Source organism: Mizuhopecten yessoensis, unplaced genomic scaffold, assembly GCF_002113885.1.
Source record: "Mizuhopecten yessoensis strain PY_sf001 unplaced genomic scaffold, ASM211388v2 scaffold7473, whole genome shotgun sequence".
In the NCBI taxonomy this organism is placed as follows: Eukaryota; Metazoa; Mollusca; class Bivalvia; order Pectinida; family Pectinidae; genus Mizuhopecten; species Mizuhopecten yessoensis.
In genome coordinates, this window is record NW_018407065.1 from 923275 (window position 1) to 995175 (window position 71901).

Below are 71901 nucleotides of genomic sequence, written 5' to 3' on the forward strand. Positions count from 1 at the left end.
TATATTCCACATCCCCAAAGCTCATCGAAGGTAGTAGCCATTTAACAATTTTCCCTTAAAACTTTCCTGTGTGGTACAATTTGTATTTCAAACAAAATAAGCAAAAAATCTATTTTACACAAAACTTTAAAAATACAACATCGCTGCTTGCAGAAGAAACGAAACAAAAACATTTCCCCATGAGACCGCCATGATATATTTGTTATTGTCTCACCTTTAGCGTCTAACTTTTTGCCATTTTTTAATCAAGCAGACAATTGTTGCTCCTTGACGTGTGTACTACATATGTTATACAACTTGAATCAATGTTTTGTCCAATATTAATTTAATTCTGAACACGTAATGAATTCATTTGAATAAATTTATATATAAATAAACGGTGACATTTAGCACAATAATTACTACCCATAGTTATTTCATTCATAGACATTGTGGTTAGATCATGTTAGATAAGTGTTTTAACACACACAGGTAAAAGTGTAAGGTACACATAACGAATGTATTCCTACTTATGAAAATAGTCCAATAATAAAACTCTACAAATATTTAGTGACCTTAACATTATCGTGAATAAATCAGGATTTTAGCGGTGAACTCGCCGAAAGGCAGGTATAACAGATAGACATGTCTGTTACTGCATTAAAACGCATGTTCTACCTCGGAGAGCACACCTGTGTCTTTGATCCTCGCCGCACAAACACGCGAGGCACCACGTGTTGCATGCTAATGATCGTACCTGGATCAGACCCCTCATATCACCGGAAATGCCAGCTCTATGTGAACTTTTTGTTTAATGATCTGCATTCTTGTAACAGATAAAACATAACCAGGGAAATAGAATCACAGCATTTCCGGGACTAATTTGAGTTGGTATAGAATCCAAAAACAACGAACAAAACGCTGATGATAGACAAGAGGGGTAGGGATATAACAAGCTATTAAAATGGTTAGAACTTTCTCCAAGGCCAAGAAATCGAAAACTATGGGAATACACGTTTTTAAATCCTTTAAACTGGAAACAATTAAGCAGAAATCAGAAAAATTATTCGATAAAAGTGCAATTCGTCCTTGGTCAGTCACACTTCTTTACTTTAGAAAATCAAGTGACGACTTTACTAAACACTGACGTAATTTGAAGAATTATTATCTTCATGGTCCCATTTTCATTTCGACGTGTGCATTATAGAAAGTGATAAGAGTCACATAGCATGTGGCACAGATGAATATTCCATAGGTATTAATGTCACAGGTGAGTACATCATAGGTATTTATGTCACAGTTGAGTACTTCATAGGTATTTATGTCACAGTTGAGTACTCCATATGTAGTTATGTCACAGGTGAATACTCCATATGTAGTTATGTCACAGGTGAGTACTCCATATGTAGTTATGTCACAGGTGAATACTCCATATGTAGTTATGTCACAGTTGAGTACTTCATAGGTATTTATGTCACAGGTGAGTACTCCATATGAAGTTATGTCACAGGTGAATACTCCATATGTAGTTATGTCACAGTTGAGTACTTCATATGTAGTGATGTCACAGTTGAGTGCTCCATATGTAGTGATGTCACAGGTGGATCCTCCATATGTAGTTATGACACAGTTTAGTACTGCATAGGTATTTATGTCACAGTTGAGTACTCCATATGTAGTTATGTCACAGGTGACTACTCTATATGTAGTTATGTCACAGGTGAATACTCCATATGTAGTTTTGTCACAGGTGAGTACTCCATATGTAGTGATGTCACAGTTGAGTACTTCATAGGTATTTATGTCACAGTTGAGTCCTCCATATGTAGTGATGTCACAGGTGAATACTCCATATGTAGTGATGTCACAGTTGAGTACTTGATAGGTATTTATGTCACAGTTGAGTACCCCATATGTAGTGATGTCACAGGTGAATACTCCATATTTAGTTATGTCACAGTTGAGTACTGCATAGGTATTTATGTCACAGTTGAGTACTCCATATGTAGTGATGTCACAGTTTAGTAATTAATAGGTATTTATGTCACAGTTGAGTACTCCATATGTAGTTATGTCACAGGTGACTACTCTATATGTAGTTATGTCACAGGTGAGTACTCCATATGTATTTATGTCACAGGTGAGTACTCCATATGTAGTTATGTCACAGGTGACTACTCTATATGTAGTTATGTCACAGGGGAGTACTCCATATGTATTTATGTCACAGGTGAGTACTCCATATGTAGTTAAGTCACAGGTGAATACTCCATTTGTAGTTATGTCACAGGTGAATACTCCATATGTAGTTATGTCACAGGTGAGTACTCCATATGTATTTATGTCACAGGTGAGTACTCCATATGTAGTGATGTCACAGGTGAATACTCCATGTGTAGTTATGTCACAGTTGAGTACTGCATAGGTAGATATGTCACAGTTGAGTACTTCATAGGTATTTATGTCACAGTTGAGTACTCCATATTTAGTGATGTCACAGGTGAATACTCCATATGTAGTTATGTCACAGTTGGGTACCTCATATGTAGTTATGTCACAGTTGAGTACTTCATAGGTATTTATGTCACAGTTGAGTACTTCATAGGTACTTATGTCACAGTTGAGTGCTCCATATGTAGTTATGTCACAGGTGACTACTCTATATGTAGTTATGTCACAGGTGAGTACTCCATATGTATTTATGTCACAGGTGAGTACTCCATATGTAGTTATGTCACAGTTGAGTACTTCATAGGTATTTATGTCACAGTTGAGTACTTCATAGGTACTTATGTCACAGTTGAGTACTCCATATGTAGTTATGTCACAGGTGAGTACTCCATATGCAGTTATGTCACAGGTCAGGACTCTATAGGTATTTATGTCACAGCTGAGTACTCCATATGTAGTTATGTCACAGGTTAATACTCCATATGTAGTTATGTCACAGGAGACTACTCTATATGTAGTTATGTCACAGGTGAGTACTCCATATGTAGTTATGTCACAGGTGAGTACTCCATATGCAGTTATGTCACAGGTCAGGACTCTATAGGTATTTATGTCACAGCTGAGTACTCCATATGTAGTTATGTCACAGGTCAGGACTCTATAGGTAGTTATGTCACAGGTGAGTACTCCATATGTAGTTATGTCACATGCGAGTAGTCCATATGTAGTTATTTCACAGGTGAATAATATCCATAAGTAGTTAGGTCAAATTTGACGATAGAAGTTATGAAAGATTTGAAAACATACAGTTATGATACAAGTGTGTAGTGCATAGGTAGTTTTGTCAGAGGTGAGTACTTTATAGGTAGTTTATTTCACAGGTGTGTGCGTCACGACATATCGTTGTACCTGAGGTTATTATGAATATAATGTTACTTTGAATATACTTTTAAATGTTTGCTTAGTCGAGTCAATGCTTGCTTCGTCACGATACTGTTGTACTCTGCATGGTGTGAAGACTAACAAGGTTCATTGAACTGCTTTCAGATGACATTTATACCAACGATAAAATCGTGTCTAATATGTAGGCTGGCATCACGTTCTTTTGCAGGTTTTTAAATATTTGTTTAGGCAAAACTGACGAATTCCACTGGAGAATATCTCGGTGTCAAACAATTCTCATGACAGGTCTTGAAAATATGAAGCAGATCTATCCAAAATATTTCCGAACTATTGCCACACTATAGATAATAAACAACGAAATATTATTAGCCGTAAGACATCAATCATTGTAACGTATTAGACTATAAACTGTGAAAGGTGCCTACAAGAGAGATATCTTAACAATGAAATATTCGTACTATTATTAATTCAAACAAGTGTAATATCTCCGTTATCAACCCTAAAACTTGTAATAATCCAAGTTATAAACAATTGAATAACAATACCCTTGTAATACCTGAGATTATAAGCAGAGAAATATACATGCTATCGTTATACCCAAGGTTGTAAACATTGAATGTCCACACCATTGTAATATTCCACATTGTCCATTATTACATGCTATCGTTATACCCCAGGTTGTAAACATTGAATGACCACACCATTGTAATATTCCACGTTGTCCATTATTACATTCTATCGTTATACGCCAGTTTGTAAACATTGGATGTCCACACCATTGGAATATTCCTCGTTGTCCATTATTACATTCTATCGTTATACCCCAGGGTGTAAATGTCCACAACATTGTAATATTCAACATTGTCCATTATTACTTTATATCGTTATACCCCAGGTTGTAAACATTGAATGTCCACACCATTGGAATATTCCACATTGTCCATTATTACTTTATATCGTTATACCCCAGGTTGTAAACATTGAATGTCCACACCAATGTAATATTCCACATTGTCCATTATTACTTTATATCGTTATACCCCAGCTTGTAAACATTGAATGTCCACACCAATGTAATATTCCACATTGTCCATTATCACATTCTATCGTTATACACCAGGTTGTAAACGTTGGATGTCCACACCATTGTAATATTCCACATTGTCCATTATTACATGCTATCGTTATACCCCAGGTTGTAAACATTGGATGTCCACAACATTGTAATATTCCACGTTGTCCATTATTCCATTCTATCGTTATACCCCAGGTTGTAAACGTTGGATGTCCACACCATTGTAATATTCCACATTGTCCATTATTACATTCTATCGTTATACCCCAGGTTGTAAACATTGAATGTCCACAACATTGTAATATTCCACGTTGTCCATTATTACATTTTATCGTTATACCCCAGGTTGTTAACATTGGATGGCCACACCATTGGAATATTCCACATTGTCCATTATTACATTCTATCGTTATACCCCAGGGTGTAAACATTGAATGTCCACAACATTGGAATATTCCACATTGTCCATTATTACATTCTATCGTTACACCCCAGGGTTGTCCATTATTACATTCTATCGTTACACCCCAGGGTTGTCCATTATTACATTCTATCGTTATGCCCCAGGTTGTAAACATTGAATGTCCACAACATTGTAATATTCCACGTTGTCCATTATTACATTCTATCGTTATACCCCAGGTTGTTAACATTGGATTGCCACACCATTGGAATATTCCACATTGTCCATTATTACATGCTATCGTTATACCCCAGGTTGTAAACATTGAATGTCCACACCAATGTAATATTCCACATTGTCCATTATTACATTCTATCGTTATACCCCAGTTTGTAAACATTGAATGTTCAAACCATTGTAATATTCCACATGGTCCATTATTACATTCTATCGTTATACCCCAAGTTGTAAACATTGAATGTCCACACCATTATAATATTCCACGTTGTCCATTATTACATTCTATCGTTATACCCCAGGTTGTCAACATTGGATGGCCACACAATTGTAATATTCCACGTTGTCCATTATTACATGCTATCGTTATACCCCAGTTTGTAAACATTGAATGTTTACACCATTGTAATATTCCACATTGTCCATTATTAAATTCTATCGTTATACCCCAGGTTGTAAACATTGAATGTCCACACCATTTTAATATTCCACATTGTCCATTATTACATGCTATCGTTATACCCCAGTTTGTAAACATTGAATGTTTACACCATTGTAATATTCCACATTGTACATTATTAAATTCTATCGTTATACCCCAGGTTGTAAACATTGAATGTTTACACCATTGTAATATTCCACATTGTCCATTATTATATTCTATCGTTATACCCCAGGGTGTAAATGACCACACCATTGTAATATTCCACATTGTCCATTATTATATTCTATCGTTATACCCCAGGGTGTAAATGTCCACACCATTGTAATATTCCACGTTGTCCATTATTACATTCTATCGTTATGACCCAGTTTGTAAACATTGGATGTCCACACCATTGGAATATTCCTCGTTGTCCGTTATTACATTCTATCGTTATACCCCAGGGTGTAAATGACCACACCATTGTAATATTCCACATTGTCCATTATTACATTCTATCGTTATACACCAGGTTGTAAACATTGAATGTCCACACCATTGTAATATTCCACATTGTCCATTATTACATTCTATCGTTATACCCCAGGTTGTAAACATTGAATGTCCACACCATTGTAATATTCCACATTGTCCATTATTACATTCTATCGTTATACCCCAGGTTGTAAACATTGAATGTCCACACCATTGTAATATTCCACATTGTCCATTATTACATTCTATCGTTATACCCCAGGTTGTAAACATTGAATGTCCACACCATTGTAATATTCCACATTGTCCATTATTACATTCTATCGTTATACCCCAGGTTGTAAACATTGAATGTCCACACCATTGTAATATTCCACATTGTCCATTATTACATTCTATCGTTATACCCCAGGTTGTAAACATTGAATGTCCACACCATTGTAATATTCCACATTGTCCATTATTACATTCTATCGTTATACCCCAGGTTGTAAACATTGAATGTCCACACCATTGTAATATTCCACATTGTCCATTATTACATTCTATCGTTATACCCCAGGTTGTAAACATTGAATGTCCACACCATTGTAATATTCCACATTGTCCATTATTACATTCTATCGTTATACCCCAGGTTGTAAACATTGAATGTCCACACCATTGTAATATTCCACATTGTCCATTATTACATTCTATCGTTATACCCCAGGTTGTAAACATTGAATGTCCACACCATTGTAATATTCCACATTGTCCATTATTACATTCTATCGTTATACCCCAGGTTGTAAACATTGAATGTCCACACCATTGTAATATTCCACATTGTCCATTATTACATTCTATCGTTATACCCCAGGTTGTAAACATTGAATGTCCACACCATTGTAATATTCCACATTGTCCATTATTACATTCTATCGTTATACCCCAGGTTGTAAACATTGAATGTCCACACCATTGTAATATTCCACATTGTCCATTATTACATTCTATCGTTATACCCCAGGTTGTAAACATTGAATGTCCACACCATTGTAATATTCCACATTGTCCATTATTACATTCTATCGTTATACCCCAGGTTGTAAACATTGAATGTCCACACCATTGTAATATTCCACATTGTCCATTATTACATTCTATCGTTATACCCCAGGTTGTAAACATTGAATGTCCACACCATTGTAATATTCCACATTGTCCATTATTACATTCTATCGTTATACCCCAGGTTGTAAACATTGAATGTCCACACCATTGTAATATTCCACATTGTCCATTATTACATTCTATCGTTATACCCCAGGTTGTAAACATTGAATGTCCACACCATTGTAATATTCCACATTGTCCATTATTACATTCTATCGTTATACCCCAGGTTGTAAACATTGAATGTCCACACCATTGTAATATTCCACATTGTCCATTATTACATTCTATCGTTATACCCCAGGTTGTAAACATTGAATGTCCACACCATTGTAATATTCCACATTGTCCATTATTACATTCTATCGTTATACCCCAGGTTGTAAACATTGAATGTCCACACCATTGTAATATTCCACATTGTCCATTATTACATTCTATCGTTATACCCCAGGTTGTAAACATTGAATGTCCACACCATTGTAATATTCCACATTGTCCATTATTACATTCTATCGTTATACCCCAGGTTGTAAACATTGAATGTCCACACCATTGTAATATTCCACATTGTCCATTATTACATTCTATCGTTATACCCCAGGTTGTAAACATTGAATGTCCACACCATTGTAATATTCCACATTGTCCATTATTACATTCTATCGTTATACCCCAGGTTGTAAACATTGAATGTCCACACCATTGTAATATTCCACATTGTCCATTATTACATTCTATCGTTATACCCCAGGTTGTAAACATTGAATGTCCACACCATTGTAATATTCCACATTGTCCATTATTACATTCTATCGTTATACCCCAGGTTGTAAACATTGAATGTCCACACCATTGTAATATTCCACATTGTCCATTATTACATTCTATCGTTATACCCCAGGTTGTAAACATTGAATGTCCACACCATTGTAATATTCCACATTGTCCATTATTACATTCTATCGTTATACCCCAGGTTGTAAACATTGAATGTCCACACCATTGTAATATTCCACATTGTCCATTATTACATTCTATCGTTATACCCCAGGTTGTTAACATTGAATGTCCACACCATTGTAATAAACATTGAATGTCCACACCATTGTTATATTCCACATTGTCCATTCTTTTGTAATATCCCAGATTATTATCGATGGAATATATTCATACCTTTGTAATATATCTGGTAATAAGCATTGAAATATACATTATATCGTTATACCTCAGGTTGTTAACATTGAAATAGTCATAACATTGAAACATCTCGGGTTATAAACTGTGAATAATCATACCATTTGTATATTCCACGTTGTTTTGTTATATCCCAGGTTGTTATCACATATCGGAGGTAAAAGATGATGAGGTGTGTTCGGTGTTGCAGATTCGCCCTCTTTGAACGATTGGTGTATCTAGTAAATGCCAGAAGGAGAAAAGAGTGCGTGAAAATGATTGTGGCATTAATGAAGTATGGAGAAATAGGCAGAGTGGACAACAAATTGAGGTTAGTGAAGGCTGCAAGGAAAGCATCAGAACGTGAGATGAAAGGGAAAGGAATGTGGAAGACAGATTGACGCATCAAAGTAACTGAGAAAGTCGGGCAGATAGTAGGGACATGATATAATTCCAAATAGAAGTCACGGCAGGACAGTAGATGTTGTCGTGGAGATCAGGTAATGGTGGAACTTGACTTCCTGTTGGGGAGAGATGGACGACGCCAACAAAGAGAACTTAACAAAATACCAGGACTTTGTCTACGGCATGTCAGCAAAGAGGCCGGAGGACCCGACGGCTTTGTAGGTTACTCACTTTGGGAAGCGTTTTGGAGCCCAATCAGCTCATGAAGAAGTCTTATCATCGTAGTCAGCGCATATCCGGATGATGCTATGAAAATGTCGAAAAATCATGTGAATCGGAAGGCTACTTGATCATGTGGGCAATTGAGTAAAAAGGGAAATAACTTGACATTAAAGGGAGATAATAGACACAGGCAGCCGTGCGTAATGGTTAATCGTGTTATTTACTTATAGTAATATTTCCATACGTAAAGCGATATTAGACAGATTATTTTTTGCTTCAGAACTCATTAAATCCGCAGAGCCTGACGACTCCTGATTCCTAGTTTTAGTCATGGTTGGTTGGTTTTGTGAACTTGTTCAACATAAGGTTGTCAGACTACATATGCATGGCGCCGTTTGATCTTTCATGCGTCAAACGGTCAGTGTGCTATAGGCCTATTGTCTAGACTAGAGATCCTACCGCCATGTAATCAATCGTGTATAACATCCATTACACCATCCTCGAAATCCAGGGGTTACGCTTACACCCCTGGAATATGTCAAAGCAAAATTGAAGGCAAGAAGGTAGCTGGTTGGTTGGTCTCATGTAAAAACAACTGACCAATCGCTAGGCTGATACCTGTCCTTTGAAGATAACAAAGGAGAGACGCCCGACTTCAAAGCCTGTCACATTTTACCGTTACGTGACCGCGAGATTCTTCTGATGTATATCAATGGATCGAACTAGTCGTCTTGTCTCATCACCAAGGTGGCACACACAGAGCCTTCGATTTTGCTATGACATATTCCAGGGGTGCAGAGAGCAAAGTGAGCGTAACCCCTGGATATCGAGGATGTCATTACACTAAACACATGAGCTTGTTAGGCAATGGTAGGGAGGGCTATGTTATTACTTTTTATCTAGGGTGTTTCAAAGTAGTTAAGGCCAATTTAGATTTGCACCTGTTTGGCCCCTAGCATCCCCGGTGAGTCAGGACGCATCCTAGAAATCACAGGAGTTACTGAACACCTGGAATATGCGATGGCAAAATCGAAGGAACGCGGTTAGCGATTTGATTGATTTCAGGTACATGTAAAAACTATTATCAATTTAACTTATATCAACTAACCTAACCTCAAATTATCTAACATCAACTTTTCTAGGCACAGCTAACCTAACCTTACTTCACCATCCTAACTTCAACTCACCTAGCATCAGCCACACTTACCTCATCAAACCTACCTACAACTAATTTACCTCTAATACCTTACATAAACTAGCATAACCTCAGCTAACCTTACAGTTCTTCAACTAACATAACATCACGTAAACTTACATTAATTTAACCAACATAACCTCAGCTAACCTTACATTACTTTAACTAACATAACCTCAGCTAACCTCACATTACTTTACCTAACATAACATCACCTAACCTTATATTACTTTAACTAACATAACCTCAGCTAACCTTACATTACTTCAACTAACATAACATCACCTAACCTTACATTACTTCAATTAACATAACATCAGCTAACCTTGCATTATTTTACCTAACATAACCTCAGCTAACCTTACATTACTTTACATAACACACAATCACCTAACCTTACATTACTTTAACTAACATAAAATCAGCTAACCTTACATTACTTCAATTAACATAACATCAGCTAACCTTACATTACTTCAACTAACATAATATCACCTAACCTTCTTTAATAACATAACCTCTACTAATCTTGCATTATCTAAACTAACCTTACGTCAACTAACCTTATATAAACTTATTTAACCTAACCTTACCTCCACTGACCAAACATTAACTAACCTGGTCTAACCTCTACAAATCCAGAGACCGAACAGTAAATCGAGCAAAATATATAACTATATCTTGTAAGAATAAGTCCAGTATCTGTTCCAGGACAACCTGCTGTCCCCTCACCTTATCTGCCAATTTCTGTTATTTATCATCTCCATTATTTTCACTTTCCTCTCACTTAGAAACCTTCTAGGCTAGTCTGGAACCTGCTCTCCCTATCTGGATCATCCCATCAATTGAGTTGTACATTTCCTTTGTACCTGAACAGGTGTGTAAACTAGGCCATTAGGACACCATGTCTAGTGAGGAAATCGTGGAAAATTTCATTCACAAAAATGAAGTAAAAAGGTCAATCGGTATATTTATGTTCGGTGGATCTGTACGCGTCCTCACCTGAAGGTCATGTTCAGTTGTTGTGATGGATATTGGACAGTGGACATCAACTGACCACATACCTAGTAAAGGTGGATATACCTATACTGGGATGGTCATTCTTTTAATATGAAAAGTGTCACACTATCAGAAATACACAATTTGTTTTTAGTAAGGTAAATTATCATAAGTGTCGAGGACACGGCTGTTCCTCAACAACAAGGGCTGGTTGTTATCGTGTTTATCTCAAAATTACATTATTTTCCCAGTTGCGTTTTAGGTTTTTATGTCCACGAGTGGTGCTTGGGTATCATGTCATTTCGACACGAGTTGGTTTAACATGAATAAGCCTTTGTAGATTAATAAACAAGTTGTAATATGTTGAATTTTTACTTGAGTATATTTTTTTCTCAAACCAGTGGTGGAAGATCAGGTTCACGTAGCTTGTAAGTTATAGACATTCCATAACGATTTGTTATAATCACGTTAGTGTAAATCAAATTCTAGAGGTTCCTCAGAGTGGTGGTCGGCTACCGTATTTATCTCAATATAGTTGAGACGAGATGAGGGAAAATCTTGCAAATATATTACCGTATTTCAAAGCGTAGCCGAATCGATTTGACGATTTGGTGGTCATTTCGAACATGTTTAACAACTAAGTGTACATACTTTTATATAGACGACAGACCGATATGAAAAAAGTTGATAAAACGTCAGAATAATTCGGACTAACGTTTATAGTACTAGTGTAGCCGAATCAACATCGATTCCATTCTCATCTCGTCTGATGAAGGTGACAGAGTACATTCCTTACTATTCATCAAAACGTCACACATAAGCACATCATAATTGCACTATATGAACCTTTAACTCGAGTTTGTTGTTGAAGTTTTGTCTTATTCTAGTGGTTGCTGATTATCACGTGATCTTACTTTGGTTAGTAACATTAAATTGAAAAATTCTTAACATTGGTTCCATTGAGTTACAAGTCTGGCACTGGTCGACATATTTTCCCAATACGTATACATATATACGTTTCGATTCTTATTTACCTCAGAGATAACTTTGATATCACGTGATCAGAAGTGTCAAGCGATAACATCGACAGTCGAGCAACAAACAAATATTTTTATTCTTCGGTGGGAAAAGAGCGTAGACCTATCCTCTCCCGTTAAGTTCTTTAGGTTGTTTTTTTTTTTTTAATTTCTTGCTGAGTTTGGAAACTGCCAAAAGCAGAAGATGGGAAACCTTTTAGATGCTTGGGTATATCGGAGACACGACATGGAGCCTCCAAACTAACGGAATGGTGGCTGGGAATTCCACATTCGCGTCTATACCGCCAATTTTGGTTAAAATGCTGATGGTGTCAGCAAAGTCCGAATTATTCTGACGTTTTATCGACTTTTTTAATATCGGTCTGTCGTCGATTAACATCAAAACTCCGGCCCTCTATAATATGCGGGAAATATGCGACCCGCGCCCGGAGCGCACTTCAAACTGATATTTTAGAAACAAATCGTCACTTTCACACACATGTCGCACATGGATCGAAAGATCTATTCATTATGCACTAGGTGGTATCAATAACATGTTTCAAAGATCATTACGAAAAGTATTTTCCAATGTTTTCTATACCAACCCATGTTTTTAATGAAAATTAGGCCATGAGCAATGTCACATGACTTGACGAGATCTCGAGTTACCAAAGGTATTCCCAGCGGTATGACGTAGGCCGGCGAGATTTTAGTCACGTGACAATAGAAGGCGGGGCTACCAAAAAACTAGAGTAAAACAGAGTAAGTTTGAAAAAAAATGTTTTTAGTGATTGTATTGATTGTTTGAGGCATGCTATGTATGTTCATCTTGTACATAAAGAACAGATCTTTCGATCCATGTGCGACATGTGTGTGAAAGTGACGATTTGTTTCTAAAATATCAGTTTGAAGTGCGCTCCGGGCGCGGGTCGCATATTTCCCGCATATTATAGAGGGCCGGAGTTCTGACGTTAATCGACGACAGACCGATATGAAAAAAGTCGATAAAACGTCAGAATAATTCGGACTAGTGTCAGCATGTCTTCCATGAAGACGTTTCTGATTTTCTTTCCCCAACTATCTCGTCATCTAAATGTATGCAATGTGTAGAAATTAAACACATTGCTCTGGTAGCTTTTTGTGTCAATACACATGATCACAATTCGTTTCAAGAAATTCCGTCACTGCTTTGTATACCAATCACTCACAGCACTGATCGCCTCCAGTCTCTCGAGCAGACTCACAGCACTGATCGCCTCCAGTCTCTCGAGCAGGTGTTCGTTCATCTGATCGAACACATCCAGCGTTGACAATTTCAATACCCACTTCATTTTGCAAAAGATTTAAAATTTTGTTGTCTATGTTTGGTTTCCGAGTTCTCTTAGCATTGATTTCACGGATCGATTGTTTAAGCTTTCTTATTATTTTCGGTTAGTACTCGAAACCTTTTTCAATGTGTGAGTTATAAAGCATGATGAAGCTTAAATTAACCATTACTAAATCAAACCAGCCTTACAGGTATAAGAAAGGCAATATTAAGACCATGGCTATACTACTGCAATAATGGTAAAAGTTGTTCTTGACGAATGTTCTTGGATTTGTAGCAATTCAGTTGAACCTTCGTCAGTAACGCGGTGTCTAGTCCCACCTATGTAAGTAGTGATCATCAGTTGGACCATGTAACGCGGTGTCTAGTCCCATCTATGTAAGTGATCATCAGTCGGACCATGTAACGCGGTGTCTAGTCCCACCTATGTAAGAGATCATCAGTCGGACCATGTAACGGGGTATCTAGTCCCACCTATGTAAGTGATCATCAGTCGGACCATGTAACGCGGTGTCTAGTCCCACCTATGTAAGTGATCATCAGTCGGACCATGTAACGCGGTGTCTAGTCCCACCTATGTAAGTGATCATCAGTCGGACCATGTAACGCGGTGTCTAGTCCCACCTATGTAAGTGATCATCAGTCGGACCATGTAACGCGGTGTCTAGTCCCACCTATGTAAGTGATCATCAGTCGGACCATGTAACGCGGTGTCTAGTCCCACCTATGTAAGTGATCATCAGTCGGACCATGTAACGCGGTGTCTAGTCCCACCTATGTAAGTGATCATCAGTCGGACCATGTAACGCGGTGTCTAGTCCCACCTATGTAAGTGATCATCAGTCGGACCATGTAACGCGGTGTCTAGTCCCACCTATGTAAGTGATCATCAGTCGGACCATGTAACGCGGTGTCTAGTCCCACCTATGTAAGTGATCATCAGTCGGACCATGTAACGCGGTGTCTAGTCCCACCTATGTAAGTGATCATCAGTCGGACCATGTAACGCGGTGTCTAGTCCCACCTATGTAAGTGATCATCAGTCGGACCATGTAACGCGGTGTCTAGTCCCACCTATGTAAGTGATCATCAGTCGGACCATGTAACGCGGTGTCTAGTCCCACCTATGTAAGTGATCATCAGTCGGACCATGTAACGCGGTGTCTAGTCCCACCTATGTAAGTGATCATCAGTCGGACCATGTAACGCGGTGTCTAGTCCCACCTATGTAAGTGATCATCAGTCGGACCATGTAACGCGGTGTCTAGTCCCACCTATGTAAGTGATCATCAGTCGGACCATGTAACGCGGTGTCTAGTCCCACCTATGTAAGTGATCATCAGTCGGACCATGTAACGCGGTGTCTAGTCCCACCTATGTAAGTGATCATCAGTCGGACCATGTAACGCGGTGTCTAGTCCCACCTATGTAAGTGATCATCAGTCGGACCATGTAACGCGGTGTCTAGTCCCACCTATGTAAGTGATCATCAGTCGGACCATGTAACGCGGTGTCTAGTCCCACCTATGTAAGTGATCATCAGTCGGACCATGTAACGCGGTGTCTAGTCCCACCTATGTAAGTGATCATCAGTCGGACCATGTAACGCGGTGTCTAGTCCCACCTATGTAAGTGATCATCAGTCGGACCATGTAACGCGGTGTCTAGTCCCACCTATGTAAGTGATCATCAGTCGGACCATGTAACGCGGTGTCTAGTCCCACCTATGTAAGTGATCATCAGTCGGACCATGTAACGCGGTGTCTAGTCCCACCTATGTAAGTGATCATCAGTCGGACCATGTAACGCGGTGTCTAGTCCCACCTATGTAAGTGATCATCAGTCGGACCATGTAACGCGGTGTCTAGTCCCACCTATGTAAGTGATCATCAGTCGGACCATGTAACGCGGTGTCTAGTCCCACCTATGTAAGTGATCATCAGTCGGACCATGTAACGCGGTGTCTAGTCCCACCTATGTAAGTGATCATCAGTCGGACCATGTAACGCGGTGTCTAGTCCCACCTATGTAAGTGATCATCAGTCGGACCATGTAACGCGGTGTCTAGTCCCACCTATGTAAGTGATCATCAGTCCGACCATGTAATGCGGTGTCTAGTCCCACCTATGTAAGTGATCATCAGTCGGACCATGTGACGCGGTGTCTAGTCCCATCTATGTTAGTGATCATCAGTCGGACCACGTAACGCGGTGTCTAGTCCCACCTATGTAAGTGATCATCAGTCGGACCATATAACGCGGTGTCTAGTCCCATCTATGTAAGAGATCATCAGTCGGACCATGTAACGCGGTGTCTAGGCCCACCTATCATGTAACGGGGTATCTAGTCCCACCTATGTAAGTGATCATCACTCGGACCATGTAACGCGGTGTCTAGTCACACCTATGTAAGTGATCATCAGTCGGACCTTGTAACGGGGTATCTAGTCCCACCTATGTAAGTGATCATCAGCCGCCCCATGTAACGCGGTGTCTAGTCCCACCTATGCAAGGGATCATCAGTCGGACCATGTAACGCGGGGGCTAGTCCCACCTATGTAAGTGATCATCACTCGGACCATGTAACGCGGTGTCTAGTCGCACCTATGTAAGTGATGATCAGTCGGACCATGTAACACGGTGTCTAGTCCCACCTATGTAAGTGATAATCAGTCGGACCATATAACGCGGTGTCTAGACCCATCTATGTAAGAGATCATCAGTCGGACCTTGTAACGCGGTGTCTAGTCCCACCTATATAAGTGATCATCAGTCGGACCATGTGACGCGGTGTCTAGTCCCACCTATGTAAGGGATCATCAGTCGGACCATGTAACGCGGTATCTAGTCCCACCTATGTAAGTGATCATAAGTCGGACCATGTAACGCGGTGTCTAGGCCCACCTATCATGTAACGGGGTATCTAGTCCCACCTATGTAAGTGATCATCAGGCGGACCATGTAACGCGGTGTCTAGTCCCCCCTATGTAAGTGATCATCAGTCGGACCTTGTAACGGGGTATCTAGTCCCACCTATGTAAGTGATCATAAGTCGGACCATGTAACGCGGTGTCTAGCCCCACCTATGTAAGTGATCATCAGTCGGACCATATAACGCGGTGTCTAGACCCATCTATGTAAGAGATCATCAGTCGGACCATGTGACGCGGTGTCTAGTCCCATCAATGTTAGTGATCATCAGTCGGACCACGTAACGCGGTGTCTAGTACAACCTATGTAAGTGATCATCAGTCGGACCTTGTAACGGGGTATCTAGTCCCACCTATGTAAGTGATCATAAGTCGGACCATGTAACGCGGTGTCTAGCCCCACCTATGTAAGTGATCATCAGTCGGTCCATGTAACGCGGTGTCTAGTCCCACCTATCATGTAACGGGGTATCTAGTCCCACCTATGTAAGTGATCATCACTCGGACCATGTAACGCGGTGTCTAGTCACACCTATGTAAGTGATCATCAGTCGGACTATGTAACGCGGTGTCTAGTCCCACCTAGGTGAGTGATCATCAGTCGGACCCTGTAACGCGGTGTCTAGTCCCACCTATATAAGTGATCATCAGTCGGACCATGTAAAGCGGTGTCTAGTCCCACCTATGTAAGTGACCATCAGTCGGACCATGTAACGCGGTGTATAGTCCCATCTATGTAAGTGATCATCAGTCCGACCATGTAACGCGGTGTATAGTCCCACCTATGTAAGTGATCATCACTCGGACCATGTAACGCGGTGTCTAGTCGCACCTATGTAAGTGATGATCAGTCGGACCATGTAACACGGTGTCTAGTCCCACCTATGTAAGTGATCATCAGTCGGACTATGTAACGCGGTGTCTAGTCCCACCTATTGTAACGCGGTGTCTAGTCCCACCTATCACGTAACGGGGTATCTAGTCCCACCTATGTAAGTGATCATCACTCGGACCATGTAACGCGGTGTCTAGTCTCACCTATGTAAGTGATCATCAGTCGGACCAGGTAACGCGGTGTCGAGTCCCACCTATGTAAGTGATCATCAGCCGCCCCATGTAACGCGGTGTCTAGTCCCACCTAAGTAAGAGATCATCAGTCGGACCATGTAACGGGGTGTCTAGTCCCGCCTATGTAAGTGATCATCAGTCGGACCAAGTAACGCGGTGTCTTGTCCCACCTATGTAAGTGATCATCAGTCGGACCATATGTTGAAACATTAAACATTCTTCTTAAAACTAGATATAGAATCTTATATATTATCATTTATACCATGTTCACACTGTATTATTAGGCTTATAATTGATAATTTATGTAATTTCTTCTCTTATAAATTGTTTTTGTTTAATTTTCCGTAATATTTACCTGTAACAATCACTAGGCGGACATACATAACAGTTGGCATGTTTCTGAAACCCATTTTTTTCAATTTTATGATCTTCGAAAAAATGCTTTAACTAAAACATGTTTACATGTTGATTTATTGGATGTGTTTTTTGTGTAAATAAGGTTATGGTATTTTATAGTAGTGTAAGTCAACACCATAATAGGGAAACTAAGCAATCGATATTTACATCAAACGGTATGTCAGGGAGAATATCAGTAGCACTTGATATCGACAATATATTTCTTTATAAGACTCCGTAACGTAAAAAATCACCAGTGCCTGCCTTCTAAACAGGTGTGCAAGTCCAAGTCCGTATGACAAATAAAACTAGTGTTAAATCAACAGGAAGATATTGACAAAAGGATAAAAGTATTGACAATAAACGTAATATTCACGACAACTAAAACCATTTTAGTGAAAATTGGAAACAGTTTTAGCTAAAAATCACATAGGAATACTTCTGTGTCGTAGCTAAGGAATTTCATTCATATAATATACTGGTTATGTAAGATTGAGATATGACACAACGTTGAAAAAACGTTAATTTAGGTATTTATTTCACTTCCTATCATACGATATATTTGGATTATCAACGAGATTATCGCGTCTATGGGTCCAAGGGAGGTAATCCTGTTCCCCGTTTGTGGTAGAAGCCTTTCTGAACGTGTTCGATGCACACGTGCGTACGGCTGAAGTTCTCCAATGGTTTGTACACACGGTTTCCGTACTGGGACGAAGTCAGCAACGGAACAGTCCGACGAGTTTCCTGGAAACAAAGACGGCCATATCCTTTACACTTCCGGTGTTATCATCGTCAAGGATATACATGCACGTCACACAATCAGTACATATTTAACGTAGATCCTATTAAAATAGCATTTTGCATATTTCTTTGCAATAAATAATACGTCTATTCTCAATGTTCGGTTTAGACATTTCAGTAAAAAGGAAATTAATGTCAGTATGACATTCTCACAAAACCATTTTTGACGGCTTCGTTACTTCAAGCAGAGACGTATTATATATTTTACGTCTCTGCTTCAAGCGAATACTAGAAATATATATATATATATATATTAGAGAATCGTGGATGTAATTTAACTGTATAGATCCTAGTAGTCTATGTCTAAAGTCAATTAGGAAAATAAAGTGCATAACAACTGGAAAACTAATACTATTATATGATTCGCATATCCAAAATTGTCTGTATTTTATTGACCTTGACCTACCTCTTCATGCACAGCTTGACCAATCGTAGACATAGGCTTGCGGTCATCTCTGTGGATCTTACTGTCGTAATCGTAATTTGTGTTGAACAGACGCTTGTAATTGGTCGACACATCCGCCTGCAAAAGGGATCATGAGATTTACATACTCATTAGTTAACAAGACGAAATAACGGACTATCTCCCTTTAAGATATTATGTCTTATTTGGGAACCTCCCCATCAAAAAATAAATAAAAGTAGAAAGTCATTTATTTCAATGTCCAATCACATGCGGACATCTTGGGATAAAAAATATTACCTTACTATGAAAATAAATGTGAATATATTGCTCCCCGCACGGTTTCCTGGAATAAATTTACATTTTGACATATATAATCGGATGTAAAGCCAAATGTTAATGGAGTCGCCTATAATGACGATCCGTATGCGGGAACTTAGAACTGGTGATTCGTGCGATGTATCGTAGAAAATGGCGATTTTTGTGTGCTGAACCGTGCAAGCGGTGGTTAGTTAGATTTACATAAGGTGATAGATTTACATAAGTGTCTAAGACACTTGTTTCTATTTCCTATTTTGTGTTTTGTTACAAAAAATGTTTTATATATATATTGCATATATATGTAAATAATTGAAATACTTGAATAAAAGAAAGTTTAAACTAAACGGTGGTTCGTGTATAGGATTGTTAAAACGACAGTTCGTGCACGGGAACTTAGTAATGGCGATACATGCGGAACCTTAGAAATGGTTGTTCTTGTGCTGGACCTTAGAAATAGTGGTTGGTGTGCGTGACAATATAAATGGTTGTCTGTGTGCTGGACCTTAGAAATGGTGGTTGGTGTGCGTGACCTTAGAAATGGTTGTTCGTGTGCTGGACCTTAGAAATGGTTGTACATAAATTAAAAAAGCTATGGTATTTCTGGAAATCCATTAAATTGGTTTTCTGATTACGTAAGGAATCGCCATCAACAGGGGATTTGTCAAGGCTCGCCTGAAAGCAGCATCAAGTTCAAGTTCTTTATTAACTTTAAGTCTTGCGACATATAATAAACAGGATATTTACATATGCACAAAAAGCCACATTGGTCACAGGAGAATGAACAATACACACATACAAACTGTCATATATCTGATCGGCGCTTATTTGCCGCTATCGGATACTTTCCACGATTACATAATTCATTAATATTCTGTGTATTAAGTAATTGCACAAGCTTATATACACTAGGGTTATTTCTATAGTAACATTTTAAATACTTCCGTCTAAAATCTGTATATCTTGTGCAAACTAAAACAAAATGAAACTCGTCTTCTATGTCATTAAGATTACACTTTGTGTATAATCTATTAGTTCTAACGGTGCCAACATAACGTCCAGATTCAATGTTTAATTTGTGAGCTGACAGCCTAAGTCGAGCAAGTTCTTTCATGTAACAGATATTAACTGATTTTGTTAGATACGATTGTAGTAAAATTGTACTGTTTAATTATCTGTAAAGCATACCTTTAGACATACTTGTAGTTAAACTATATCCCTCTTGATTAAAAATGTCAAATAAGCTTGCCTTAATAATTAAAAAAGTGAAATTGTTTCCATTCTGTGCGTCCCAGATATATCCTAAGCATAAACGATACAATTCATCTTTTATTCCACAGACCCATGGATCCTTGATTAGCAGCATATTTTCATAACAGGATTTCAAAATACAGTTTTCGGTATTGAGCCATTTTAACCAATATTTAAATATTTCAGATTACTAGGTTCGACCTTATTTAATAAACGAACAACTGTGGTCCGACCGGTTTGACCGTTTAAACGAAAACGGCCCTGTTTTTTTTTTTTATCCACAATGCTACTTCTAATTCCAAAACAACTAATGCTGGTGTACCGCAGGGTTCTGTCCTGGGCCCTTTACTTTTTCTTCTAGATATGAACGATATTACCGACAACCTTGTTAGTCTGTTACGTTTTTCCGCAAATGAACTAGAAACTACCGCTTATAATGATCCTGAAAAAAATCAAACATGGGAAGACAACTGGCTTGTCAAATGTAATCCTGTGAAAACGGAAGCATTACTAATTTCAAATACCAATGAAGAATTAGTCATTAATTTAGTTTTTAATAATGTTTATATGATAGTATTTGCAGTGTTAAGAAACAAATAGGTATGCTTCGCAAATTAAAATACCCTCTTAATCGTAAAACATTGAATAGGATTTATCTAACTTTTATTTTACCTATTCTGGAATATTGTTGTGAGGTTTGGGACGGTTGCTCTATCGCCGATGCATGTAAATTAGAAAAAAATACAATTAGAAGTTGCGCGTATTGCCACGGGTTTACCCCTCCTCGATATCCAGGGGTTACGCTCACGAGAGCGGAAGTGAGCCTTACCCCTGGATATCGAGGATGACTGAACAACGACTACGAATGTTCAGAAATCTTCATAAATATTTGCCACTGAGTCTAGCGAAACTTTTATTTGGTAGTGAAAACAATTCGAGTGAGGAAAATGAAGAATTATTCATGCATGTCCAGCAGTTCGTGTCGAGTACTTCCTAACTATAGTCTCTTCTCCAACCCTTCTTCTGATCCAACCCCCTCTTCTCCCACCTTATGAAGCTTGCCAATAAATATAACCAATAGTATGTGTGCGGTATCCCCTTTATACATGTATGAAATTATCTCGGATTTTTTACCCATGTGAAAGTCAGTATACAATATATGAATATGTGTCACGGGCGTTTCTAGGATATTTAAAAGAGGGGGAGTAGAATCAAATTTTGGACCTTTTTTTGGCTAAAAAACATAAAATAATTGTGAACTGCACTAATGTAACGGTTCCTGACTTGGAGCATGTATATTTTATAGTTAAAGTGTCAGGGTTTGACATTTTTTATGCCGAATTATCTCCATTAATTGTCTATGGTATATTGAAATGATTGGATGGATCTTAACAGCAGTGGACCAATAACGAGAAATTCCAAATTCTAGTGTATAAGGCGTTACTTAACATTTCAAGAGTCCTAGGCCAGGATTCAATACAATATTAGCAGATTACGATAGTGTTTTTGTTGTTTTTTGGAAAAAAAGGGGGGGGGGGGGCGTACGCCCATTACGCCCTCACCTGGACCCGCCCCTGGTTAAACGAGTTGCGGACCGTAGATTGATTCTTACAACGGTGTTTCGTGTGCAGGATTGTAGAGGGGCTATACTTTCGGCGATGGACCACTTACCATTATAGTTCGTGTGCTGTGAGCTTATAGCACGGGCACTTGAGTGGGTATGCCAATAGAATAACAATGACAACGTCTAATTAAGCAAGGACCCGACCAGGTTCGGTCTTTTTGGAATTATTGTTTTTCATCTTAACTCAAGTGCCTGTGAGTTGCTCTCCATTGTGACAGGGAGCCTAGATGACTTACCACGGTAGTCCGTGTACGTGGGCCGTAAACTGTATCCTTGTTGTCATCAATCATTTGTCGTGACCACTGTTTGATGCCGGGCCAGTCCTGGGACCCATCTCCTACGTTTGACAGGTGACGATTACTTATCCGGTCTCTCCTCTAAAATTCAAAAACCAAGTATATGTTGCTACAACAATACCCGCAGATTTCAAACTAAATTAAACATTCGACACTGTTTTGACTCCTTTCTAAAAAGTGCCCAATATTTCGACTTCATTCAAACAGACGCCACTATATTAAATTGTTTTGCTGTTTTAATGTCTTTCATTTCAGTGATAACACTATAATTAAACGGAATAAAAAACAAAAAGGCGCCTCATACTGTAGCTTCTCAGATTTGTTTTAGTCTTAAATTGATAGAATACGTACCTGCAAGATTTTTTTCCATAAACCAGCCAATTCCCCAGGAGTGGTGTCGGTCTTCCCATACAGGGACATCTTCCCTTCAAATAAATTCTCAGACATCTTCAAATTTTCGGCACGTTTTCTTTTCAATTAGTAAAACCAAACAAACAGCGCCGTCACTAGGACGAGTAATTGTGACGTCATTTAATGTACCAGGTGACATGGAATGCAATTGTTACGTCATAATTACATTCCTTTAATGAATTATGTCTGTTGTAACTATACTGAATGACACCAGTCTCCAAAATTCGAGAAAAGAAAGTGAAGTCTATCAAGGTCTTGTTTGGCATTGAATAATAAACCACTTGCTGTTACAGTGATGATAGGAGAATTGCTTATAAATGGTGTTAGCTTCACTAAGGAGTCATTCTGTTATCAGATTAAAAATAAATGTTTTCTTGTACTAAAATAACAATTGGTCAAGTTGACTAAGGCAAATGTGCCGGAATATAGTGGAATGTCGTTCTGTGGATAATTTAATTATTGGATAAACAATATTCAGTTTTCGTTTATTTTTTCATATTTTGCTTCTCCGATTCATTGAGATTTTAGCTTTAATTTTAGATTTACTTGATTAATTTGGATATATAAGAAATAATAAAAGTAGACGATGTTTTTTAAAAAAAAACAAAAAAAACCAATCGATTCATTTTTTGTTAACAATGTAAGCATGTCGGGTTAGCAAGAAAGGATCAAATAAAAACGTAATTGTGAAAATATTCACTAAGGGTTTACTGCTACTACGAAAATAATTTTAACAAATTCTGGAATTTAAGCCGACACTAGTCCCACCACAGGTCGTGGACATTCCATGAGGTCAAGGTTTAGAGTCAGACCCGTCCATGATCAAGTTTTCTCTAGCACAACATTTCAAATGACACTAATGATTCTGTTTGTACATATAAAGGGAGATAACTTAATTACGAATAAAGAAATTTATGTCGTAATATCATCTAAAAATACAAGTTCAAGAAGAAAATTTTGCAAAAATAGTTTAGTTTGATTGGTGTTCATCGTCCTCTCAGCCTTCGGAGACATCAACGAAAAGAAAGAGGATGGTAACGTAAATTGTTCTTAGTTCGGCAATTCCTGGGCCAGGTGTATCTGCTCTGATCTATAATAGTCCTGCGAAAACGACTACAATTTTATAAATTGATTCCATGCGACACTTGTGCTGGCTCCTTTGTGTCCGGTCATACCACTGCTCACAAGTATCATTGGCAACTAGTTTGATCTTATTCTGTCGTTAGAATAGCTATGCTTTCATGTTATATTTATTTGGAAAAAAGTTTCTTGTATCATCCCCCCTGCAACTGTGCCGCCTCCAGTTCAAACCAACGAATAAACAAATGTATGCTTACAGCATATAGCAAACGTCAACTTTAAGATTTCCTTTCAAAACGATCAATGTTATACTTAAAACAAGAGGTAAGCAAACGGATGCATAATACGCCCGTCTGACCCAATCTAATGATTTTTTGTTTGTTAGATTAAATCTATATTGTACTTGTTGACCCCACATGAACCTCCATGCCAAACAATAGGACAATAACACATGATCTAACTGAACTGTACACAACTTGAGAAACTTCCACCGAGAAATTGCCAAACACGTCCAAAAATAGAAACCATTTTCCCCAAATTAAATCCATATTGTCCTTGTTAGACCCCACATGAACATCCATGCCAAACATTAGGACAACAACCCATGATCTGACTGAACTGTACACCACTGAAGAAACTTGCACCAAAACTTTAACCGAGAAATTGCGCGAAAAAAGGTAAGTCCCAAACACGTCCAAAATACCCAAAAACAGAAATTGTTTTCCCAAATTAAAGCCATATTGTCCTTGTTAGACCCCCGTGAACATCCATGCCAAACATTAGGACAATAACCCATGATCTGACTGAACTGTACACCACTGAAGAAACTTGTACCTAAACTTTAACTGGATGGACGGACGGAAACGGAAAGTCTTCAATACATGCAAGTCTGCCTGTTTGCTATTGAATAATCATAAAAACAAGCAGTGCAACTGTTGGGTGAAGTAAAATGCAAATGTTCAATTACTCAATAGCCTACCTCATTTATAACATCGTATCGGATTGGAATTAAACTGATCACATTACCAAAAGATTAAACATTGTGTCGTCCTCTAGTGCTCCCTTCCCCAAGTCATATTTTTCTTATTTGGAGCCTCTCTTAGAGAAATTGAACTAGCCCGCCAAACCAAGAGTTCTAAATGACAACAATGGCCTGTCAACCCGTTGTCTGTTAGTTTTGTTTCGGTGTAATAATTTATTGCCAGTGCGGTATGCCAACACGTTTCTTTGTTTCTTCTTGATCCACAAATCATCTGCGTCTAACAAGATTTATCTGGTAGAAAAAAGTTGTATTTCCCTACAAGGGCAACAAAAGCATATCGCTTTTGAAACATGTTACTAGACTCCGTTAACAGTTTTGGACTTACATTTATGCCCAAGGATATAAGAGTTGTGACATGCAAGTGATGTTTGTCATTGGTTTTTTTCCTAAGAAATCAATTCCCAACATATTACAAGAACCGACACCAATCTGATTCCTACTTAAGTGTAGTTTTGAATTGTATGACTAATTTAGAACCTCGCAAGTTCCTTTACTACTTATGTTGTCTCCTGCCTTAAACAAGAGGCCCATGGGCCTAAACGGTCACCTGAGTTAACAGTATTTATTTCTGTTGTTGAAATATGTACCAATTTGAGTAAAAAATAGTATAATGTTAACTTAACTTTGTCAGGACCATGAGCTGATCATTCCTAGACCAATTTTAAGTGAGATCGGCCTATTAGAACTTAGTAGCAAAATAGCGGCCATGGCAGCCAAATTGTATTTCTGATTGACCCGAAAAATAACAACACTTTGTCAGGACCATGAGGCGATCATTCCTACCAACTTTCAGTTCAATCGGTCCAGCAGAACTTGACTTTAAGTTTGAAATAGGTTTTCAAAATGGCGGCCGTGGCGGCCATATTGGATTTCTGATCGACCCGAAAAATAACAACACTTTGTCAGGACCATGAGGCGATCATTCCTACCAACTTTCAGTTCAATCGGTCCAGCAGAACTTGACTTTAAGTTTGAAATAGGTTTTCAAAATGGCGGCCGTGGCGGCCATATTGGATTTCTGATCGACCCGAAAAATAACAACACTTTGTCAGGACCATGAGGCGATCATTCCTACCAACTTTCAGTTCAATCGGTCCAGCAGAACTTGACTTTAAGTTTGAAATAGGTTTTCAAAATGGCGGCCGTGGCGGCCATATTGGATTTCTGATCGACCCGAAAAATAACAACACTTTGTCAGGACCATGAGGCGATCATTCCTACCAACTTTCAGTTCAATCGGTCCAGCAGAACTTGACTTTAAGTTTGAAATAGGTTTTCAAAATGGCGGCCGTGGCGGCCATATTGGATTTCTGATCGACCCGAAAAATAACAACACTTTGTCAGGACCATGAGGCGATCATTCCTACCAACTTTCAGTTCAATCGGTCCAGCAGAACTTGACTTTAAGTTTGAAATAGGTTTTCAAAATGGCGGCCGTGGCGGCCATATTGGATTTCTGATCGACCCGAAAAATAACAACACTTTGTCAGGACCATGAGGCGATCATTCCTACCAACTTTCAGTTCAATCGGTCCAGCAGAACTTGACTTTAAGTTTGAAATAGGTTTTCAAAATGGCGGCCGTGGCGGCCATATTGGATTTCTGATCGACCCGAAAAATAACAACACTTTGTCAGGACCATGAGGCGATCATTCCTACCAACTTTCAGTTCAATCGGCCCAGCAGAACTTGACTTTAAGTTTGAAATGTAAAATGTTAACGGACGACGGACGACGGACGAAAACGGATAGCAATAGGTCACTTGAGCTAAAGCTCAGGTGACCTAAAAATGGAAAATTCTTGAAAGAAATGGAATAAATTATTAGAAATCACACCAAATCCCCGACAAACCCAAAAAGGATAGAATACATGTGTATTGTATATTTTACCTGTTAGTTCAACTTTTGATTGAAAGAGAGAAATGCAACTCCCTGCCACTTTACTCTAAAAACTTAAAATTAAAATAATTATTATGTTTCAGGTTAACTAAATAGGTGCACTAATAAATGGACACACTTGGACTACTGGTCTTCTCAGCCCCGCCGCCCCCAAATTCCATTTCTGTAAATTTTCTAAGAAATAGAATTCCCAACATATCACAAGAACCGACACATATCTGATTGTTACTTAGAGTGCAGCGCTTTTCATCTCAATATTGTGAAGACTACCTAGCCTTTTGGTTTTGCGAAAAAACCGAAGCGCAAGATTGTAAAATGATGAAGAAAAACTGAACTTTGGTCAATAAGGGGCTATAAGTCACCAATCATACACGGTCAAGTGGTCAACATTCACAAAAAAACAGCATTTTTTTTTGTATATTTCAAAGTTTTCTTAAACTTTCAAGATGCACACAACATAGTGTGTGACTGTGATCTTTAGAAACTATCACAAAGAAAGGCCTATGGCCGAACTGTTGAATTAAAATAGTGTATAAAACTAATAAACATATTCAATATTTCAATTTTAAATTCATCTGCCTGTCTTTAGTGTTTTTGAATAAATTTATGATTTCCTGGTACTCCATCTGGGTAAGGTTTATAGCTGAATTTGAAGCTTATTCTCATTAAATCTTCAAGGTGTTTGGTAGTTAGAGAAGTCTGGGAACTTAGTCTCGGCGTGATCCGAAGAAATATTAGAAATAGAAATCGGATGATCTGACTCAACAGGGTCAATAGTATGGGCCGATTCAGACAAGGTTTGCTCTGTCGAATCATCGGCGTCACCAAGGTCAAATGTCATCTTCGTATTAGTAACCGAGGCAGGCACATTTTTCGTTTGAAAAAAGCTAAGCCAACTCTTCTGCTTGTTATGTGAATTTTGTCTTTCATTTGTGAATTTTTTTCGCAGCATTGTGAAAACATATGGCTTTTTTCAAATTGTGAAGTAGCCGAAGATCGGCCTCTTATATAGTAGGTGGAAAGGCGCTGGAGTGAACAGTTTTGAATTGTAAATGACATTAATTTAGAACCTCACAAGTTCCTTTACTTTTTATGTTGTCTCCTACATTTGTGAAAATGGGATGATCGACTAGAAAAAACACCGGAAAACTTTCTAATTTAATGGAAGACTAGACAAGATATGATGTTACACCAGCATCTTTAATTTACAAGTCCTTAGTACAACACAAGTTTAACTCTTGCGCTTCCTGACCCTCATGGGTTTTGCTGGTGCTTTCTTGGCCTGCTTCTTCAGTTTTCCACACTCGACGGTAATCAAGCGGTTTCTCTGTTGAATAAAGAGGTTTCAAAATCAACAGAATATCACAAACCAACATACATGTGTATTTAGTCTAAAATTAATGCCATGCAACATTCAGAGAAAAATAATTAACTCATTTAAAAAACTCTTTTAGCAATTACTATAAAGAATATGGTTCATCATTTAATGGTATTATAACAGACTAGACCTATTCTAATTTATTGAGATAGGGCACGACGCTGTTCGTTTTTATTTCTTCATGCCTCCACCATAATAATAATCTATTAAATCTTAATATTTCGGGATACACTTTTTATATGGTGTATATTCTTATTACCATATTGAAACATGCCTATATAAGCAGTTCTCCTTGGTATCAACTCATTCACTCCTGAACACACATTTGAACTCTTCCATTTCAAAGGTTGAAATAGTTCATGATGAAATTTCAGGGGTGAATGAGTTGAAGTAACTTTGAACAAGCAAATTCGTGGAATTTATATCCCCCGCTTGCAGGACATATTGTAGGTTAACATTATTGAGGCTAGGTTAAAACATGTTAGTATCGTGCTGTTGAGAAATAATATATATAGCTTGAAACTTGAAGAAAAAAACACCCTATACCTCATTGATTATCCGTAAATATGCACAAATCACATTGGTTGGCAAACTTAGCATGAGTCTGATGTGCATACAGAATTTGGTTGAAACATCTGAACAATATCTACAGCAATGATCACACAAAAACCAAAGTGTGCCCGAGACGGGTGGTAAGACGGAGGAACCCAAACATTGTCATCAAGTTTGAAGGAATGTGGCTAATATTGCTAGAGTTATTAAGGGGAAACTGCAGTTAATGATGTTTTTCGTAAATCAAGGGGCCATTACTCTGCCAAATGGAGTCTGATTAAAATGGGTTTCAAACTTGGCCGAGCCCTTAATGCGTTGAACCTTGTTACTAAGTTTGAAGACAATAAGATAATATTTGTGAGAGTAAATGAACAGAAACGGAAGATAATGACGGTTTTCGTTATTCAAGGAGCCATAACTCTGCCAAATAAAGTCCACTGAAAGTGGTCATTGAACTTGGCCAAGCACTTAAGGCACTTCCCTGTTATCAAGTTTGAAGAAATTTGGTTAACATTTGCTATAGTTATTGCACGGAAACGAAGTGTGACATACAGATGGACAAACCCAAATAAATATCCCCCATTTCGGTGAAAGCGGGGGATAATAACATTACTCGGTTACTTACTGCCTGTTTCGCCTTCATAAGCTTGAATCGGTCAAAGTCTGACAATGTCTTCCTCTGCAATAAAAAAGGTTGTCATTTATTCAAACTGTACAAAGCTTCTTGCATTGTCAAAAGACAAGAAAAGTGAAAAAGCATGTCAGAACTGGTGTTTGTCATCCAATCAATTCAGACGGCAATTCCTATCAAGAACTCAGGTTCATCATCCATGCTTTCTACACAAAAGTAGAGTAAAAGGTCAATACAAATAATGAAGTATCCAGAAACACAATGCTTCATGATTTAATATATTCATGTGGATACAAAACTGCAAGAAATTGTGAATTAGCAACAGTCATAAAACGTCCGTCACAATGATTTGAGACCAAAACATTATCTAAAATTAATATCAGAAGAGCAAGAATGATAAAATATGCAAAAAATGTCACCCAACAGCTGTAAATTCTCTATCAAGATGTTATCAACAGCAACCTAGAGCGTGTCAGAACTGGTGTTTGTCATCCAATAAATTCAGACGGCAATTCCTATCAAGAACTCAGGTTCATCATCCATGCTTTCTACACAAAAGTAGAGTAAAAGGTCAACACAAATAATGAAGCTTCCAGAAACACAATGCTCCATGATTTAATATATTCATGTGGATACAATTCTGCAAGAAATTGTGAATTAACAAGTCATAAAACGTCCGTCACAATGATTTGAGACCAAAACATTATTTAAAATTAATATCAGAAGAGTAAGAATATGATGATAAAATATGTAAGAATGTCACCCAACAGCTGTAAATTCTCTATCTAGATGTTATCAACAGCAACCTAGAGCAAGTCAGAACTGGTGTTTGTCATCCAATAAATTCAGACGGCAATTCCTATCAAGAACTCAGGTTCATCATCCATGCTACAGCATATATGATATAAATATTATTTTAACTTTATTAAAGCTTAAAATGAATTGTGAATCAAAAGTCAACTCAATTGTGAACAATTTCAGATTTTTTTGAGTTGATAAATATGCAATACAATTGTTGAATCTAACATGTTTCAATGTGTATTTAAGACCAACGCAATGTCATCATGGTTTTAATCTAATAAATCCTCCCTAATGGTTTGGAATTTGAAGCAATTACTACTGAAAATGCCAAGTCTATTTATTCTTAAAACCCAGCAAACATTACATACTTGCCATCTTTTCAAATTTTTCAGGGAGGCAAAACACTGTGAGGCAAAAATCCAAAGAGTCAAGAACTTAAATTCTTACTGAGTTATTCATTAAGTTAATAGCAAGTACTATTATACACATTAGGATTGTTTCAGCAGGCAGTACGGCGTGTCAGAACTGGTGTTTGTCATCCAAAAAATTCAGACGGCAATTCCTATCAAGAACACAGGTTCATCATTCATGCTTTATGAGAAAAAATATTCCAATTGCTACCAAATTACAGGCGTTTCAGATATGCACACTACATGTAGGTGTCGGGTATGGTCTCGAGAGTTGGTGATAAAAAGATATTACAGTTTGAGTCACCGTGTTTAAAACCCTAAATAAAAGAGACCAATTGACTTACAGCCAAGAAAATAGGTTAACTTAATATTGTAACAGTAAACTTAATTAACCTTCTACACCAGCAGGACTTCATTGTAGAAGTATGGTTCACAAGAATCCAGGAAATACATTATAATCTAGATTTCTGATGCCAATTTTTTTTTTTGTGAAAAGGGAAAAGTATAAAATAGGGATCCAGAAACCAATCTCTGTTAAAACATGCTAAGTCTATATGTTCTTATTGAAGTCCAGCTGAAACAAGTGTTTTCTATGGTGTCTCTGGGCCTCTATTATTTTTTTAAGGCTTGAAAGTAAACATTCTGGTTAACATTTGTCATCTCTTCATATTTATTTCACTGCATGTCAGAACTGGTGTTTGTCATCCAATAAATTCAGACGGCAATTCCTATCAAGAACTCAGGTTCATCATCCATGCTTTGTGAAACATAATATTCTTGTTGTTTATACTGTCAGAAGATGATTAAGAAGAATGCATTGATCAAAAACACGGGTCACTTTTCCATATACTTCATGATATTGACTTGATAATCAAAATATGACCACTGGCCTTGACAACATTTTATGTGTTGTATTTGATCTATGATTGTAAACTGAGATAGTTTTGCTGTAATCAATAGTAAACACACATTTTAACATTATCATATTCCTTTGATGAAAGGTTTTAAAGAAACATTCCTTAATGAAAAGAAAAGTTTGAGATGATCTTTGAATGCAAATTGTGACGCGCATGGATACTTACTTTAGCTTTGTTGACGATCTTCTTTGCCCAGGTTGTCTGGTCCCATTTGGCCTGCACTTTTTCTTTATTCCAGACCTTGAGGAGGTTGCCAGTGCGCATAGACCTGCCGATATCTAACTTAAATTGTGTGAGTTGTAGAGCCTTGTAGTTGACTTGTTTCCTATTGACACCTGTGCCTGGTCCATCTACTAGTGCCTATGACAGATAGAAAATTCAGATACTATTATCAACAGAATCAGGTTATAATTTCAAACAAGAGTACAGCAGAGATGAAATAATGGAAGACTTTGTCTCATGCCATGAAGTATCCATTAAAGCTTGTTGTGTATATCAGTGCACAAGACCCTATATCAATGTGAAGCACTCCACCTACCAAAGGTAAATCATCTAGTTTGGTGGAAGTAGGTTAAATAACAAGAAAGTTATGATTCTGGCAAACTATGGTATTAAATAACAAAACTGAACAAAGGGACATACTATACATAATTCTGTATATATCGGTACAGTGACTATACCAGTATGCAACATTCAGTCTTTTCCCACGACTCCTAAATTTACATAAACAAGGAAAATTATGCACAATTACAAGTGTTTTAATGTTGGGTTAACTTACCCTGTTTTGGTCAATAATATCTACAATGACACATAGTTTTCCCTTATCAGGACCGTAGGCAAATATGGCCACCCGCCCGATTTCTACGAAGCGGAACTGCAAAAGATGAAAACATTAAATTAGTAACAGGTTTATAGGCCAGGATCACTCATCTATTTTCCTTGTCTTTAATTTGTTTAAATGAGCCAATCAAAAATATAAAAGCTTAGAATTTGCTGATTTAATAACAATCATGTTGCATATTCAAAGAATTCCACATGGAACAGTTAAAAAGAATGACCCAATATCAAAAAAGAAATAAAAACAATTTAAAGTAAGGTTATGTTACTTTAGTTCCTTTTTAACAGTTACTCTCAGACCATGTAAATGAACTTTCCTTTTATCACATGCAACAATTTTCGATCTGGAAAATCCTTAATCTTTTACAACAATATAGGGTGCCAATATGGGTTGTCCAGACTCAATAAATTATACCTTTTACAGGTTGGGTAACAGTTACCCATTTGAGTAACAATTTTATAACCGAAATGGGTAAGTGAAATAAAACACACATAATCATTACCCCATATGCACCCAACCTGTTTTATTGATATCTGAAATCTAAACTCCTCCATGATCACTAGGACCTGCACTATTAAAGATCACTGTAAATTTGAAACAGTTGTCATTATTTTTTCTAATGGAACAAAAACATGGCTCCCAGAAAGAAATTAAGACATGGATATCACCAATCTTTATCTGACTGCTGATCAGTCCAACTTGTATTTGACAGATACAGACAAATCAAATTTTATGCATCCCCTATGCTGTCCAAGTTTACACCATAAAAGCATCCTTCAATGAAAAATTCGTAAAAAAATCATATTTTGGTAAAGTGGTCACTTTGGCCCCTCTCTGTCAAAATGTCCGGAATCTGGCGGTCTAATGCTAAAAGTAAATTTACAAGTATGACTGGGTCGAAAACAATAACTAAACAACTGCATTACTGACATGACAACGCAATTTATCAATGTTAAAGTCTACGACCAATCACAATGTTGTAATGGCATGGCCTGAAGTAATATAATATGATTATGACCAGAGTTGGGGAGTCCCATTCTTCGCGAGCATGACGAGTGACTTCCCTTATGCTAGTATATTTGCAATATGTTTGCAGCAATTTAAATGTCTAATGATATCATGTGGTCACTCAATTTTCCCGTCAAAAACACCGCATCTAGGTACACAAAGACCTTATACTTAATGCTTCATATGCATTAGATGTTCACGTTTTGTGTATGGAGGCTGCCATTTTTGTTTCCACGCGGTACTCGGGTCAATAGCAGATTTGACAAAATGTAAGTATTTATAGCAGGATTTTTGCAGCAAATATAACACAAACCGAAGCATTCAATATAAAGGCTAAAGTATGACAACTCAGATTCTTTAATTTAAGACTTTGACACCAATTGTTGCACTTATATCGGCAGAGAAATTACCTCACTTAACACCATGGTTGGACTTGCGAGAAAGAGGCTGTAGCGGAAGCGGATGTAGGTAATTTGAACAATTCAATGGTTTGTGGGTAAAATCTCGAAGACTTTTCATTTAGAAGTTTGATGCCCATAGCCTTGTAAATGACACGTCGAACACACAAAGTATCAAACAAAATCACCTTCCTTTTACATATCAAAATAATTTCAAAAGAGAAATTGTATAATAAGAAAAAGAAAAAATACTGGTTAACTCTAGAGGCCTTCCGAGAAATTGAGTTTCCGAATGTTTGACAGACAGCTCAGCTGATAAACTCATAAAGGGAAATCCGCTGCTGCAATATTGAACTTAAATATGTATTGTAAAACAATTTTCCAGTCTATATGTAGACAGTCACGCCGATTATACCACAGATCTGTTGTTGATAACGCTATTTCACAGGTAAAATAAAGATGTCATTATTCACAGAAAATTTACAAAAGCACTAATCTAGCTGAGAGTTTGCTAAAACGCAGCCTAGCTCAGACCCTGGAGGTCAAAAAATATACCAATAAAGGCATGGTCGTCTTAGGGGTGGGGGTCAGGACAGACCAAAATAGTCCACTTGGTCGATTTGCATGGGAATCAACAATTACACTGGCCCTTAAGGCAGATCAAAAGGATTAAAAAGTTCTACAGATGGCTGGTAATGGCACTAAACAGTCTGGCTTGATTCTGCATGCTTCTGCAATTATTCTGAACAGTTAAATTACAATTATGTAAATGCTTGTGAAATATCCGCCAAATGTGTGTAGAAGCCAAATACAACATTGTATTGCATTGCACTGACATAAGTCACATTTCCATATTATTCATGACATGAGCCAGAATACAATGTAGTGTAACAGGAGAGGAAAAATGCATGGTCAGACCGGAATCGAACCCAGGACCCTCCAAACTCAGACAGATGACTGTTGGCTTGCTGTATTTCAACTATAGTTACTCTGTAATAGCTCATATCATATTCTATGGAATGAGTGTCAGTTCATAGTTTTTTTGTAGTTTGTTTTACATTATATTTTGGTTACAAAATGTTATGCTCTGCCTGGTCATGATCTGCTTTTACATCATAATTACAATTGTAATAATAAAAAAAAAACATTTGTTTGTTCAATATCAAAACATTGGAATGACTGGTTTAATATTTATATTCCTTGATCAGGCAGCAACAAAATCCAAGATTCCTGATCGTTTTGCCCAGGCCGTAGTTGATATAGTTGGCAGTGAGAATGTATCAACAACCGATGCTGTTCGGGAACAACATGGCCATGATGAGTCCTATCATACGTAAGTACTGTGTAGTGTACTAATCTAATAAAACCATCCCCATTTAGTCTTTTTGATCATTATGAATTCCATTAAAAAAAATCATTTAAACCTCTCCTATACCTAGGCTAAAGACTCCATGACAAACGATTTTTATCTTTTTGCTCAATATGTGACCTCGATCTTTGGGAGATAGTTAGCTCAGGCCACAGTGGCTGAATGATTAAGGTGTGACCGTGTCTGCCCATATACAAACACTTAAGGCTTCCACCACTGGGTTAGGGGTTTGTGGCCTATGTGGAGCAGTCGCAAGATCTGTAGCTATTCTCTCAGTACTCGTTTTCCTCCACAACCAAAACCCGGTTTGTCCTTAAATTATCATAGCTGTTAAAAAGGACATATTAAAGCACAAACAAACCAAGAGATAATTAAGGAAAATGCTGCATGTTTACACTTTGTGATTTTAAATTTGACTGTGAAATGAGAGTTCTAGAAATACTCCATTGCTCACATCCCAGTGATAGATCATAAGAGTAATAATGTTAAACAAAAAAATTCTTATCAGTTAAAGAAGTTCTGCTCTTGACAGATATGCAATTCCATAACATACCCTAAATAAGATGGAGATATTAATCTTCAGGGAGATACATTGTATATTCATGAATTTAGATTGTTTTGTAAATTTGCATTCCATAGATAACCACTATCTTTGAAATAGCATCAGGTCTCTCAGTCATTTATTCTAGAACTAGAAAATGTCTGTAAGACATAATTAAATGTCCCCGCTGCCATGTGAAATTAGTTTCGGTGTTCTATAAAAAGTTACAACCACTTTGATCTTGATAACCTGAAACATGCACACATACATGGTACTACACTTAAAGTTGATAAGTTGATTTTAATATTCATATGTTTTTTCTGTGTGTTATTACCATCTCCATAACATATTGAATGAAGTTGCTAAGTGTTTAAATTGAATCAGTTGATGATTTTCTATATATAGCAACAGTGACCTTGGCCTTGACCTTGGAACCCTGAAACACAACAATGTCCAAAGTATACTCATACTTGACCTTTGCATAAAGTTTGACCAAAATCCATGAAAGAATGAAGTTGCTAAGTGTTTAAACTGAATCAGTTGAGGATTTTCTATATATATAGCAAGTGTGACCTTGGCCTTGACCTTTGATCCCTAAAACACAATGATGTCCGAAGTATACCCATACATGACCTTTGTATAAAGTTTGACTAAAATCTGTCAAGGAATGAAGTTGCTAAGTGTTTACATTGAATCGGGACGGGACAGACAAGGGCAACACTATATGCCCCCCCCACCCCCCCATTTTATGGAGGGTTGTACCTTTGTATAAAGTTTGAGCAACATCTGTCAAAAAATGAAGTTGCTGAGTGTTTACATTGAATCAGGACAGGACGGGTGTTTACATTGAATCAGGACGGGACGCGAGGCGACGAGACAGACATGGGCAACACTATATGCCCCCCCTTTTTTTGGCGGGGGCTTAAAAACCCTACAAGCATTAATTGTACACCAAGTAAAGTACACACGGATATAATAGTGATTAACAGTAATGTGTAGAGGTTGCCATCACTATCGTTTTAGATCTTTGAGAGAAAAATCTCTACCACTGAAGTAATATTTTAGCAAAAAACTTAGAACTTATGATTGATAATGTTTCACTTCAGCACTTCACCGCCAGACATTGTGGCTTTTGCTGAGAGTACAGAACATGTGAGTCAGGTGGCCAAGTTGTGCAATGACCATGAAGTGCCACTCATCCCCTTCGGCAGTGGTACAGGACTGGAGGGAGGCATAAATGCATTGAAGGTCAGTAAGGGTGATTAGATATGGAGGGGGACATATAATTGACATCATATTACTATACTATTGTATTACATAATTATACAATATAACGTTACCTTTTTTTGACATCACATATCTACAATATTTTGACCTCTTTTACAGGGAGGACTGTGTCTTGACCTGTCTAAGATGAAGAAGATCCTATCTGTTCACCCTGAAGATTTTGACTGTACAGTCGAGGCTGGTGTTACCAGGGTCACACTCAACAACTACCTGAGGGACACAGGACTGACATTTCCCATTGGTACATAGCAGGTTTTTTTTTCCCCAGCTTTCACTGAAACGGGGGATATTTATTTGGGTTTGTCAACAACAAATGTCAATCGATTTTCCACAAACTTTGTCACAGAGCCAAGTTTGATGACCACTTTCAGCGGACTTTATTTGGCGGAGTTATGGCCCCTTGAATAATGAAAAACGTCTATCTGCAGTTTCAGCTTTATAACTCTAGCAAATATTAGCCAAATTCCTTCAAACTTAATAACAATGTTTGTGTTCCTCTGTCTTTCCACCCATCTCGGGCACTCTTTGGTTTACGTGTGATAAATGCTGTAGATATTGTTCAGATGTTTCAACCAAATTCCGTATGCACATCCGACTCATGCTAAGTTTGCCAACTGATGTGATTTGTGCATATTTATGGATAATCAATGAGGTATAGGGTGTTTTTTTCTTCAAGTTTCAAGCTATATATTATGTCTCAACAGCACGATAATCAAATGTTTAAAACTGACCTCAATAATGTTAACCTACTATAATATATGTCCTGCAAGCGGGGGATATAAATTCCACGAATTTGCTTGTTTCATCATGCATAGATTACATTTAGTCTTTGATTTCAATAAATTTTATTGTCAAAGGACAAATGGATTGGGCAGCAGGCATAGGCTATTTAAGCCCTTTCCAAACATAGTAACAGACAGTGGTACAAGCATAGACATAGACATTAGACCACATATAAACAAGTTGGTATTATCAAATTAATAATCAAATTAGGGGAAACAACTACTAATACTCATTTTTATCATAATTGAATCTAATGGTTTAAATTCTAACCTTTTATTTTGATATTGAAAAGACATATAAAAAATATACCGGTATATATATATATACATATTATGAAGAGAAAAGGAAAATAATTTGTTGATGGAGCTGCATGTATAAACATTTGATGGGATTAAATTACTGCACCCAACAGAAACAGGCCAAAAAGTCCATTGTATCACACAAGGCCATCCGCTGATGAGTTTGGAAATTCAATCCCACCAAATAGTTTAATTTATGCATATTAAACACAGGTTAGATATATAATTAACATGTTGTAAAGCTTTATATTCTAATTTATGTAGTTGTTTCCCAATATTTTTTAATAAAATAGTATAATTGGTCTTCTGAACCCCATCCCCCTCACTAATAATATTTAAAAATAAGCAATGAAGACAAATAGGAAATATTAATATTAATATTCATGTACCATTTCTGGAAATCAGAAGAATTACATTTACAAAAAATAAAATAAAATGTAAATAAATAAATAAAGTGTAAATAAATAAAATGTAAAATTTCATTCAAAATTGAAGTTAAATGTCCTGAATTTTCTAGAACTTAAAATGTAATTGGATATAGATAGGAGAATATGTTTATTTTCATTTTCATCACATCTCTCACAACCATTTAGCATGACATCTAATGATAAAGGGTTGTGAGTTTCATGGAATATAAGCTGAAAAAGTAGAATACGATCTTCAGTGTATTTGATACAATCAAGGAAGTAATGAGATGCTGTTTCAAATCTAGAACCACAAGAACATGCAGAGGACTCAGTAAGATAATCTTTCTGATGGCCATTATTTAGGTTACTGGCCTCATTTCTCAACTGACAGAGAATAATATTAGTTTCCCTATTGCCTAAAAACTTAAAGACATCAGTTGTTCTTGTGTTTGAATTTGGAATAGGTGTTATTAACTTTTTGAACTGATATGCGGAACTAATATTTTGAAGGTCTGAAGCGATATTATTTATTTCATTAAACATGGATGGAAAAAAGCTATTAGAATAGTTAACAGCTGGACAAAGAGGAGGATCAAATAATCTAACTGATCTCAGGGGATATCTAGCTAGTGTTGGATCATGAAAATGTGACTCAGTGATTTCTTTCAGACAATATGGAGTTTCATTATTCATAATCTTGTACATCAGCATCATTTTATGTTATTTTCTCCTACTTTCAAGAGGAACCCAGCCTAATTCTTTGTACAAGATATTGTAGGGGATGCCTCTACGCAGTACTGTAATTATTCTTGCAGCCTATAGCTGGACTGACTCTAAGAGATTTTTTAGATTTTGCGAACAATTATCCCAAACAACATCTGCATATTCTAGTATAGGTCTAATATATGATGTATACATTGTGGTTAATGACATTTAGTCTTAATTAGTTCACAAATATTATATCAAGCTTCAGCTCATTAGGAATAGTATGGAGTCAAATGACCTTCATAAGTTCATGCAACAGTTGAAAACAGAAAGTGAAGTTTGAGCCAGCTAGATTTTATTTTGTTTGCAGACCCAGGTGCTGATGCGTCTGTGTGTGGCATGTGTGCCACCAGCGCCTCGGGAACAAATGCTGTGAGGTATGGAACCATGAGGGAGAACGTCCTCAACATGGAAGTAGTCCTCCCTGACGGACGCGTCATCCACACCGCTGGTAAAGGAAGGCGCACAAAGTAAGGATATTAACAGCATCTGTAGGGTGTGAGTAGGGTGGGAATACCTCGAAGGATAGGAGTGGGTGTTGAAATAAAACCGAAGTTATTGCAAATTCAGATATTAAAGATATCTGCATGACTGAAATCTTCTAAATATTTGGTTAATTTACATACACACCTGTAGACTAAAAAATTACTAGTCTCAACTATAGAACAGTTAGAAATAACAGTAGTCTAACACACATGCTACAGTTATTGACGTCCTTGGTTGTTTGATATAGGACATGACAGGACTATCATACACACATCTTACATGCTAAACTGACATCCTTGTTTGAATGATATGATACCTTTTGAGACATGTGCTACAGCAACTGTTTTCCTTGTTTGTAATATATATATGTTTATTTCAATTGCTCATCTGTTTTATTTCTTAACAATATCTACAGAAAAACATCAGCAGGATATAATCTCACCAACCTGTTTGTTGGATCAGAAGGAACTCTTGGAATCATTACCCAGGCAACACTTCGTCTCCACGGCATACCCGAGGCTGTAAGTGACTTGTCTTAATGCAGTCTTCTTAAAACATGTGTTCCTTTAATTTCAATCTGGTTCTACGCACCACCATTATGCAGTTTTACAGATAAATAAAACATACTGTTCCCACGAGGTTTTCAGAGAGGGCAGTTATGGAACCCATACATTACTGTACTTTCAAAGGCAGTTGCTTTGTTAACTTATGCACCTGAACTGTTGTTCAGTAAAGACCTTGGTTAGGTACAAGTATTGATGACCAGGTATAACTAAACTAGTACCAACCAGGTACAACATCCCTCACACTGCCTGCCAGCGGTTGTTTCTGGTATTTACCAATGTGGGTAGGAGACTTATTTGCGGTAGTTCAATTTCAAAGTACCATCAGGGGGTATGTCTAACCCTTGGTCTGTCCACAATATCCAAACATCAGAGTCTATGGTTTCCTGTCAGTGTTTCAGTTAATATTACTTAATCACACTTAGTTAATGATATTTCATCCATTCAGACAATATCAGCAGTCTGCTCCTTCAACACCATCCAGGAGGCTGTGGATTCCACTGTCCAGATCTTACAGATGGGCATTCCTATCGCCAGGATAGGTAAGTCACTTCGTCAGACCAATATACAAACTACAGATCTATACAGATGGGCAGTCCTATCGCCAGGATAGGGAAGTCACTACGTCAGACCAATATACAAACCACAGGTCTATACAGATGGGCATTCCTATCGCCAGGATAGGTAAGTCACTTCGTCAGACCAATATACAAACTACAGGTCTATACAGATGGGCATTCCTATCGCCAGGATAAGTAAGTCACTATGTCAGACCAATATACAAACTACAGATCTATACAGATGGGCATTCCTATCGCCAGGATAGGTAAGTCACTACGTCAGACCAATATACAAACTACAGATCTATACAGATGGACATTCCTATCGCCAGGATAGTTATGTCACAACAACATAACAATTATGCAATTTAAACAAAGACAAACACATGAAAACAAGAATTTCAAATTACTGGATATTATCACCTATCCCTGCTGGCGGCCATGTTGATTTTCAGATTTGGGTCAAAATCCCACTTGGGTGACAATTGATACCATAGTCTTGTGTAGAAGGTTTCATGTAAAACATTTTAAAGCATTCCTTTAGAGGGTTATGGCACAGAAACCATGCTTTTACAAAATCCATAATGGCCGGTAGTGGCCAGGATGTTGACTCATAAGTTGTTCAAATTAAACTTGATAGGGTGACTTATTGATGCTATACATATGTGTAGAAAATTTCTTGAAAATCAAAGCATTCCTTCAAGAATTATTGCATAAAACCAACTCGAAGGTGCTGAAATACAAGATGGCTGCCGGCTGCCATATTGAATTTCAGATCGGACTCAAAATCAAACTTCATTGGGAAAGTTTTATGAAAATCAAAGTATTCTTTATAGAAATATTGAAGGGAAACCTTTGTGCAGATGACAAAAAAAGTCAACACTGACTGAGTAATCCCTATATGTCACCTTGCTGTAATAGGCGACACGAGAGGTACAGTAAATCAAACTAGTTTTGTCTAGCGAAATTATCTGTTTTCTTTGCTGTAGAATTTCTGGACGAGGTGTCAGTAGATGCATGCAATAGATACAGCAAGCTGGACATGAAGGTGGCGCCCTCTTTGTTCTTCGAGTTCACAGGAAGTCCTGATACACTGGACAAACAGGCTGAGGTTGTCAGTAAGTGTGAACTCTCTTTGTTGTGATAGTAAATATTTCTCACAGCCTTTACTAGTGAATGTTCAAGGATCATAATGTTTAGATCAGTTGTAATATATATGTAGATGATGAAGTGGATTTCCTAACAGGACCCTATATGTTACCTGGAGCTGTCAGTGTCTAGATTTAATTAAATTTATCATCAATTCCATCCTTCAGCTTTCTTCAACTGTTGAGTCACTCAGCACTCAAAACGCCTGAACTAGGTTTCTTTGTCCCATTGCTAGGTAGTATGTAGTTATATGTTTTCGTGTTGACTGCTTTCATTAAGTCACTCAATCCAAAAGTTTGTTGTGTGTTAACATGAAGAAATCTTAGCGTCAGTGGATTATATTGTTTCAATAAGAATATTTAACATACAACTTACATTCCCATATATCAAATGAAGAGAGACATATTATATTAGTACTGGTTCTTCTTCTTCTTCTTCTAGTTCTTCTAATCGCAACTTAATTGTCCGGGCCATAACTTTTAAACCATTAAAGATATCTTGATGAAACTTTAGGTATGCATGCATCACCCACAGAAGGTGTGCAGTGCACGAGAATAAGGTCACTGTGACCTTCACCCAAAGGTCAAATAAGTGCAACATTTTCAGTAAATTCTTGACCGGCCCGTAAATTTTAAATCTTTGGAATGTGGAATTTTTTGCACTTATATCAGGTTTTGTGCCCCACTATATACAGAGTTATGGCCCTTTGTTTATTCCTAATACCGAAGTTTGTCCATGGCATAACTTCCATGTTATTTCACCTACGTTGACCTAACTTGCCATACTTTTAATTGTATCTTAGGAAGTAGGGGTGTCGCATTCTAACTTTGGGTCTCATGCCACACTATATAAAGAGATATGACCCTTTGTTATATGTTTTGTTCACAAAAACAAAATTCTAGTTTATGACATAACTCTACTAATTACAGATATAATTTGAATAAATAGATGTGAAAACAAAAATCATTCATTTACAGAGGATATTGCATCAATGAATGGTGCATCCGAGTTTAAGTGGGCTTCAAAGCCAGAGGAGAGGAACCAACTATGGAAGGCTAGACATGACATTCTGTATGCCTGTATGGCTCTCAACCCAGGCAGTAAGGTAGGTATGGAAGGCCAGACATGACATTCTGTATGGCTGTATGGCTCTAAAACCAGGCAGTAAGGTAGGTATGGAAGGCCAGACATGACATTCTGTATGTCTGCATGGCTCTAAAACCAGGCAGTAAGGTAGGTATGGAGGGCTAGACACTAAATTCTGTATGCCTCTCAAACCAGGCAGTAAGGTAGGTATGGAGGGCTAGACACTACATTCTGTATGCCTCTCAAACCAGGCAGTAAGGTAGGTATGGAAGTCTAGACAAGACATTCCTGTATGGCTCTCAAACCAGGCAGTAAGGTAGGTATGGAAGGCCAGACATGACATTCTGTATGCCTGTATGGCTCTAAAACCAAGCAGTAAGGTAGGTATGGAGGGCTAGACATGATATTCTGTATGTCTGTATGGCTCTAAAACCAGGCAGTAAGGTAGGTATGGAAGGCCAGACATGACATTCTGTATGGCAGCGCCTCTCAAACCAGGCAGTAAGATAGGTATGGAAGTCTAGACAAGACATTCCTGTATGGCTCTCAAACCAGGCAGTAAGGTAGGTATGGAAGGCTAGACACGACATTCTGTATGCCTGTATGGCTCTCAAACCAGGCAGTAATGTAGGTATGGAAGGCCAGACATGACATTCTGTATGTCTGTATGGCTCTAAAACCAGACAGTAAGGTAGGAATTGAAGGCCAGACATGACATTAGGTATGGTAGGCCAGACATGACATTCTGTTTGTCTGTATGGCTCTCAAACTAGGCAGTAAGGGAGGGATGGAGGTCTAAACATGCCATTCTGTTTGGCCCTCAAACAAGGCAGTAAGGTAGGTATGGGGGGCTAGACATGACATTATCTGTATGGCTCTAAAACCAGGCCGTAAGGTAGGTATGGAGGGCCAGACATAACATTCTGTAAGCCTGTATGGCTCTAAAACCAGGCAGTAAGGAAGGTATGGAGGTCTAGACACTACATTCTGGACGCCTGTATGGCTCTCAAACCCGGCAGTAATGTAGGTATGGAGGGCTAGAAACTACATTTTGTACGCCTGTATGGCTCTCAAACTAGGCAGTAAGGTAGTTATGGAAGGCCAGACATGAAATTATGTATGCCTGTATGGCCCTCAAACTAGGCAACCAAGCAGTAAGGTAGGTATGGAAGTCCAGACATGACATTCTGTATGTCTTTATGGCTCTCAAACCAGGCTGTAAGGTAGGTATGGAGGGCGAGACATGACATTATGTATGAAGGCTAGACACGACATTCTGTCTGCCTGTATGGCTCTCAAACCAGGCTGTAAGGTAGGTATGGAGGGGTAGACCTGACATTATGATGAAATTCTGTATGGCAGCGGCTCTCTGCCATTCTGTATGGCCCTCAAACTAGGCAACCAAGCAGTAAGGTAGGTATGGAGTTCTAGACATGCCATTCTGTGGGGCCCTCAAACTAGGCAGTAAGGGAGGTATGGAAGGCCAGACAGGACATTCTGTATGCCTGTAAGGCTCTCAAACCAGGCAGTAAGGAAGGAATGGAGGGCTAGACATGCCATTATGCATGGCCCTCAAACTAGGCAGTAAGGGAGGGATGGAGGTCTAAACATGCCATTCTGTTTGGCCCTCAAACCAGCCAGTAAGGTAGGTATGGAAGACCAGACAAGACATTCTGTATGCCTGTATGAGGCAGTAAGGTAGGTATGTAGGGCTGGACATGATATTCTGTATGTCTGTATGGCCCTCAAACCAGGCAGTACGGTAGGTATGGAGGGCTAGAAACTACATTTTGTACGCCTGTATGGCTCTCAAACTAGGCAGTAAGGTAGGAATGGAAGGCCAGACATGACCTTCTGTATGGCAGCGGCTCCCAAACTAGGCAGTAAGGTATGTCTGTATGGCTCTAAAACCAGGCCGTAAGGTAGGTATGGAGGGGTAGACCTGACATTATGATGAAATTCTGTATGGCAGCGGCTCTGAAACCAGGCAGTAAGGGAGGGATGGAGGTCTAAACATGCCATTCTGTTTGGCCCTCAAATGACATTCTGTATGGCAACGGCTCCAGGCAGTAAGGTAGGTAGTATGGCTCTAAAACCAGGCCGTAAGGTAGGTATGGAAGGCCAGAAATGACATTCTGTATGGCAACGGCTCCAGGCAGTAAGGTAGGTAGTATGGCTCTAAAACCAGGCAGTAAGGCAGGCATGGAAAGCCAGACATGACATTCTGTTTGTCTGTATGGCTCTCAAACCTGGCAGTAAGGTAGGTATGGTGGGCTAGACATGACATTATGTATGAAGGCTAGACACGACATTCTGTATGCCTGTGTGGCTCTCAAACCAGGCAGCAAGGTAGGTATGGAAGGCCCGCCATGACCTTCTGTATGGCAGCGGCTCTCTGCCATTCTGTATGGCCCTCAAACTAGGCAGTAAGGTAGATATGGAGGGCTAGACATGACATTATGTATTCCTGTATGGCTCTAAAACCAGGCAGGAAGGTAGGTATGGAGGGCTAGACACTACATTCTGGACGCCTGTATGGCTCTCAAACCCGGCAGTAATGTAGGTATGGAAGGCCAGAAATGACATTCTGTATGGCAGAGGCTTTCAAACTAGGCAGTAAGGTAACATAACATTCTGTATGCCTCTATGGCTCTAAAACCAGGCCGTAAGGTAGGTATGGAAGGCTAGCCACGACATTCTGTATGCCTGAATGGCTCTCAAACCAGGCAGTACGGTAGGTATGGAGGGCTAGACACTACATTCTGTACGCCTTTATGGCTCTCAAACCAGGTAGGACCAGGCAGTAAGGTAGGTGTTGAAGGCCAGACATGACATTGTGTATGGCAGCGGCTCCCAAACTAGCCAGTAAGGTAGGTATGGAAAGCCAGACATGACGTTCTGTATGGCAGCGGCTCCCAAACTAGCCAGTAAGGTAGGTATGGAAGGCTAGGCACGACATTCTGTATGCCTGTCTGGCTCTCAAACCAGGCAATAAGGAAGGAATGGAAGGCCAGACATGACCTTCTGTATGGCAGCGGCTCCCAAACTAGCCAGTAAGGTAGGTATGTAGGGGTAGACATGCCATTCTGTATGTCCCTCAAACCAGGCAGTAAGGAAGGAATGGAGGGCTAGACATGCCATTCTCTGTGGCCCTCACACTAGGCAGTAAGGGAGGTATGGAGGGGTAGACATGCCATTCTGTATGGGGCTCTCAAACCAGGCAGTAAGGTAGGTATGGAAGGCCAGACATAACATTCTGTATGCCTGTATGGCTCTAAAACCAGGCAGTAAGGTAGGTATTGAAGGCCAGACATGACATTCTGTATGGCAACGGCTCTCAAACTAGGCAGTAAGGTAGGTATGGAGGTCTAGACATGCCATTCTGTGTGGCTCTCAAACCAGGTAGGAAGGTAGGTATGGAAGGCCAGACATGACATTCTGTATGGCAGCGGCTCTCAAACCAGGCAGTAAGGTAGGTATGGAGGGCTAGACATGACATTATGTATGCCTGTATGGCTCTCAAACCAGGCAGTAAGGTAGGTATGGAAGGCCAGACATGACATTCTGTATGGCAGCGGCTCTCAAACCAGGCAGTAAGGTAGGTATGGAGGGCTAGACATGACATTATGTATGCCTGTATGGCTCTCAAACCAGGCAGTAAGGTAGGTATGGAAGGCCAGACATGACATTCTGTATGGCAGCGGCTCTCAAACCAGGCAGTAAGGTAGGTATGGAGGGCTAGACATGACATTCTGTATGCCTGTATGGCTCTCAAACCAGGCAGTAAGGTAGGTATGGAAGGCCAGACATGACATTCTGTATGGCAGCGGCTCTCAAACCAGGCAGTAAGGTAGGTATGGAGGGCTAGACATGACATTCTGTATGCCTGTATGGCTCTCAAACCAGGCAGTAAGGTAGGTATGGAAGGCCAGACATGACATTCTGTATGGCAGCGGCTCTCAAACCAGGCAGTAAGGTAGGTATGGAGGGCTAGACATGACATTCTGTATGCCTGTATGGCTCTCAAACCAGGCAGTAAGGTAGGTATGGAAGGCCAGACATGACATTCTGTATGGCAGCGGCTCTCAAACCAGGCAGTAAGGTAGGTATGGAGGGCTAGACATGACATTCTGTATGCCTGTATGGCTCTCAAACCAGGCAGTAAGGTAGGTATGGAAGGCCAGACATGACATTCTGTATGGCAGCGGCTCTCAAACCAGGCAGTAAGGTAGGTATGGAGGGCTAGACATGACATTCTGTATGCCTGTATGGCTCTCAAACCAGGCAGTAAGGTAGGTATGGAAGGCCAGACATGACATTCTGTATGGCAGCGGCTCTCAAACCAGGCAGTAAGGTAGGTATGGAGGGCTAGACATGACATTATGTATGCCTGTGTGGCTCTCAAACCAGGCAGTAAGGTAGGTATGGAGGGCTAGACATGACATTATGTATGCCTGTGTGGCTCTCAAACCAGGCAGTAAGGTAGGTATGGAGGGCTAGACATGACATTATGTATGTCTGTGTGGCTCTCAAACCAGGCAGTAAGGTAGGTATGGAGGGCTAGACATGACATTCTGTATGCCTGTATGGCTCTCAAACCAGGCAGTAAGGTAGGTATGGAAGGCCAGACATGACATTCTGTATGGCAGCGGCTCTCAAACCAGGCAGTAAGGTAGGTATGGAGGGCTAGACATGACATTATGTATGCCTGTGTGGCTCTCAAACCAGGCAGTAAGGTAGGTATGGAGGGCTAGACATGACATTCTGTATGCCTGTATGGCTCTCAAACCAGGCAGTAAGGTAGGTATGGAAGGCCAGACATGACATTCTGTATGGCAGTGGCTCTCAAACCAGGCAGTAAGGTAGGTATGGAGGGCTAGACATGACATTCTGTATGCCTGTATGGCTCTCAAACCAGGCAGTAAGGTAGGTATGGAAGGCCAGACATGACATTCTGTATGGCAGCGGCTCTCAAACCAGGCAGTAAGGTAGGTATGGAGGGCTAGACATGACATTATGTATGCCTGTATGGCTCTCAAACCAGGCAGTAAGGTAGGTATGGAAGGCTAGACATGACATTCTGTATGCCTGTATGGCTCTCAAACCAGGCAGTAAGGTAGGTATGGAAGGCCAGACATGACATTCTGTATGCCTGTATGGCTCTCAAACCAGGCAGTAAGGTAGGTATGGAAGGCTAGACATGACATTCTGTATGCCTGTATGGCTCTCAAACCAGGCAGTAAGGTAGGTATGGAAGGCCAGACATGACATTCTGTATGGCAGCGGCTCTCAAACCAGGCAGTAAGGTAGGTATGGAGGGCTAGACATGACATTATGTATGCCTGTATGGCTCTCAAACCAGGCAGTAAGGTAGGTATGGAAGGCTAGACATGACATTCTGTATGCCTGTATGGCTCTCAAACCAGGCAGTAAGGTAGGTATGGAAGGCCAGACATGACATTCTGTATGGCAGCGGCTCTCAAACCAGGCAGTAAGGTAGGTATGGAAGGCTAGACATGACATTCTGTATGCCTGTATGGCTCTCAAACCAGGCAGTAAGGTAGGTATGGAAGGCCAGACATGACATTCTGTATGTCTGTATGGCTCTCAAACCAGGCAGTAATGTAGGTATGGAAGGCCAGACATGACATTCTGTATGGCAACGGCTCTCAAACTAGGCAGTAAGGTAGGTATGGAGGGCTATACATGCCATTCTGTATGGCAGCGGATCTCAAACCAGGCAGTAAGGTAGGTATGGAAGGCCAGACATGACATTCTGTATGGCAGGGGCTCCCAAACTAGGCAGTAAGGTAGGTATGGAAGGCTAGACATGACATTCGTAGGTATGGTAGGCCAGACATGACATTCTGTATGGCAACGGCTCTCAAACTAGGCAGTAAGGTAGGTATGGAAGGCCAGACATGACATTCTGTATGGCAGCGGCTCCCAAACTAGGCAGTAAGGTAGGTATGGAGGGCTAGACATGACGTTCTGTATGTCTGTATGGCTCTCAAACCAGGCAGTAAGGTAGTTATGGAAGGCCAGACATGACATTCTGTATGGCAGAGGCTCTCAAACTAGGCAGTAAGGTAGGTATGGAAGGCTAGACATGACATTCGTAGGTATGGTAGGACAGACATGACATTCTGTATGGCAGCGGCTCTCAAAATAGGCAGTAAGGTAGGTATGGAAGACCAGACATGACATTCTGTATGTCTGTATGGCTCTAAAACCAGGCAGTAAAGTAGGTATGGAAGGCTAGACATGACATTCTGGATGTCTGTATGGCTCTCAAACCAGGCACTAAGGTAGTTATGGAAGGCCAGACATGACATTCTGTATGACAGAGGATCTCAACCTAGGCAGTAAGGTAGGTATGGAAGGCCACTGTATGGCTCTCAAACCAGGCAGTAAGGTAGGTATGGAGGGCTAGACATGCCATTCTGTGTGGCCCACAAACCAGGCAGTAAGGTAGGTATTGAGGGCTAGACATGCCATTCTGTGTGGCCCTCAAACCAGGCAGTAAGGTAAGTATGGAGGGCTAGACATGCCATTCTGTATGGCAGGGGCTCTCAAACCAGGCAGTAAGATAGGGATGGAAGGCCAGACATGACATTCTGTATGCCTGTATGGCTCTCAAACCAGGGAGTAAGGTAGGTATGGAGGGCTAGACACTACATTCTGTACGCCTGTATGGCTCTCAAACCAGGCAGTAAGGTGGGTATGGAGGGCTAGACATGCCATTCTGTGTGGCCCTCAACCCAGGCAGTAAGGTAGGTATGGAAGGCAAGACATGACATTCTGTATGCCTGTATGGCTCTCAAACCAGGTAGTAAGGTAGGTATGGAAGGCCAGACATGACATTCTGTATGGCAACGGCTCTCAAACTAGGCAGTAAGGTAGGTATGGAGGTCTAGACATGCCATTCTGTTTGGCCCTCAAATGACATTCTGTATGGCAACGGCTCTCAAACTAGGCAGTAAGGTAGGTATGGTGGGCTAGACATGCCATTCTGTATGGCCCTCAACCTAGGCAGGAAGGTAGGTATGGAGGGCTAGACATGCCATTCTCTGGGGCCCTCAAACTAGGCAGTAAGGGAGGTATGGAGGGCTAGACATGGCATTATGTATGCCTGTATGGCTCTCAACCCAGGCAGTAAGGTAGGTATGGAAGGCAAGACATGACATTCTGTATGCCTGTATGGCTCTCAAACCAGGGAGTAAGGTAGGTATGGAGGGCTAGACATGACGTTATGTAGGCCTGTATGGCTCTCAAACCAGGCAGTAAGGTAGGGATGGAGGGCTAGACATGCCATTCTGTGGGGCCCACAAACCAGGCAGTAAGGTAGGAATGGAGGGCTAGACACTACATTCTGTACGCCTGTATGGCTCTCAAACCAGGCAGTAAGGTAGGTATGGAGGGCTAGACACTACATTCTGTACGCCTGTATTGTTGCTAGGGAGATATCATAGATATGGTTACTAGGGAGATATCATAAATATGGTTTCTAGGGGGATATCATAAATATGGTAACTAGGGAGATATCATAAATATGGTTTCTAGGGGGATATCATAGATATGGTGACTAGGAAGATATCATAAATATGGTTACTAGGGAGATATCATAAATATGGTTACTAGGGAGATATCATAAATATGGTTACTAGGGAGAAAGAAGGTTTTTTGGTGAAGAGATTATGTGGAAAATTAATCATGAATGGTTTGATATGAATTAAACTTTTGATTTTACAGCCCTACTCTACAGATGTTTGTGTACCTATATCCAATTTACCAGAGGTCATAACAAGGTCAAAGGAGGCCATACAGAAGGCTGGTGTTATTGGTAAGTTTATCTTGTTAAACACATCCCCAAGATACTGGTAATTAGCACCCCTATCATATTACAATTATAATATTGGTTGTGTGTGGAGTTATAATTTGTTTTTGTGACATTAATCATCAATGTAGTATATGACAACACTAAACCTCTGTGTAGCCCCAGGTTATAACATGTTCACATGTCCTTTAAACCTTATATCAAGTTATCAATTTGATGATGAAAAATTAATGTTTATCATTTCTTGTGAGACATACAACATGTACCTTATATTGACTGCTGGGGGACACCTGATTGACCTCCTTAGGACATGTACCTTATATTGACTGCTTGGCGACACCTCATTGACCTCCTTAGGACATGTACCTTATATTGACTGCTTGTCGACACCTCATTAACCTCCTTAGGACATGTACCTTATATTGACTGCTTGGCGACACCTCATTGACCTCCTTAGGACATGTACCTTATATTGACTGCTTGGCAACACCTGATTGACCTCCTTAGGACATGTACCTTATATTGACTGCTTGGCGACACCTGATTGACCTCCTTAGGACATGTACATTATAGTGACTGCTTGGCGACACCTGATTGACCTCCTTAGGACATGTACCTTATATTGACTGCTTGGCGACACCTGATTGACCTCCTTAGGACATTTTCTCGGTACCAGGTCCAATAGTTGGTCATGTTGAGCATTTTCTCGTTACCAGGTCCGATCGTTGGTCATGTTGGGGATGGTAATTTTCACGTCTTTTTCCCCACCGATCGCTCAAACCCTGAGGAGGTGAAGAAGATCAGTGATGTTTCTGTGTACATGGCTCAGTAAGTGTGACTCTCCCAGTGATGTATTTGTGTTGTAGATGCTTCTATGGTGGGTCATGTTGGTGATGGCAATTTTCATACTTTGTTTTTAATCGACACTGAAAATAACAAGGAGGTAGAACTGGTGAAGGGTTTGGCAGATACCATAGCAATGTAAGTGGCATGGAGGCTTCATATTGGGTACGAAGCTTAGGTAGTGCTGAAAGGGGATGTAAAGGGCACCTAAGGGAGATAGGTAGTGGGATAGTGGGAAGGGAAGGGGGGGGGGGGGGGGGGGGGGGGGGGGGGGGGGGGGGCGTGAGAGGAAGTGTTTTGAAAGAATCATACAGAACACATGACAGCATAATAGGAATGAGAAGGCTCTACATACATATGTAGCAATTAGTTAATTTGTAAAATGAAAACATATGAATGATGCCATAATGACATAAAAAAATTTGAAGGTGGCTACAGGGTATCATAACATAAGTGGCATCAAGGGTTCATCTTCGGAACAGAAATGACATATGAGCTACATACAGATCACTATGGCAACTTATGGGAAAACACATATGTCAATGGTTTTAGTTATAAGATACACTACTGTTATGTTCATTGTTGACAAAATGTCGTTCAATTTGGACATACAAATGTACCAGGTATATATCCGATATTAAGATGTATTAACCCTTTCACCGCTGTAGACCAAAATGGACTCACCAAGATAAATGCATGGTAGAGTCAACTAAAGTTACCTAGTGGTGAAAGGGTTAATACATGTTCAGCTATTACTATATGTTTAGCAACATTGTGATCCAATCAGCCCAAAAAACCTAATTGTTTGTTGTTGTTTTGATAGAATCGCCATGGAGCTGGATGGCACCTGTACGGGGGAACACGGTATCGGGATGGGTAAACGTGGCCTCCTTCAGCAAGAGATTGGAGATGAAGGTATGGAGGTGATGAAGCAACTGAAGAGCACATTCGACCCCAAAGGAATCATGAATCCGGGGAAAGTCTTTCCTGAGTAATCATGACTTATGTTGTCAGTAGTGACGAGTTTGAGGTGATTCCAGTTCAGAAGTTCAGTGTGGAAAGAACAGGGGTTCTTATGTTATCACCTTAGCATCCACATTTGTGTTGTAAAGTTGTGGTGCAAGTGTTGAAATATTGAAAGCGTTCAGTATTTGTGCTAGGATGATGGTATTTGTCACGACAGTTCCCAAGGGGTGAAACATTTAGGCATTGGAATCAAGATTGCAAAAAAAAAAAGAATAAAAAACTGTTTGCAGATCTGGTTTTAACCTCACCATCCATAATATAATATTACAGGTGCCCCCAATTCTCCCATATTATTAATTAAAGTATAGCCCTTATAGGTGACCTCAACAGGTTTTGGCTCTTGTTAGAAACTGTTTTCATCACAAAGATGCCATCAATATCAAAATGTTATGGATATTATTTTCTCATTGATATATGGGAAAAAAATGGTATTGATATCATTGTAGACTATTGGGTAAAAACATAACACTGAAAATTGGTATGAAATCTTTGTTCTTGAATAAAAGAAATCCTAAAACTAAAAGAAAAAGATTTGTCTTTTAGTACTTTCTTTCCATGAGATCTACAGATTTTATAGGATTTATTTTTGGTTGTGATGCCATGAAACAGTGACTATTACTGTACATACAGATATTTTATATACACAGATAATAGATCCCTGAAATTTCATAATCAACTATTCCAACCTTTGAATTGGAAGAGTTCAAATGTGTTTGCAGGGGTGAATGAGTTAACAATTGGAATGTGTGTTGTTTGTTTTCAGTTATTAAATTAAGTTTTATAGTAATATGATGGAAAGCTTATATAATACACAGAAGTCTGCTGAACATAACAGTGAAATAATATCACCTATATGTAAAGACTATGCTGAATAAACCTGTGAACCAGAAATTCTGCTTTGGTCCTGGATATCAGTTAGATTTTCATGAGAAGTAAAACTGAAGAAACTGTATAGACAGGTTTCACTACCTCAAAGGAACACATATCCTCAAACGTGAAAATGTTGATTTTTGCATTTTTAAAATATTTGTTATAAAAAGGCCACATACTTTTGTTTTCTATAACTGTTGAATCTAGCAAGTTATAGAAGTATTATTGTATGGATCTGTATTAAAGATTCTTTCCTGTTGATGTTTTTATGATTAAATACTTTCCCCTCGAGTAAATGATTTTGTATGCCTATGGTTCTATTTACCGTAATTTTTTGTTTGATTAAGAATTAAGATCCTAGTGGTCGAATGATTTTGTTTAGGTAGGGCAGTTTTGTACTAGTTTCCTGAGATTTTACAAAAAATTGTTTATAGGTAGAAATTATGTTAATGTTTTAATACATCTACAAACAAGAGTGCTGTAAGTATCATAGAAGGGGCATAACTCTTTGCTTGAGGTCCTTGGCTGCTTTCACATATTGCAGTTGAAATGGTACAGTTGGCACAGAAATAATCCGTCAGAAAGGAACTCTCTTGGACAGGAAATGAGCTGACTGAAAAGGTAGAGCTCAAAATGCTTAGAATCAAATTATGAGAAGTTCTTTTCACAAACTGTTTTTACAAAAAAAGAAAAAGCTTTATAAGAGTTTTGTGACATTTTTAAAAATAACACTAAAGCAAGCATTTCATGTTCTTCGTTCACTTGTTAATTTTATAATATGTCCTTAAATAGAAATGAAAATTGACCTTGCAATATTTCCCCATTTATTTTCGGCCAGGCACATGTACCTGAATGTGCTTGTTGTGTTTTTTCCAAGTTTAGTAGGTTGAACCAGAGCTGCCCTAGTCTAAGGAAAGGGGCATAACTCTAGTAGTCTTGTACCAAATTTTTCCTCTTAATTACCAATAACCAGGTCCGTTTTCGTTAAAATGGTTCAACCGGTCAGACCACAGTTGTTCGTTTATTAAATAATATTTGACCTAGTTATGTGAAGGTGCTTTCAGTCGAGCCTTGACAAAGCCTTACAAGGCCTGCATAAACATTTGCAGGTCCGCAAGAATCTATACCCAAAAATGTTACATTTAAAAACGGATGTACCAGTTGTTCCACATAAACGAACAGGACCCAGGGCTGCTTTTAAATTTGTTTATCATGTTCCAACTGGTTTGACAGGTTGGACCAGAGTTGTTCGTTTATAAAATAGGGAGGAACCTAGTGATTAGATGTTGTTTTCTGGCGAGCCTTGACAAAGACTTTCAAGGTCTGCATTAATATTTGCAAGTTCGTTAAGTTAAACCCCTGAAATATTACATTTACTACTGGATGGTCTGCATAAGCGAACAGGCCCCAGATTTCTCAGTTGGTACATGTACTGTCCAGAGTTGGGTGGGTCCAGAATTTGAAAACTGGCCTTGCTCATTGCAATTTTTAATAAATTAGTACCAAGCTTAAGGATATCATTACCCTAGGAATGCTTGTATATAGGTTGTTGGTGTTTTCATGCCAAACAGTTTAGAGTCGGGAGATTCGTGTGATGATTGAGGAGTGTGTCGATATGTATAGGTTCAAATTGCCCCCATCAGTTTTGAAATCTACATTTTTGCCAAGATTGAGTTATAGAAGAGGAAAATTCAACACAGCCCTGCTTTGTATATTGTTTTAATTAGGTTTGTATTAAAGTGCAATATTGCTTTCTAAATGTATAGAAATAATCTTTTATAATTGTTACCAGATGATGTTTTAATGAAGATTTTTATATATGAAGTATCAGATTAATGTAGACATATAATTACGATGCTATTTTTAATTATCAATAAAAATATATGACTTTATGATGTTTGATTTTCATTTATTCTTCATGAAAAATACATTCACAAATAATAAAGATTATGAAGGTACGTATAAGGTAAATTGATATGTATAATTTATAACTTTCTTGATGTGTAATGTTTGTGTTGAATTTGTAAACAGTCTGTTGGTATGCTTGGGTTGTAAGTATTCATGTTGATTATTTTGGGTCTGTTGTTATGCAACATTTCTTTTGGACGATTTTCCAGACAAATCCACTCTGGTTCCTAAATAGGCTCTATCTCCTCTTTAGATCTTAATTTATTGTAAAATACTGTGACTGTGTACTACTAACACCAAATGTCAGGGAGTGGTTTCTAGTCAATACCTTTAACTTCTTTATGCCTAGAGACAATAATCACAAGTTATACACTGCTATTCAGGAGTGATTAAATGTGTTGTGCAATTTAAAAGGCACTTTAAGTAAGTTATAAGTCGTTGATGTATTATGTGGTGTTTGCCATGTGATTGAATGTCCTGTAGACTGTAGATATTACTACTATACGCCTGATCTGTTACCATGGTCTGTCATAACACATCAATCTACACACGTAAACAGATCCCTTTGATCATCAATTCCATTACCCACAAAATTACTCAATTATGTCTCCCTATCCTTTGATAGGAAGATAATGTGTTAATACAGTTTTTTCTACTTTTCTTTCTGGTTCTTATAACATGTTGATGCCCTTGCCTAAATCAACTTTGGAAGGTGTGTTGTTCACTGTATTAAGGTCATTTTGATCTTCATCTCTGGGTCAAAGGTCAAATAAGCACAGTAATATACCGAGGGATGTGTGTTCGTTAATAAAGAGTATTCATAACTTTTCTGTCCAATATTATAATATATGGAATTATTTATAGTATTTAGGGGTTGGAACACACGATGAAGCTATACAAGGAAAGGTAAGAGGAATAAGGGGTTGGGACATGTGATTGTGAGGCTATACAGGGGTAGGTAATTAAGAGGAATAAGGGGTTGGGACAGGTGATTGTGAGGCTATACAGGGGTAGGTAATTAAGAGGAATAAGGGGTTGGGACAGGTGATTGTGAGGCTATACAGGGGTAGGTAATTAAGAGGAATAAGGGGTTGGGACAGGTGATTGTGAGGCTATACAGGGGTAGGTAATTAAGAGGAATAAGGGGTTGGGACAGGTGATTGTGAGGCTATACAGGGGTAGGTAATTAAGAGGAATAAGGGGTTGGGACAGGTGATTGTGAGGCTATACAGGGGTAGGTAATTAAGAGGAATAAGGGGTTGGGACAGGTGATTGTGAGGCTATACAGGGGTAGGTAATTAAGAGGAATAAGGGGTTGGGACAGGTGATTGTGAGGCTATACAGGGGTAGGTAATTAAGAGGAATAAGGGGTTGGGACAGGTGATTGTGAGGCTATACAGGGGTAGGTAATTAAGAGGAATAAGGGGTTGGGACAGGTGATTGTGAGGCTATACAGGGGTAGGTAATTAAGAGGAATAAGGGGTTGGGACAGGTGATTGTGAGGCTATACAGGGGTAGGTAATTAAGAGGAATAAGGGGTTGGGACAGGTGATTGTGAGGCTATACAGGGGTAGGTAATTAAGAGGAATAAGGGGTTGGGACAGGTGATTGTGAGGCTATACAGGGGTAGGTAATTAAGAGGAATAAGGGGTTGGGACAGGTGATTGTGAGGCTATACAGGGGTAGGTAATTAAGAGGAATAAGGGGTTGGGACAGGTGATTGTGAGGCTATACAGGGGTAGGTAATTAAGAGGAATAAGGGGTTGGGACAGGTGATTGTGAGGCTATACAGGGGTAGGTAATTAAGAGGAATAAGGGGTTGGGACAGGTGATTGTGAGGCTATACAGGGGTAGGTAATTAAGAGGAATAAGGGGTTGGGACAGGTGATTGTGAGGCTATACAGGGGTAGGTAATTAAGAGGAATAAGGGGTTGGGACAGGTGATTGTGAGGCTATACAGGGGTAGGTAATTAAGAGGAATAAGGGGTTGGGACAGGTGATTGTGAGGCTGTACAGGGGTAGGTAATTAAGTGGAATAAGGGGTTGGGACACGTGATTGTGAGGCTATACAGGGGTAGGTAATTAAGAGGAATAAGGGGTTGGGACAGGTGATTATGAGGCTATACAGGGGTAGATAATTTAGAGGAATAAGGGGTTGGGACACGTGATTGTGAGGCTATACAGGGGTAGGTAATTAAGAGGAATAGGGGGTTGGGACTCGTGATTGTGAAGCTATACAGGGGTAGGTAATTAAGAGGAATAAGGGGTTGGGGCAGATGATTGTGAGGCTATACAGGGGAAGGTAAGAGGAATAATGGGTGGGGATGCATGATGAAGCTACACAGCAGTAGAAATAAGATATGTGTGGGCACACTTGATGGGGCTACACAGGGGTAGGGTAGAGGAAAAAGGGTGTGTGCACCCTTCATTAGGCTACACAGGGGTAGGGTAGAGCAAAAAAGGTGTGGGCACACTTGGTGAGGCTACACAGGGGTAGGGGAGAGGAAAAAAGGTGTGGGCACACTTGATGCGGCTACACAGGGGTAGGGTAGGGGAAAAAAGGTGTAGGCACACTTGATGGGGCTACACAGGGGTAGGATAGAGGAAAAAGGGTGTGTGCACCCTTGATTAGGCTACACAGGGGTAGGGTAGAGGAAAAAAGGTGTTGGCATACTTGATGAGGCTACACAGGGGTAGGGAAGAGTAGTAAGGGTGTGGGCACACTTGATGGAACTTTACAGGGGAAAGGAAAAGGGTGTTGGCACACTTGATGGGGCTACACAGGGGTAGGGTAGAGGTAAAAGGGTGTGTGCATACTTGATTAGGCTACACAGGGGTAGGGTAGAGTAGTAAGGGTGTGGGCACACTTGATGGAACTTTACAGGGGAAAGGAAAAGGGGGTTGGCACACTTGATGGGTCTACACAGGGGTAGGGTGGAGGAAAAAAGGTGTGGGCACCCTTGATGGGGCTACACATTGGTAGGGAAGAGTAGTAAGGGTGTGGGCGCACTTGATGAGGCTACACAGGGTAAAGGTAGAGGAGTAAGGGTGTGGGCACACTTGATGGGGCTACACAGGGGTAGGGTAGAGGTAAAAGGGTGCGTGCATACTTGATTAGGCTACACAGGGGAAGGGTAGAGGAAAAAAGGTGTGGGCACACTTGATGGGGCTACACAGGAATAGGGTAGAGGAAAAAAGGTGTAGGCATACTTGATGAGGCTACACAGGGGAAAGGTAGAGGAGTAAGGGTGTGGGCACATTTGATGGGGCTACACAGGGGTAGGGTAGAGGAAAAAAGGTGTGGGCACACTTGATGAGGCTACACAGGGGTAGGGTAGAGGAAAAAAGGTGTAGGCACACTTGGTGAGGCTACACATGGGTAGGGTAGAGGAAAAAAGGTGTGGGCACACTTGATGGGGCTACACATGGGTAGGGTAGAGGAAAAAAGGTGTAGGAACACTTGATGAGGCTACACATGGGTAGGGTAGAGGAAAAAAGGTGTGGGTACACTTGATGAGGCTACACAGGGGAAAGGTAGAGGAGTAAGGGTGTGGGCACACTTGATGGGGCTACACAGGGGTAGGGTAGAGGAAAAAGGGTGTGTGCATACTTGATAAGGCTACACATGTGAAGGGGAGAGGAAAAAAGGTGTGGGCAGACTTGATGGGGCTACACATGGGTAGGGTAGAGGAAAAAAGGTGTAGGCACACTTGATGGGGCTACACAGGGGTAGGGTAGAGGAAAAAGGGTGTGTGCATACTTGATAAGGCTACACATGTGAAGGGTAGAGGAAAAAAGGTGTGGGCAGACTTGATGGGGCTACACATGGGTAGGGTAGAGGGAAAAAGGTGTAGGCACACTTGATGAGGCTACAAAGGGGTAGGGTAGAGGAAAAAAGGTGTAGGAACACTTGATGAGGCTACACAGGGGTAGGGTAGAGGAAAAAAGGTGTAGGAACACTTGATGAGGCTACACAGTGGTAGGGTAGAGGAAAAAAGGTGTGGGCACACTTGATGTGGCTACACATGGGTAGGGTAGAGGAAAAAAGGTGTAGGCACACTTGATGCGGCTACACAGGGGTAGGGTAGAGGAAAAAAGGTGTGGGCACACTTGATGGGGCTACACAGGGGTAGGGTAGAGGAAAAATGGTGTGTGCATACTTGATAAGGCTACACATGTGAAGGGTAGAGGAAAAAAGGTGTGGGCACACTTGATGGGGCTACACATGGGTAGGGTAGAGGAAAAAAGGTGTCGGCACACTTGATGAGGCTACACATGGGTAGGGTAGAGAAAAAAGGTGTGGGCAGACTTGATGGGGCTACACAGGAATAGGGTAGAGGAAAAAAGGTGTAGGCACACTTGATGGGGCTACACATTGGTAGGGTAGAGGAAAAAAGGTGTGGGCACACTTGATGGGGCTACACAGGGGTAGGGTAGAGGAAAAAGGGTGTGTGCATACTTGATAAGGCTACACATGGGAAGGGTAGAGGAAAAAAGGTGTGGGCACACTTGATGGGGCTACACATGGGTAGGGTAGAGGAAAAAAGGTGTAGGCACACTTGATGAGGCTACACATGGGTAGGGTAGAGGGGAAAAGGTGTGGGCACACTTGATGGGGGCTACACAGGAATAGGGTAGAGGAAAAAAGATGTAGGCACACTTGATGGGGCTACACATGGGTAGGGTAGAGGAAAAAGGGTGTGGGCACACTTGATGGAACTTCACAGGGGTAGGGTAGAGGAAAAGAGTGTGGACACTTGATGGGGCTTCACAGGGGTAGGGTAGAGGAAAAAGGGTGTGGGCATACTTGATGTGGCTACACAGGTGTAGAGTAGAGGGAAAAGGGTGTGGGCACACTTGATGGGGCTACACAGGGGTAGGGTAGAAGAAAAAGGGTGTGGGCAACACACTTAATGAGGCTACACAGGGGAAAGGTAGAGGAAAAAGGGTGTGAGCATACTTGATGGGGCTAGACAGGGGTGGGGTAGAGGAGTAAGGGTATGGACACACTTGATGGGGCTACGAAGTGTTACCAGAAGAAAATCCAGAGTGAAATGCATTCAGTACCCATATTTCCTTAAATATAAGTACTGCAATGAAAACATCGTAACATCAGCCCCATCTGGTTCCACCAAGGTACATGTCAGATCCAGTATTGAAGACAAGAAGCATTTGGTTAAAATGTTGGTAAATCCCTATCCATAAGATCTGTTTCTCACACAAAAGATTATTACAAAATGTTTTCAGCAACAGCCATCAACCCTTACCTCAATCTAATTAAAATGACATCTTCACATCGCTCCACGCGACATATCAGTAAACGGGAGCGATGTGAAGACAATATTGAACATCACAAATTTTACGTTGTCTACCATATCCAAATATACCCCAGTGATTAATCTACAATTAGTTTGTATGGGTCTTTTTCCACTGTATGGTTAAAAGATATGGGTCCCACCATATTATATTTCAGTATTTTCAGAAATTCTATGAGTCAAATCAAAATTAGGGAAATTAGGATACGAATGCATCAAAAGACTAGGTTTCACAAACGATACAAATCTCCTCGCATGTAGTTCACAAGGCAGAAATTATGTAGATAGATATGACTAAAGTCTTGCAAATGGTATAATAGTGACCTTGACATTGGCACCCTAAAAACACAAACTCATTCAAAGCTTTCTCTTAAAGCGAAATCCGTTTTACACCATGAAACACAAATTTGATATAAACATTATTTATTTTACAACAATTATGAAACAGGTTAGTTCAACTTATATTAATCACTTTCGTTGGCCCGGATGTTAGCGCGCAGTGGTCTTAGTGGGGGTGGAAACCGGAGTACCCGGGGTAAACCCATGTGATCGGGCAGGTGACCTTTTCACGTCCAATCGGGGAATCGAATCCCGGTCGCATTGGTGAAAGGCGAGTGCGCTATCCACTGCACCACCCGACCACCCCTAAAATTAAAATTGTTCAAGGTATTCTCATTCTTGAACAATACATAATGTCTGATCATTTTTTTTAAATGATGACAAAGATTTTCTATAAGTTGTAACAGTGGCCTTTATATCGGCACATTGTTTGAGGCATTCTTATACTTGACCAATATAACAACTATGAAGTGTGATGAAGACCGTTCAGAAATGAAGTCGCTAGAGTAATGACGAAATGTGAAAAACACGTTTCGAACCACAGGGACCTACGGATTTGTTACAGCTATATTTGGACCTAAACTAAGGTGTTCAGAGTAATTTTACATGTCTTATGGGTTTAGATCGACTTTCGGTAAAAATGACGCATCCAATGATCATGTGTTTACCGAAAGTCGATCTAAACCCCTAAAACATGTAAAACTACTCTGAACACCTTAGTTTAGGTCCAAATATAGCTGTAACAAATTATAAGGTCCCTGTTGTCGCGATCGGAAAATTAAGAAATTCAGTAAAACTGTTTTATTTTTTATATTGGAAATAAACACTCCAACATGATATCTATTCCCTTGCAATAAACTTCATTTACTTCCAACGTAATGATTTTTAATTCTGACATATTTGTTACGTGTGAATTCCTTGTATAGCATGAACTACAAACCTATGGTACATACATACCATCTTGTTCATTGGTCTTAAGTAAAAAAAACACCTTTGTATACCACTTAGTTACTGTGAGGCCCTGTATACCACTTAGTTACTAGGGTGCCCTATATACCACTTAGTTACTAGGTTGTCCTGTATACCACTTTGTTAATGTGAGGTCCTGTATACCACTTAGTTATACAGTGCCCTGTATACCACTAAGTTACTATGAGGCCCTGTAAACCACTTAGTAACTATGATACCCTGTATACCACTTAGTTACTAGGGTGCCCTGTATACCACTAAGTTACTATGAGGCCCTGTATACCACTTAGTTACTATGAGGCCATATATACCACTTTGTTACTAGAGTGCCCTGTACACCACTTAGTTACTATGAGGCCCTATATACCACTTATTAGTTCCTATGAGGCCCTGTATACCACTTAGTTACTATGAGGCCCTGTATACCACTTGGTTACTATGATGCCCTGTATATCACTTCGTTACTATGGTGCCCGGTATACCACTTAGTTACTATGATGTCCTGTATACCACTTTGTTACTAGAGTGCCCTGTACACCACTTAGTTACTATGAGGCCCTATATACCACCTATTAGTTCCTATGAGGCCCTGTATACCACTTAGTTACTATGAGGCCCTGTATACCACTTGGTTACTATGATGCCCTGTATATCACTTCGTTACTATGGTGCCCGGTATACCACTTAGTTACTATGATGTCCTGTATACCACTTAGTTACTATGGTGCCCTGTATACCACTTAGTTACTATGAGGCCCTGTATACCACTTTGTTACTAGGGTGTCATGTATACTACTTAGTTACTAGGGTGTCCTGTATGCCACTTTGTTGGTGTCTTGTATACCACTTTGTTACTAGGGTGTCTTGTATACCACTTTGTTACCAGGGTGTCCTGTATACCACTTTGTTACTACGGTGTCCTGTATACCACTTTGTTACTAGGGTGTCTTGTATACCACTTTGTTACCAGGGTGTCCTGTATACCACTTTGTTACTAGGGTGTCCTGTATACCACTTAGTAAGAAGTACCCTGGCTCGGAATGTTATACTGTCACTCTAACCAGCTGGGCTACCGTGTCAAAAGAAGTACCCTGGCTCAATTGTGCTACAGCTATAACCAAAACGAAATTAAGGAAACTTTACTTTCCATAGGAAAAAAACATAGTCTGCAATAGGACAGGGATCCTTAAGGGTATTTGGACCAAGATGACTTGATATTGTATAAAAGAAGGATGTGGATCCCTGAGAGCTAAGGGTCTTTGGCACAACAGGCGGAAGAGGGGTTAGTCTTTGACAGACTGCTGCTTAAGTAAAAGTGTGGGGATATTACCTTGGAAGTCTTAATTTATTATAAAGGATTCCTAGGATTTATATCTTTATGTTTTTGTTGGACGGTAATGTATATACATGTATCTGTTTGTAAGAATTTTAAATTGTATTATATATATACATTATATATATATGTATCTTTTACGTTCCTGTACATGCTGATTGTGATAAGTATACTTTACTTTAGGGTAGATGTCTGTGTCTGACCACCCTTGGTTTGCAATACTTACTAGTTAGAGAAATTCATTAAATTGGTTATATTGGACATTTTTTCACAATTATGATTTGATCTTTCACCACCTGTAAACACTGCCTTTTTCGAGAAAGAATCACAGAAGGGGCATAACTCTGTAATGTGTGGAGGTTATAATCTAAGGGAAGGGGCATAACTCTGTAATGTGTGGCTTAATTATAATCTAAGGGAAGGGACATAACCCTGGTGGTCTTCTACAATGAATGATTCTCACCGACACTTTTATCTGGTACCATCCAGAATTAGAAATGTACTGAGTTTGGCTCTTGTTCATTGTATTTCGCCTTTCATTTGTTAAAAGAATATCATTACCCAAGGATAAGGACTTGCTTGTACATACTCAGTGTCTTCATGACCAGCAGATTTCAATGTAGGTAATGGTATTAAATTAGCATGTCTGTCTTTCTAGAGTTCTGGATTTGAAATTTGCCTTTGTCATTTACTTGAAATGTTTACATTTAATCAGGCTATAAAGTGCATTTTTTCTGTGGTTTTTATTTTAATCAAAAAGACAGTTTTTATAACTAGGTGATCTTTTCATACAGATGTTAATCAGAATGATACATGATATATATAAACTATAGAGGATATTGTTATTTACTTAATTTTCCAATTGAATACCATTTATATTGTAGGAATACTGGAGAATACTGATAATTTTAACAAGTTTGAAGCACAAGTGTTAATAACATATTCTGTCATACAAGTGACATATATTTGGTATTTAACAGAAAACAATTCTGAAAATATTAGTTTCAAAAAAAAAATGGGCAGTAGTAATGTAATCTTTGTCACCATAGTCTAATTTATCATGTCATGCTTGTCAACAAAACTCTACCGCTACTTAACGCAATTCTACGGTTTCCTGCTGTCACGGGTTGCAAATTTGTTCTGAAGCAAGCACTTACCTTACATAATGTACTCATAATGTAGACGGTGTCCCACTTAAGGTTTAAGTGTTTGGGCCAGTTTTTTCTAGACAGTGTTGGATCATCACACTCCATGCACTGTTGTCTATTATAAGGTTGAGGCATTTATATGGAGAATTAGCAACAACGACCATACAACATCAAATGGTGAGACTTGGTAACAAATAAATTGATTACAGTTATTAAGTCTCCATATTTCAGGTTTTCTAGTCATCCCTTGAAATGTACAACATGTTAAGGTTCAACAAAACCTTGATATATTGCCTCTATTTGTTCAAAGAAATGTTGGCATCATAAAGGGGTTTGGCAATGAATTGAGGACACTTCAAATGAATTCTTAAGTAAAAGAGAATTAAGGGACCTTGACATATGTTGGCGGTGGCAAATGCAATGACGGGCATTATATCGAGGTTTACTGTACATGTGTTTCTATTGATATTTGCTATCTTATAATATAACATATATTACCTGATCACCAATAGGCAAGCTATGCTGTTTTCAACAGCTCTTGTTTTTTAACTCACTAGTCTGGCCAGGTGAGCTTATGCCATGATGCTGCGTCCGGCGTCTGTCTGGCATTCGTCCAGCGTCAACTTCTTCTGAATAACGAAGAGGCCCAGGGTGATGATATTTGGCCAGTAGCATACTGGGATGAAGGGCTACCAAGTGTGTTCAAATGAATGACCTTGACATATATTCAAGGTCATAGGGGTCAAATATGTTCAAAACATTTAAACGACTTCTTCTGAATAACCAAAATGCCCAGGATGATGATATATTGCTAGAAGCATGTTTCGATAGAGAGTTTCAAAGTGTGTTCAGATGAATGACCTTTGTCCATTTTCGAGGTCACAGGGGTCAAATATCTTTAAAATCTTTAATTGACTTCTTCTGAATAACCAAGAGGCCTTGGGTGCTGATATTTGGCCAGTAGCATGCTTAGACGAAGGGCTACCAAGTTTGTCAAATTGAATGTCCTTGACTTATTTTCAAGGTCACAGGGGTCAAATATGTTAAAATCTTTCAAAACATCTTCTGAATAACCAGAAGGCTGAGGATGATGATATTTGGCCTGTAGCATGCTTAAACCTTTGAACAACTACTACTGAAAAACCAAGAGCCACAGGATGATGATATTTGGCCAGTAACATGCTGTTATGAAGGGCTACCAAGTTTGTTCTATTGAATCAGAATGACTTTTGCATATATTCAAGGTCACATGGGTGTCAATTGTCTTTAAAAAGCCATTAAATGACTTCTGATGACTAACCAGAATGTAAAGGGTGATGATGCTTTGCTAGTGGCATTCAGGCATGAAGTATTACCAAGTTTGTTCAAATGAAGGACCTTCATCTGTATTCAAAGTCACAAGGGTCAAATATGTCAAAAACTTAAACGACTTTTCTTAAACAAAAAGACGGCTAGGATGATGACATTTAGCAAGTAGCATGCTGTGATGAAAGGGTTGAAAATTTGTTCAAAAGAATGGCCTTGAATTATATTCATTACATGTCAAATATATAAAATAAACTTTTAAATTACTTCTTCTGAAAAAACAAAATGCAAAGGATGGTGATATGTGATCAGTGGCATGCTCAGATGAAGAGCTATCAAGTTCATGTGAATGACACTTCCAAAGTTACATCTTGTCAATTGTGTATTAATCTGAAAAAAGTCATCTCCTCAGTAAACAAAAGGTCTAGGGTGGTGATATTTCATATTTCGCAAATTGCAAGATTGTTCATGTGAACGACCTGGACACCCTTTCAAGCTCACATCTGAACATTTGTGTATAAATCTTTAAAAGTCATCTTCTCAATTAACAGTAGGTATAGGGAAGTGATATTTAGCAAGTTGCATTCTGGGACGGAGGACTATAAGTTTGTTCAACTTAATGTCCTTGTTTGACTTTCAAGGTTACAGGGATCAAATGTGTTTAAATCTTAGAACAGTTTTTTTTTAATGACTTTGAGTCAAACGCTGATATTTTCCCTGTAGCTTCATTTTAGTCTACTTTTAAGGTTACAATTGTGAGATTAATACCAGGTGAGCAATGCAGGCCCAATGGGCCACTTGTTTTCATTTTAAATGAAAATAGCACACTCTTTTGCTGATGGTAGCTGTTTCACAATACTCTTGAAGAAATATCTTTTATTTTCATAGAAAAAATCTGAAAATATGGTATTTTGGTATCTTTTTATAACTCTGTGTTATTAAATAAAAGTGCAAATTAAAGTTATGGTTATTTTCACGTTGTTGTTATGTTCAATGGTTTATGTTGACTGTTAACCCGTTCACCCCTATGTAACTTCAGTAGACTCTACCATGCATTGATCTGGATGAGTCCATTATGGTCTACAGTGGTAAGGGTTAAGGGCCTATTTGCAAAACACTTCTTTTTTAAACACACAGATGACTATCTGATCCACTCTGATACCTACCACGGTACATATGCTACCTCTATCTCCTCTTTAGGTAAGTAATTGTGAAAGACTGTCTGGGAGTGGTTTCTAGTGAATACCTTTAACTACTAATAACCATAGATATCAAATCACAAATTATAAAACATTATTCAGAAGTCATTACCGGGGTAATTGTGTTGCATAATTTAAAAGGCACTTTAAGTAGGTTGTAAGTCGTTGATGTATTATGTGGTGTTTGCCATGTGATTGAATGTCCTGTAGACTGTAGATATTACTGCTATACGCCTGATCTGTTACCACAGTCTGTCATAACATCCATCTACACACGTAAACAGATCCCTTTGATCTACAAATTGATCATCAATTCCATTACCCACAAAATTGCTTTTATTTAGTGTCAATTGATGATGATCATCAGATTTCTGTGTCTTGCTGATAAAACATAACCAGTTTTTATCCAATATTATAATAGATAGGAGTGCGGCATATTATTGAGGGGTGGGAATATCTGACAGTAGGGCTACGTAGGGGTACAGGGGAGGGGAGTCATGATGGTGAGGTTATGAAGGGGTATGTTGAGGAATAATGGGGAAGGGAAGAGGAATAAGTGATTAGGACATATGTTAAACTACACAGAGGGAGGGTAGAGGAATAAAAGGGAAGGGGAGTCATGATGGTGAGGCTGTGAAGGGGTATGTTGAGGGATAATGGGAAGGGAAGAGGAATAAGGGATTAGGACATATGTTAAAATACACAGAGTGAGGGTAGAGGAATAAAAGGGGAGGGGAGGCATGATGGTGAGGCTATGAAGGGGAATGTTGAGGAATAAGGGGAAAGGGAAGAGGAATAAAAGGGGAGGGGAGTCATGATGGTGAGGCTATGAAGGGGTATGTTGAGGAATAATGGGAAGGGAAGAGGAATAAGTGATTAGGACATATGATGAACTACACAGAGGGAGGGTAGAGGAATAAAAAATGGGAGCTATGCTATATAAGGGGGAGGGGTACATGTATGGAGAGACAGCAATAGCGGGATTTGAGGTTAAAATCTTTAAAATCCGTCTCCTTTTGTACCATTGGATGGATTTTATCCAGAGGCCCAGAGGGCCTGTATCGCTCACCTGGATAATAAAGCAACCATGGGAAAGTATTCTTATTACATAAAATCCATCCAGTGATACAGAAAGAGAAGAATTAAAAAAACCACAGAGGGTGTGACTGCTCTGTGACCGCTCTGGGGGCAGAGTTGTAAGGCCTAATAGGGTGTGACCGCTCTGTTGGCAGAGTTGTAAGGCCGAATAGGGTGTGACCGCTCTGTTGGCAGAGTTGTAAGGCCGAATAGGGTGTGACCGCTCTTGGGGCAGAGATGTAAGGCCTAATAGGGGGTGTCCGCGCTGGGGGCATAGTTGTAAGGCCTAATAGGGGGTGACCGCTCTGGGGGCTGAGTTGTAAGGCCTAATAGCGTGTGACCGCTCTGGGGGCAGAGATGTAAGGCCTAATAGGGGGTGACCGCTCTGGGGGCACAGTTGTAAGGCCTAATAGGGTGTGACCGCTCTGGGGGCAGAGTTGTAAGGCCTAATAGGGGAATTTGAGGTTTAAATCTTTCAAATCCTTTTTCCTCTGTACTATATTGGCCAGGAGCATCCTTGGGCAAAGAGGACTAAATTTGTATAAAAAGTGATGTTAAAGACCGCAGACAACTTCTTCTGAAGAACCAAAAGCCTAGTCATGATATTAGGCTGGAACCTCACTGGGATGAATCCTGATAAACTTTCCCAATAAAAATGTCTTTCTCCTTCTTTAAAAAAATATCAAAAATTTAAAACAACTTTTTTCCGAAGAACAGAAAGGCTTTGAGCCATGTTTTGAAGCTGGGATAAAGTCTGACAAAAGTTTACAAGTAAAAATGACAATGACCTTCTTCCTAGGTCACAAGGGTGAAAAAAAGTTAACAAGAAAAATTGAATGACTTCTTCTAAAAAATGGAAAGACTTTGAGTCATGATATTTGGCTTATAGGTTTGTTAAAGAGATCTGGTCTTAGTTTGTGAAAAAATGACCATGATTTACTTTCGAAGTCACACGGGTCAAATATGTCACAAAATACAATAGAGTCATACTAGTAGGGTGGTATCTGCTTCAAAAAGAGTTAGGAGAAGTTGTGAATAAAAGTGACATTGACCTGCTTTCTAGGTCACAGGAGTCAAATAAGTGACAATCGTCAGGCATTTTCTGAATAATCAAAAGGATTAGAGTAATGATATTTAGATAGTAGCTTCCTGTGGTCAGCCTGTTAGTGTTTGTGCAAAATAAAAGATTTTTAAAGTTTAGAGGGTCAACTGTTTAAAACGTGTCAGCAACTTCAATTGAATAATCAATAGACCTGTAATGATGATATTTGACAAAGTTCATACTGGGATGAAGGACTTCAAATAAAGTTCACTGGGGTCTATTATGTTAAACAATTTAAACAACTTTGTCTGAATATTTGGCCTGCAGCATGCTTAATCAGATTTCTATCAAATTTATTTCAATGAATGCACATGACAAATTTTCAAGGTCACAGAGGTCAAATGTGTTCAAACATTTAATGTCTTTTGTTAAGAGTAATCTTCCTTATCAGAAAACAAGTTCATAAATGTAGTTTTTGTACACTTTATCAGTATAGAAAGTTTTTTGTTAAATATGCAACAGATTTCAATGAAATTATTAGGTGGCAACGATGCAATGTTTTTTTTTTTACATAGTTAATGAACTTTCTGAACACTGTCGTCTTATTCAGACAACTAGCCTCTGAGTTTTGTTGGAACCTGGTAGGGTTAATTACGCTCACATGGAACTGTTCCGTCATATCGATGAGAGGAACGCATTCAACCATTAGGCATCAGTTTATTTTTTTCTGATATTTAATTCATGGCAATCTATCCTCTAGTCCCTTTGCATGTTTACATGACGCGGTTAACATATGATTACCAGCTAATTAGAAAGCACGGGCACCATGTCTCACAGACCAACCTGTCGGGCGTTATGTCAGCAGATCAACAGTTTAACCTCCTACAAATCACAGTCAAGTTTTCCCGACACATCATTATTTTTCTCTACGGAACCAAATGTCAGCTTGTCAACAGTTATTTATGCATTGGATAAATTCAATGAGCTCTGTATAATACGAAGATTTCTGTGATCAGCAGATTTGTTAGTACAAAAAAACTTTTGTTGAAGGTATAATAGAAAACTACTGCAAATTATTAATAATTCATAACCATTTAAAAAGAAATTGTCACAATATCATCAATTTATTTCAGAAATATATGAATGGATTATTAGTCTTAAAAGGAAATTATCAGAGATCATCGCTGTTGGATAATTATTATGATAAGTGATAGAGAGGTTATTACCTGTAAGAGAAGAAGCTTGAAGTGTGGTAATTGGCCCGGTTTTATCCACTTAAGAAGCTAGTGGGGGTACCCACCATATGTAGGGCAGGGACTTGATTGTCACATCCCAGTTATTTAGTATGGAGTTCAGGGATCCCGGTAATTAATCGCCCAGGTAAATCTCTAATAAAAAATCGGTAGTTTTGTGAACAAGACATCGTGGCAGGAGTGTGGTTTACACTGTCGGATGGTAGCCCCTTCAGTATGGGAAACACCCATATCTTATTGAAATGTTGATAGATAAGTTGAGGAAATATCTGATAGCAAATTAGAAAAAAAAGTATTGAAAAACTTTGACTTTTTTTTTACCAGGCATAAAATAGGGAGAAGCACTATCACAGTTAGTAAAAGGTTAGACAGAGCAAGTATCTCTGGCTTTGATGGCTTCTTGGGTGTTTGACAAACGAGTCCTCTAGAGTCCATACACATTTTATAGCAGAAAAACAAGCACTAGTATCAAAAATACCTAAACCCCAACACCAGTCTTTACTGGAGAGGTCTCCGTCCGGTGGCAGGGATTATGAATCTGAATAGGCCTACTACAAGTGTATGTTGACTCCAAGTTAGAGGTGGTGGTGGTTTGGGAATGGGTAGGTAGTATAGTCATACTACTCCCCGTTTAAAGATCCCAATGTTACTAACTCCATTGACCAAACTCAATTCATCTCCCTTATCTACCGCTACCCTTCCTTTCTTTGTTTCTCCCTAACCTACCGCTACTCTTCCTTTCATTGTTTCTCCCTTACCTACCGCTACTCTTCCTTTCATTGTTTCTCCCTTACCTACCGCTACTCTTCCTTTCATTGTTTCTCCCTTACCTACCGCTACTCTTCCTTTCATTGTTTCTCCCTTACCTACCGCTACTCTTCCTTTCATTGTTTCTCCCTTACCTACCGCTACTCTTCCTTTCTTTGTTTCTCCCTAACCTACTGCTACTCTTCCTTTCTTGTTTCTCCCTTACCTACCACTACTCTTCCTGTCTTTGTTTCTCCCTTACCTACCGCTACTCTTCCTTTCATTGTTTCTCCCTTACGTACCGCTACTCTTCCTTTCATTGTTTCTCCCTTACTTACCGCTACTCTTCCTTTCTTTGTTTCTCCCTAACCTACTGCTACTCTTCCTTTCTTGTTTCTCCCTTACCTACCACTACTCTTCCTGTCTTTGTTTCTCCCTTACCTACCGCTACTCTTCCTTTCATTGTTTCTCCCTTAC

General features: G+C 39.3%; 3 protein-coding genes across 3 annotated transcripts; 1 reads left to right on the forward strand and 2 right to left on the reverse strand.

The window, feature by feature from the left end:
* Positions 1-18229: 18229 nt before the first annotated feature.
* On the reverse strand, positions 18230-24642 carry LOC110453645 (uncharacterized protein C5orf49-like). Its single transcript, XM_021502684.1, has 4 exons — positions 22906-24642; positions 22495-22635; positions 19069-19185; positions 18230-18605 (listed from the first exon to the last, which is right to left on the reverse strand). Exons 1-4 carry the CDS (start codon positions 22999-23001, stop codon positions 18447-18449), a joined length of 513 nt encoding a protein of 170 aa, XP_021358359.1. The 5' UTR covers positions 23002-24642; the 3' UTR covers positions 18230-18446.
* A 3524-nt stretch (positions 24643-28166) lies between these two features.
* On the reverse strand, positions 28167-34034 carry LOC110453610 (60S ribosomal protein L14-like). Its single transcript, XM_021502625.1, has 5 exons — positions 33931-34034; positions 32453-32548; positions 31840-32034; positions 29541-29594; positions 28167-28312 (listed from the first exon to the last, which is right to left on the reverse strand). The coding sequence occupies exons 1-5, from the start codon at positions 33943-33945 to the stop codon at positions 28217-28219; spliced, it is 456 nt and encodes a 151-aa protein (XP_021358300.1). The 5' UTR covers positions 33946-34034; the 3' UTR covers positions 28167-28216.
* A 148-nt stretch (positions 34035-34182) lies between these two features.
* On the forward strand, positions 34183-53608 carry LOC110453611 (probable D-lactate dehydrogenase, mitochondrial). Its single transcript, XM_021502627.1, has 12 exons — positions 34183-34366; positions 35127-35251; positions 36935-37076; positions 37215-37356; positions 39680-39839; positions 40271-40376; positions 40867-40960; positions 41968-42096; positions 43105-43232; positions 50966-51056; positions 51767-51878; positions 52717-53608. Exons 1-12 carry the CDS (start codon positions 34280-34282, stop codon positions 52886-52888), a joined length of 1488 nt encoding a protein of 495 aa, XP_021358302.1. The 5' UTR covers positions 34183-34279; the 3' UTR covers positions 52889-53608.
* Positions 53609-71901: the final 18293 nt, after the last annotated feature.

What these genes read in the sequence shown, in the direction of transcription:
- LOC110453645 (XM_021502684.1), bottom strand. Translation starts at nt 23,001, where the DNA reads ATGTCTGAGAATTTATTTGAAGGGAAGATGTCCCTGTATGGGAAGACC. An exon ending in TATGGAAAAAAATCTTGCAG is followed by an intron (nt 22,636 to 22,905) that starts GTACGTATTCTA and finishes TTTGAATTTTAG; the next exon opens with AGGAGAGACCGGATAAGTAA. An exon ending in CACGTACACGGACTACCGTG is followed by an intron (nt 19,186 to 22,494) that starts GTAAGTCATCTA and finishes TCCCTTTTGCAG; the next exon opens with GCGGATGTGTCGACCAATTA.
- LOC110453610 (XM_021502625.1), bottom strand. An exon ending in ATATTATTGACCAAAACAGG is followed by an intron (nt 32,035 to 32,452) that starts GTAAGTTAACCC and finishes TATCTGTCATAG; the next exon opens with GCACTAGTAGATGGACCAGG. An exon ending in AGATCGTCAACAAAGCTAAA is followed by an intron (nt 29,595 to 31,839) that starts GTAAGTATCCAT and finishes TTTTTATTGCAG; the next exon opens with AGGAAGACATTGTCAGACTT.
- LOC110453611 (XM_021502627.1), top strand. Translation starts at nt 34,280, where the DNA reads ATGTATTGTAAAACAATTTTCCAGTCTATATGTAGACAGTCACGCCGA. An exon ending in TTGATAACGCTATTTCACAG is followed by an intron (nt 34,367 to 35,126) that starts GTAAAATAAAGA and finishes TTCCTTGATCAG; the next exon opens with GCAGCAACAAAATCCAAGAT. An exon ending in TCCACGGCATACCCGAGGCT is followed by an intron (nt 40,377 to 40,866) that starts GTAAGTGACTTG and finishes TCATCCATTCAG; the next exon opens with ACAATATCAGCAGTCTGCTC.